The sequence below is a fragment of the Mus musculus genome, chromosome 5, assembly GCF_000001635.26.
Source record: "Mus musculus strain C57BL/6J chromosome 5, GRCm38.p6 C57BL/6J".
In the NCBI taxonomy this organism is placed as follows: domain Eukaryota; kingdom Metazoa; phylum Chordata; class Mammalia; order Rodentia; family Muridae; genus Mus; species Mus musculus.
Window position 1 is genome coordinate 106059395 of NC_000071.6, and position 72089 is coordinate 106131483.

Genomic DNA, 72089 nt, shown 5'->3' on the forward strand with positions numbered 1-72089 from the left:
GTGAACTGGGGGAAAGCAAGAAAAGGAGAGGGATGGAGAGAGAGAGGGAGAGGGAGAGGGATGGAGAGGGAGAGGGAGAGGGAGAGAGAGAGAGAGAGAGAGAGAGAGAGAGAGAGAGAGAGAATATCTGTGTCCTGTGTTCTGAGAGCTACTACTAAGACATGGTTATGTTTACCTGGGAAAGCTTTGGGCTAAACACAGGGATTCTGAAGTTGCTGTTTTTCTGTTTCCCTTCCAATAACCTGAACCTGGAAATGGATTAGGGACTGCTGAGCCTGTGCTGAATTCCTAATGCAACTTAGTATAGAGAGATGCAAATTTCCCTAACTTCACACTTATGTCGATTTGAGTTGCTGAGTGAATTGTGTGCTCTGAGCACAGGCAATGGACTCCACCATAGTCCTGGATGTTTAAAGTATGCTTACCGGTAATTGGCAAGGCCTCCCGAAATGTGTGAGGTCCAATTGAGGGCTCAGAAGGCCTGGAGAGTGCAAAATAAGCTTGGGAAAATTAAGAAAAGGATTGAGTGAGTACAAGGAAGAGCCTAGCAAGGCCAAGATGTGGTACAGGATGTGGGAATGGAGGTAACCATAGGCCTGCACTTATTGCTTGAGGGCCCCTGTTATGCAAAGGACTTCATGCTAAAGAAGGTGGCCATCTTTTCAGGTAGAAAGAGAAGTCTACTTTCTCTCCACTCTTCAAACACAGTGCTGGGTCCTGGTCAGCTGACATCATTATCCTTCTGATGTGGGCTAGTGTTTGCTAGACTGTGATGCTAAGACACCATCCCTGCCCCTATTAATAGAAGCACTGGATACCTGATATAAATATAGGCTCCCAGGCCACTCCAAATCCACAGGTAATGCTGGTTGGGTAATGACCTTTGAATCTACATTTTAGTGGCACAAGATGGGTCTCATACTCTGCTGTGACTTATTTTGTGTCTCCTTGCCATGGTTTTTATCCTATTCTTTATGCACTGGATGATTTAACACATAAGAAATAGTGTATATACATATATATATATATATATATATATATATAAATAGAATGCCAGTATTAGGTGATTACCATTAGTTATTTTATATAATGTCATAAAAGGAAAAGGAAATTATGCTTTATATAATCACCTACTTGATGGAATTTCATAGCCAAAATATGAAATGTTAGCCTTTCAAGTCAAAGGATTCTTATAAATATCAAAGAATTGTTAAGCTTATGGAAATATAGTTGTTCTGGTTTGGGAGTCTTTAAAGATGATTTCAGAGATGGTTCGGTCTGCTAAGTGCTTACTGCATAGCATGAGGGGCGGAGTTGAGACTTGCAGCCCTAGCACTGGGGAGTGGAGACATGAGGATTCCTGAGCTCCCTGGTCAGCAAGGGCGGCCAAATTGAGGAGCTCCATATTCAGGGAGAGATCCTGACTTAGAACAGTAAAACACAGAACAGTTGAGGAAGAAACCTGACGTTGGCCTCTGACCTCCTGCTCTCACCACCCCACACACACACATGTGAACATACACACACAAGTACACTGGCATATACACACACATACACTAACACATACATACACACAGATGCACACAGTCACATACATACAAACATACATACATACATACATATACACAAACACTGACACACATACAATCACATAAACACACTAGCACATACATACAACACTGACACAGACACACTGGCACATATATACACACATGTACTGGCATATATATACTGGTATACACACACATTTGCTGGCACATATATACACACAGGTACATATACACACTAGCATATACATATACACTAGCACATTACACACACACTGTCACATACACACACTGGCACATAAACAGACACATTGGCACATATACATACACTGGCACATACACACAAACTGGCACATATGCACATATTGGCTCATACATACATACTGGCACATACATTGGTACATATACATACATACACTGCACATACACACAAACACACTGGCACATATACACACACACTGCTGTACACACACTGATATACACATACATACATTGGCAAACACACACTGACAATGTACACACACAATGGCAATATACACACATACTGGCACATACACACACACTGACACATATGCACATACATGACACATACATGTATACACATGCACACACATTCATATACACAGTCTGATTTCATTCTCTAACTCCTTACAGGATCTTGCTTTTTATGAAGAGCTCGGCCTTTGGGGTCAGGCCAAGCTGGCCGATATCTAGACTCTGCCATTGTGACCTTGGGATTACAACGCTGAGCTGGACCCTCATGCTTTTATATCAAGCACTCAATGGGCTGAGGGATCTCTCCCCTCTGGCCTTTAGTTCCTCATCTATGAAATGGCCACTCTAATACCTGGATGTGAAGGATGCTGAGAAGAGTCTTGCTAACCCTGTCTGGCACACCCATCAACAACCAGCCATCGTTAGCTGTTCTTTAAGTTATCTGTTTCCCTGAAATGCCATCACTCACTGGCAGACCAATCGTCGTAATCTTGTCACAGCTGCACTGAGTGGAGATCTCTAAACTTAGCCTCACTAATTTGCCACATGAATTTGCTCCACTAATTTGCCCCAGAGCTGCACTGTTACTATTTGACCTGTGTCCTAATTGGAGACACCTCCAGGGTGACCAAGGCAAATGCCTGGGACCAGGGGCTCAAATAAGCAGTGGACCAAGGAGCAGAGTGAAAACTGCCTGAAGTCCTCGGTTCCCTTCCCTCCTGTGACTGACTTTAGGTTCAGTGGGAATTAAATACGGTAAGCAGCACCCCCTTCTCTCTCATACACACGCACACAAACACATACACCCACACACATTCTTGTGGCCAAGAATAGACATTTTATATTGTGCATTCTTTATGGTGGGAGTTTATAAAATTTCACCAGTTTATGAAATTGTTTAAAATCTAGGAAATTAACAGGAAAACCAGAGGGGAGTTCTTGTATTGAATATTGGCAAAATACCAGTTAAAGTGTTCTTTTGGGTAAAATGAGTAATAAAAGCTGTCAAATGGAAAATGGGTTGACTGAAATTTATTCTCAGTTTTACACTGGGTCTTAATCAAAAGCTTATAGCTGTGAGGGTTTTCATGACAAAATATGAATATGTTCAAGTTGCATTGGTTGCAGAATTATATCAGATCTAACCGATGTAAATGTAAATTTATTCAGTGGAAACCCCCCACTGCCACAATATAATCATTTGCATGTACGATACTGGTTCAACCTTTCTCAGTTTTTTCCTAAACTTCTTTAACTCTCCCCTTCCAAATGCTGTCATGCAGTATAAATACCAACACTAATACAATCAATCTAATTGAGGTTTATAAGCTAAAGAAGATTTTTGATAGCTCTATAAAATAATAACTCCTATATTATGTAACCTACAGGTGTACATTTTGATCACGATAACCCTTAAGGTTTCCTTTTTGCTTTTATTTTTTGTAGCTAATGGGCAGATGGATTTTTCTGTGTTATATTTCCAGTTTTGTTCTAATGATGTGGCTGTTTTCTTGTTGACGTCTTCTCCCCTTTATTCCTACCCAGTTAGGGAAACAATTCTGGAAAAGACTGGGACCGTTAAGTATTTAGAAGTACAGTGAACCAGAAGCTGGTGGTCCTCAGGTCTCCGGAGACCCCAGCTGTCCAGTGACCCCAGCTGTCCAGTGGCCTCAGCTGTCCAGTGGCCTCAGTTGTCCGGTGGCCCCAGCTGTCCCGTGGGCCCAGCTGTCCGGTGGCTATGCTTCAGAGAGTGGTATGAGGGCCTGGGTCAGTATTACTGGACCATGAAGGTTTATGATTCTTTGATGTTTATATATGGTGTGTGTGTTCTGGGTTGTAGCATTCCTGTGTAATTTGGTGACTTATATCACATTTGTCAGTCTGTGAGAATGGCATGGTTAGAGTCAGGCCAGGGATTCTGGCAGTGTCTTAGCTCTATATCCCTCCGATGCCTGTGTCTGATGCTATTCTTTATCTATCCTTACTGCAAAGCCAGCTGCAGGGAGCTCTGTAACTGTGGTGTATTAGGGGGATAGAATCCGCTGTTAGGTCCCAGGTGAGCCACAGCAACTCATTCAAGTAACAAGACCTCACTCAGCTCATGGCTTCAGACTGGCCATTTCTTGCTCCACTAGAGCTGTTTTCCTAACGTTAAGTGTTTTTGCCCTTTCGCTAAGAAGACTTTGAGGCTTTAGATAGTTAGTTCAGTTCATTTTCTCAATTGTTTCAACTTCCTAGAGGACTGTTGGTTCGGAGTCAGGACCTTAATGATGAAGGCAACAAAGGAAAGCACCAACCTATGACAACAATGTATCTCCTGAATTTGATGCAACACATTAAAGCAGAACTTGTGGGCTATCAAGGTGGCTCAGCTGTTAAGAACACTGGCTGTTCTTCCAGAGGTCCTGAGTTCAAGTCCCAGCAACCACATTGTAGCTCACAACCATCTGTAATGTGATCTGGTGCCTTTTTCTGGCTATAGGTGTACATGCAAGCAGGGCACCCCTACATGTCAAACAAATACAAATACACAAATAAGTACATTTTAAAACAGAACTCTCTTCCTACCCAAGAGAAAGAATTTCTCTATTCTAGGAAGGCTTGTGGAAGCCATGTCTCTCAGATGTAAACACTCTTTGTTTTATCTCCACAGTGATTTTTCTATTGGCTGATCTTGGTTTCTGTCTTCTCTTTTAGGAGGTTAAAGAATGCCACTCAGTAAAACAGCTTGCATGCCTCAAAGCCAAAGTTATGCATAACTTTAATTTTTTTAAAGCCTACTTTTAATGATGGTTCTTAAACACTTTAACCTCCCTTGTAGCCCACCACCTACCAGAGGTAGTGGGAAAGAAAAGATATGGGGGAAGTAGATCTATTTAGAAAATTTTTTGTTGTTGTTTTGTTTTTGTTTTAGCAACTCCCATCTAAGTTGTCAGGAAATCAGTAGTTCAGTTCACAGCAACGGCAGCTTGATCCACTCACAAATATTTCACAAATGTATCAGTTGTCTAGTTTCATAGAGCTGGGTAGTAAACGCGAATTAGCAGCAGTGGTATGACCTAGCAGAGACAGCCAGGTCTCAGTCTAATCAGCTTGAGTCAGCAGAAGCGCCCTGGGCCAATGGACACAGCAGGAGAAGGCTTTGGCTACGCCTCTCTCAGCACAGTGAAGAGAAGATCCGTGAACTTAGGAGAGAGGCCTTGCCAAGCTAGCTCTGTAAGCACAGCTCTCCTCACACTCTGTTGAGTCCTATTCCTACTCCCTCCAAACATCACCTGTCCTGCACGGGTCTTGCCTCACCATGTGAGTCTGACTTAGCAAAACTCCATGTGCATTTGTCTCAGCTGACATCACTCTGCCAATCAGCCAGAATCAGCGGAAGCAGCCAGAAGCCGCAGCACACCACCAGAAGTTTCTTGGTGCATTTCTCTCTATGGAGTTCTGACAAATGAAGCTCAACTATGCAATGTAAGGCGAACTAATACATGTGTGTCCTTTCACTTGATTTTTTTTTCCAGCAAAACATCCTTCCACCTGTGTCTGCTTCACTGAAACGTTCCTTTACCTGTCTGCTTTAATAAAACATCCCTTCACTTGTGTCTGCTTCAGGAAAACACTACTTCACATGTTTGCCCCAGCAAAACACCCTCCGACACAACTGACTCTCCACAGAACCCTTATGTTTCCATGTCAGTTATGACTCTTTTTCCCTTTGTATTATTACACAACCTGTGCCCTCACACAGGTGTTTCCCACACTTATACAGATGCTTTGCTGCCCATTCTCTTCCAGTAGGTTGTATTCTCTGGAGTGAAAATGTAGCCAGCTTTCCTGGCTGTGTTTCTAGCCCTTGTCAGTATGAAGTCAGGAGGTGTGTCTGTCCATACTGATGATGCATGGCTGAATGAGAGAGGATGAAGGTAGGGTCTCCATGCTTGCTCCTTCTGAGGATGCTCAGGAAGAAGAAAATGGGGTTCACTGGCTTTATTGGGAATATGGGAAACTTCTTGGTATGACTCTAACATTCACCTTTCAAATGTAGGGCACACATGAAGAGCAGGGCCAGACTTCCCAATAGAGGCTCTCACCTATGCAACTCCAGGTCCATGCAGCCAATCACTGACTAGTAATATAGAACATTTCTGATCATAAGGATCTTCTGGGACTTAAGGGCAGCTGCCTTGAGTGTGGCTTCAATATGGACAGGAGGTAAAGGATAGGCCATTGGAAGTAAGGGATAGGCCATTGGGTATGGTCGGAATGGAACTCTGTGGAAAGGTGAAAGAGTTTAGCTTTGGCCTGGCCAGGAAACTGCCCAAGAAGTGAATATGCTTGTCTTTCTGGATGAAGATCACCTCTTGTGGTGTGTGTGTGTGTGTGTGTGTAGTGTATCTGTCTGTCTGTATGTCTACAGGTATGCACTTGTGTGTGCATGTTTGTGTATTTGTGCATATTCATGTATATTGCATGTATGTAAAACTATATTCATGCATGTGTAGGTCAAAGGACAACCTGAGGTCTAGTCTCTCTTCAGGGACATCCTTGTTCCTTTTGGAAATAGAATCTCTCACAGGGACCTGGAGATTGACAAAGTAGGCTGGCCAGTGAATCTTAGGACTATATACCTGGTGTGTATTTGTTCATGTGTATGTGGGTTCATGAGTGTGTGAGGGTACATTGAACTTGTGGATGCATATGTGATGCATATGTGTGTGGAGAGCAGAATTTATCCACCTTGCTTTTTGAGTCAGGATCTCTCCATGGGACCTGAGCCTTGCGGATCAGGCAGACTGGCTAGCCAGTGAGCAGGGCTGTTGCTGTGTCCGGCTCTCCAGCACTGAGATTTCAAGCATGTGTCACCACACTCAGAGGTTCATCTAAGTTCTGGAGATTAAAGTCAGGTCCTGACACTTGGGTGGCAATCAGGTCACCAACTAAGCCATCTCCACAGCTGGGAAGTCACCTTTGCATCTCAACACTGGCCATGAATGAAACTCAACCCTCAAGCGTGGGATTGGTTAGGCAGATGGGGTAAAGAGGATCAGAATATGGAAGGTAGGAAAAGACAATTTCTGTTTTCACTGGACTTATGGAAACCTAGAAGATGCAGACTCAAAGATCCTTCATTTTAGTCTATCCAGCATTCGGGGGAATCCTGTGCTCTCCAGAGGCAACTTCAATACACCTATGAGGTGGTATCTTAGTTAGGGTTTTACTGCTGTAAATAGATACCTTTTATAAGGACAACATTTAATTGGGGCTGGCTTACAGGGGTCAGAGGGTCCATCATCATCAAGGCAGGAGCATGGCAGCATCCAGTCAGGCATGGTGCATACAGAGCTGAGAGCTTTACATCTTCATCTGAAGGCTGCTAGCAGAATACTGACTTCCAGGCAGCTAGGAACTAGGAGGAGGGCCTTAAAGCCCATGCCCACAGTGACACACCTACTCCAAGGCCACTCCTCCAAATAGTGCCACTCCCTGGGCCAAACCTATTCAAACCACTACAGGTGGTCCCTCTTAGAATGAAAACCTTATTGCTTTGTTCCTAAACCAGCTTAAATCATCAGGTAATTTAACAATATTGTCTGACCCCCCCCCCAAAAAAAAAATTGCTTCTGAGGAAAGTATTCACATTAGCACTTGCTCCCTGACTGACTAGGGCACTGCCTGCTTCTTTTTCCCCAGGGGACAGGGTGAATTTGGCCAGGGAAATTTGGAAATGAACCAGAAAGATGAATGCACTGGGGGATGTGGGTGGAGCCGAGCCCAGCAAGTCCTGCTTTATGCAGGAGCAAAACTGACAAGGAGAGCATTCCAGCACTTGTCCTTCAACGCCTTCTCTCCTGATTTCCATATTTCCCACCAAAGGTACATCTGCAAGTTCGGCTCCGAAAAGCGCACATGCTAATTTTCCTACAGATCTATTATGTATGAATGAGAAAAGTCTATTCTCTTCTCGATGTGTGGAGGATTTGTGCATGTAACCCTCCCATTAGTGTTAATGGCAGATCTATGCATAATCGCCCTAACTCCCAGAATCCAGGGCGCCTAACTAAGCCACTCTCAATTACTTACACACACAGTGACAGGGAGCAGGGAGCAGGCTCGGGGGCTACATTTCAAGTTTTTATGTATTAGTGGTCCATGTCCAAAAACCGGTACAAAGGATGTAAGTAGGAAAGATTCGCTCATCTCAGTTCCTGTAAGACATGTCATGGATTCTGTTGGCTTAGATGTCTCCGTCCCACAAGACTGGGCTGGTGGAGACTGGAGGCCATGATGCCCTGGAGGTGAAGTTCAGAGAATGACCTTCCTGTGGACCCTGTGGCTTTGTGGTTTCTTGTGGTTCCTGGGGTTTCAAGACTGAATGAAGAAATGAATGGGTCAGGTCAGACATGATTATGCAGCTAACGACTCTCTGATTTCAGCCTTAGGTTTGAGTTTGCAGTTACACACACACACACACACACACACACACACACACACACACGCACACAATGATAGGGAGCATATACTAGTGATAATGAAGCTGAGTTGTAGGCCTGTATTTCAAGTGTGTGTGTGTGTGTGTGTGTGTACATGTGTGTGCAGGTGATTGTGCTTATGTGTGTGGTGTGTGCATGTTGAGATGTTGAGGCCAAATACTGAGACCAGAGTTCTTTTATTTTTTTTTTCAGCTTTTCACCTTAGTGTTTGGACAGAGTTCCTCATTGGACTTGCTGTTTCTATAGACTAGGGCTTCCCTCCTGCCTGTCTCCATCCTCATAGGACTAAGTTTACAGATGTGCACTTAAATTTTATGTGAGTGCTGTGATCTGAACTCAGGTCATTGGACGTGTACAGAGTACTTTATCCCCTGAGCACTCCAGGACTCCTGGCTTGGGAGCCACTAGCTTCTATTTGTCATATGTACTTCTTAGGTCCCAGGATCCTGAACTGCCACAGCTAATTCTTCCATTAACCTTACTTCCTTAGTTTATAGCAAATTAGCTCAGAATCAGAGAGTATAATTTATGTCTATGATCTCACTGCCAGTATAATAAGTTTTGAAGTTACCTATATTTAAAGATTTATTTATTATTATTTTAAGTATGTGTGTGTTTGTATGTGTGTGTATGAGTGTGTGTACATTTTTATGTATGTGTGTATATATGAGTGTGTATATATATGTGTGTGTGTGAGTTTGTATGTAAAAGTATGTGTCTGTGTGTGTGTGTCTGTGTGTGTGCGTGCATGAAAGTGTCTGCAGTGGTCAGAAGTACCTGGTCCCTCCCAGGGACTGGACCACCAGCCAAAGGATACATGTGGAACGACCCATGGCTCTGGTCACATATGTGGCAGAGGATGGCCTTGTTGGACATCAGTGGGAGGAGAGGCCCTTGGGCCTGAGGGTTTTCGATGCCCCAGTGTAGGGGGATGCCAGGGTGGGAGGATGGGAGTGGATGGGTAAGGGAGTGCCCTCATAGAGGCAGGGGGAGGGGGGATGGGATAGGGGTTTTCAAGACTGGATGAAGAAATGAATGGGTCAGGTCAGACATGATTATGCAGCTAACGACTCTCTGATTTCAGCCTTAGGTCCAGAAAAGTGTGGACTCTGCCAGAAAAGCAAGCAAGGTAATGGTGAACTGGGTAAAGTGTGTACACACCCATGCACGGCAGTGTTTACTACCTCTGGCACACCAAAAGAACTTCATTTCACTGAATGTTCTTTTAGATCGACAGACAGATAACTCAAGTTCTTGCTTGACCGAAGTTGATGTCTCCCTCATGATTCCAAGAGCAAAAGGCTTTTGATGCAATTTGAAAATTAATCTACCCTGTGGCTTGCCCGAAAGGCTGTCACTTCCGAAGCCTACATGCTCTGATTCTACACTACTAATAACTGATAATCAGTATATTGATAATCAGTATAGTTAAACAGATGTTAAAATTTGTCTTACCCCACCTCCACACATTGCAACCCAGAAGCCTCATCCCTTCTGAGGGGTGGCTAGGAGCCAAGAGAAAAATGAACTCAAGAACAGGCTATACTCCCTTGCATCCGAGGCAACTGGCAGCAGGATGGTCAGCCACTGGTAGTCTTACTTCATGGCTCATGACTGAGTGAGTGCGGAATGGGAACGTGGTTTGCAAAACAGCTCAGAGCAGCAAGGCAGCTGAGTAAGACTGAAGTTTTGATTGCTAGTATGGAAGGTGGTATGCATGGTAGTAAGGTGGTGCACTCCTTCCTTGGAAGAACTTCTGAGATGGTAAATTCTGCCAGTTGACCAGTTTCCTTAATTTACATGGATAATAGTTTTAATTTACTTGATGTTGGCATATTCATCCTAGTATATGGAAATAATTGAAACATTGTGTCTAGAAAAAGGATGGGTATATGTTCTGGAATGTGGGTGCTTCTCATAGATTCTAACTGTGAAGGTTCCTTGCTTAGCGCGTGTGACTCTTCAAGCCAGTGGCAAGAGCCCTGTCAACATCCAGTGGTACATTTTGTTTTGGAAGGACTTATTCAGTTGAAGTTCATTTGGACATTGACCATGAAGACAGGACACAATCTGCAGGTCTGTCTCTGTGTACTGGAAGGATTGAGGCAGGCAATCGAGGATGTTTGCTCATTAGTGAGTAGAAAGAGTCCAGTCCTCTATAGTTACCCTGCAGCCTTGGGTCTCTTATTCATGTCTGGGGCTTCTCCACTGAATCAGTAGAAGCGGTGTTACGCTGTGACTGCAGTGTGCAGTGCGCAGTGTGCAGTGTGTTGACTACGTTGGCAAACTCAAGAGTAGCAAAATGGAGCCACGTCCATCAAAGCAGAATGGAGGGAAGAGAGAGTTAACTCTATGAAATCGTTAACCTAAGTGAGTTTCTGTTTATTTCTCCAGCTGTGGGGACAGATGTTTGAAGTTGCTGTGCTACCATCATAGATCTGTCTGTCTTCATTTCCCTCCGCTTTGCCTGAGTATTTGGAAGCTCTTAGATTAGGTACCTGTTTATTTCTATTCTTTTTCTCTTGATAACTCGACCCCGATCAACTCTTGTGAACTTAGAGAAACGATATGCTTGTGGCTAACTTTTAGAAGTCCCCTTTCTGTTGTAACGATACTATCCACAAAAATGCCTGTGAATAGCTTAGAACTTTAAAGGCTGAATGGGATCATATTTGCAAAGTACAGAACCAACAGACATATTGTAGTGTCTACTCAGACCTTTTCATATCTTTGTATGTGGCAGTGATACCCATGATAGCATCAATGGCTTTACTCAGAGGAGGAAAAATGTCTAAATAGCCTGCAGATATGTCTCTAAAAAGTGCCTTTACAGCTTGCTGAAGAGATAAAGTTTCTGGAAAACAAATTAGACCTTAAAGGTGAGTTTCATTCCCTAACCAATTCTATGGGACATATTGCTCTTATCTGATTAGAACATGACAAACCAAGATGTTGTCTACTTACTCTACATGCTTCTAAAAAAAAAAAAAAACCAAACTTTTGATTAAGTTTTTTTTTTTTTTTTTTTTGAAAATTTCATACATCCATACTATACTGGCTAGTTTTGTGTCAACTTGACACAGCTGGAGTTATCACAGAGAAAGGAGCTTCAGTTGAGGAAATGCCTCCACGAGATCCAGCTGGAAGGCATTTTCTCAATTAGTGACCAGAGCAGGAGGTCCCCTTGTGGGTGGGAACATCTCTGGGTTGGTAGTCTTGGTTCTACAAGAGAGCAGGCTGAGCAAGACAGGGGAAGAAAGCCAGTAAAGAACATCCCTCCATGGCCTCTGCATCAGCTCCCGCTTCCTGACCTGCTTGAGTTCCAGTCTTGACTTCCTTGGTGATGAACAGCAATATGGAAGTGTAAGCTGAATAAATCCTTTCCTCCCCGACTGCTTCTTGGTCATGATGTTTGTGCAAGAATAGAAACCCTGACTAAGACACATACCATGCTTCACTCCCACCCCCACCCTTCACATCTCTGTGTCTGCCATCTCATCCTCCTCTCTACAAGCCCCTTACCAGGAATTTGTGTCTGTTGTTTGAGGACCTGAGTTTTAGCAGGGCAGACTGTAGGACCTTGGAAAGAGGCTCACTGTGTCCTCCCTCTCCCTATTGACCTCTGTTGTATTTTGGAGATGCTCACTGTCTCCCATTGTGTGACCATTAACCAGCCCACCAGACTCCAACAGGTAGGTTCTAAACCTGTGGTCATAAAGGTGTGTTTTCTTCTAGAAATTGTACAAAGGTTAAAAAAAAACCAGGTAAAAATAAGAGTTCAAGGGTAGATATATTTCACAACATTGACTAAATTGGTTGATCCTCCCAGTTTCTTGAGATCCTTGAGAAAACCCCCAGAGCAAGTTGTCTGGTCTTCAGCGCCATCCACCAAAACTTAATATTATGGGATGCTTGGGCAGAGAACAGGACAGTGCAGCTTTGCCTTCAGAGAGCTGTTTACTGTGTAGCATCTAGGGTTCTAGCTAGTGGTCAGGATCCTGAGTGCTATGCAGTTAGGGCTAGTATACATTCTTTGGCCTCTTTGTCTGCCACATATATCATTTGACTGGATACTTTACAGTGCTAGGGGATGAGAAGGAAGCCAGGATGAGAAAGAGAGATGCTGAAGTTGCACAAGGACTAGCCCATAAGGCCGGTTTCCTTTCCTTCTTCCTTAGCTCTGGAACCACACAGCACCCCTGGAGGCCATTAGAACCTCAGGACAGGAGTCTGTTTTTTTTTTTTTTTTTTTTTTTTGGCTTTTCGAGACAGGGTTTCTCTGTATAGCCCTGGCTGGCCTGGAACTCACTTTGTAGACCAGGCTGGCCTTGAACTCAGAAATCCTCCTGCCTCTGCCTCCCAAGTGCTGGGATTAAAGGCATGCGCCAGCACACCCGGCAAAAAAAATATGGAACACTTCACGAATTTGTGTGTCATCCTTGCGCAGGGGCCATGCTAATCTTCTCTGTATCATTCCAATTTTAGTATATGTGCTGCCGAAGCGAGCACAGGGCAGCAGTCTTTAGATCTGCCTTAGCTTTGCCTGGGGAACATTTGGAAAAACTGCAAAAGGGAGATGGGAACTTAATCAGCCTCTGTCAGAGCCTCAAGAACTTGTGTTTTCCAGCCTGGTGACATTACAAACTAGGAGGGCAAGGCCCTACAAGACCATGGGGTTCACAAGCTCCCTGTGGGGAGAATGAAGGATAGTTACTCACTGAGCAAGTGTTCACTTAAAGCCGAGTTTGTGCATCACATTGTAGCCAGGGTTCTTTCTCTGTCATACACACACACACACACACACACACACACACACACACACACACACCAGGACTGTCGGGATAGTGAAGAGTCCTTTGGGTTCTGGAAGCAGAACTTAGGTCCTCTTTAATAGCAAGTTCCTGTACCTGTGGAGCTTTGCTCCAGCCAGGTTTCTTCCTATCAAAACACAAGGCTTCCTTCATGAGGTAAAATAACACAAAAGAACCTACCAGGCTTTCTAAATTTTTTAACTTGTCTTTGAGAAATTAGTTTACCGGAACCTACCACTGAGATCTAGTCAAAGGAATCCACCAGCTCTGAGCTAGAGAAAATTCCCACCCCAGAATCAGGAGGTGAGATGTGCCTCTTCTGAGATGAAGACTTCCATGCAAAAGTGGAACCAGAGGCCAAGAACCAAACACAAGGTCAAATGCGAATTAAAAACAATTAAGTGAGCCTGGATACAAATTAATTGAGTTCTTGCCGGATAATCAGGAAGGTCAGGCTGACACTTAGATTCAACATTGAAACAGCAGAAAAGAGAGAGCAATGAATTGGTTACATTGTTATTCAGGAAAGGAGGGATGCTGACGCTGTCAAGTACAAACTCTTGTCGTGCCTTTAAATCTGCTCAGATCTCCAGTTACTCTTCAAAGTTCAGCTTCTGCTGGGTAGGAATTGTACAATTATGTCAGCTTCTCGGGTTTCAGCGGAGACGACATCAGAGGGAAAGGAACCATGTTCAAGAGAAACAGGCCCAGGCTGTTTGCATTTAGGGAGTACAGGAACAACACGCGGATACGGGACATGAATGGAGATGCATCCAGAAAATCATCTTCTCATCTGTCTGTATCTGTGAAACTTGGTCTTTCCTTTCACTTAAATTTTATAGAAATGCTACGGGAGGAGGACGGTAGTTTAAGGTGTGCTGTAAAGGTTCCCACCAACGTACCTACACAAAAAGAGTCCAGCTTCTTTCTGTCAGTCTGGGTCCTGCGTGGCTCCATCTTAACTCAGGTCTCTTTTGTGTATGTATAGGGCAGAATCAGGGCAAATTAGGACAAGGGGTCTTACCCAGAGTGGACTCGAACCAGACAGCTTCTTTCAGACTGTAGTTGGCATGTGACTTGGGTCTCGGAGCCCAGACCCAAGTGCAGGCTGGTACGGTTCAACCACGTGCCCTGCCACAAACAGGACATGGTTTTAACCGACATCTTGCACTTCTGCACTAGTCAAAGTCTAGTCTTGAGTCTCTTCCCAGTCCTAGAGCTTGTTGCCAAGGTGGAAGTCACCAGTAAGCCATAGAGCCAGGGTCTTTCTAAGAGGGACAATATCCATGAGCAGACATGGACGAATACTATTAAAAATAAAGTGGCTGGGCAGAAAGGCAGGAGTTGAGGCTGACTCGACTCAATAAGGTGGGGAAGGCAGAAGGAAGAGGGAGACTTCCTGCCAGGTAGATCCTTATGCAGAGCTAGCTTGGATAGGGTCAGCAATGACTACTGTTAGGGGCCTGGAGGACAAAGGCCATCACTATAGTGACCAAATGCTAGGTCTGGAGCCATCCATGGAGTGGGAGGTATTGGGAATGTACACCCACATGAAAATGTAGATATACAACCTCATCCCCATGCAATTTTCTGGTGAATTCTTATTAATGTCTCACCTAAGAAATTGCTATTCACCTAAATTTAAGAAAACATTTTCTTCCAGAAGCCTTGGAGCCTTAATTTTTGTAGTTGTGTCTATAATAAATACCTCTTAAACTGGTTTTGTATATGGTGTAAGGTAGGAGTTGAATATTTAAAAAATATGAACATCTATGTGTTCCTAGATAATTTATTAAGATGATATTTCCACATAAATTTCTGAGTATGTTCATATAATTAACTGATTTTATATATATATATACACATATATTTAATATGTATATATGTATAATGTACACTACATGTATATATGTATGTATATATATATGTAATACATTTATATATGTGTGTATGTATGTGTATATATAATATGTAACATATGTGTATATATATAATGTATGTAAGACATTTATATGTGTGTGTGTGTGTCTGTGTGTGCAGGTGCAGTTGTGTATTTTCTATTAGGTTAATTTCATCTATTTGTTTTCTCTATACCTCAGTGGCTAGATGATGATGGTGATGATGATAACTCTACAAATCTAGTAGGTTGTTTATTTGAGGGAATGTTTAATTTCTTATCTTGGTATAAACATTTTATGATGAATTTCTACCAAATCCTTGATTGATTTTTATTATCATAACTATATTTATAGATGAATTAGTTTGGAGAGAATTGAAATCTGTATTAGCTGACAGTGCTCCCATATCAAAACAGCCTCAGAAGGAATTCACCCCACATCCTTGGAGCCTGGAAGTCCAAGGTCAAGGTGTTAGCGGTCTTGCTGTCTTCTGAGGCCCCTCTGAGATGGCTTCTGTCTGGCTGTGTCTCCCAGTGTCTCAGTCTGTAGACTCTCTTCCTGTCCTAGGATGTTTTTAAAAAGACACTGGTCACATTACATCGTAGTCTACCCTTATGACTTGCTTTTCTCCATTTTAAGGCCCTATTTTCAGATGCAGTGCAATTCAGAAGCAGTGGACACTAGTTTTGGGAACACAAAACTCAGCCTATAATATCTTAACAACATTAAAACTTTTAGTCTTGAACGTAGTGCATCTTTCCCCCACAACTTTAATTTCTCTCAATATTTGGTAATTTTCAGATGCAGATGTTTCTTACATTGGTAATTCAGTTGTAACGTTTGAATACAATTCTTAGCAGAGCTTTTTAAATCAACTTTCATCTGCTATGTATTTGAATGTTGTCTTTGTAGATGGTTAATGCCTGAACCTCTCCTTGGAGTTTATGCTTTGTATGCGGCTTCTATGACTCTACCTTTGTATTAATGCTGTCTTGACTCACATCTGCTGTCTGGCTTTGACATCTTTGTTTGCTTTCTGCTCCTGCTTGTGCAGTGAGGAACAGCGTTTGTGGGAGCAGACAATCGTCTTGGTCTAGGGAGGAAAATATTCACTTTTCCTTTAAATTGCTGTGTATTTTTCATGGCTGCCTTCTATTAAACTGAAGAACCCTCTTCTGTTACTTCTTTCCTGAGTCTTGATCATGAATGAGGTTGAATTATGTCCAATTATTTCTTTGTACCTCCTGGCGATCACTTGGCTTCTCTTCTTTTTTTCTCCTAATGGGGTGAATTAAGTTGATGGTGTTTTGAATGTTAAGCCAACTTTCATGATAAACCCCTTCATTATGTGGTATTTCCGAAGATTGCTGGCTTCCATTTACTAATATTTTCTTAGAATTATGGTCATTAATTTTCTTTTCTGGTAATAGCAGTCATTTTTTAAGATCATGGTTAATATGAATCTATAAAACAAGCGAAGTATTCTTTCATTTTCTATTTTTTTCTGAGAGATTTGTATTTTTCAAATATTTTCAGAAGTATCTAAGAAAACCACCCAGAGCTGTTTGCTGTGTTAGAGGTGTAGTCTCAGCCATGCAGCCTGTTTGTACTGGCTTCGTCCTCGGTTGTATCTTTCAAGCATGTGCTCATTTTCCATCTAACACCAGATTTAGAGACACGAGACTTTCCCAATATTCCTTTACTATTACTTAAAGATATATTTTAAACATGTTTTGTCTATAAGTATTTGCATACTTGTATGTACATATATCACATATGTGACTGGTGCCCATGGAGGTCAGAAGAAGCTAGAAGATGCTCTGAAACTGAAATTAAAGATGGTTTTGAGCTACCACGTGGGTGCTGGTCATCCAACCAGGTCCTATGCAAGAGCTCCAAGTGCTTTGAATTGCTGACATTTTTTTTCTCACCATTTTAACATCTTTTAAGTCTGTAAGACTATAATGATTTGTAATCCTAAAGAGCAGGGTAATGTAAGGAGTTCTCCTGCACCCCCTTACCACCTTCCTCTGGGGTTGTCCCTAAGAGCAATACCAAGTGCAGGCTGTATGTGTAACTAAACAAATGAACGGGCTATACAGTGTGACGCACAGGCAGAAACAATAAAGGCCACAGTATTAGGAGCATAGGATGAAATCCAAGTAACGGACACAGGACTCATGAGAGAGGATGGAAAGCTAATGGCTTCATGATTTTAAATCTCCTGTTGGCTTCTTGTGGTAGATAAATGCACAAACATACAATTCATAGTGAACGTTTAAAAACAGAGCTTGTAGCTGCTTAGAAGTCTCTTGATACAGGTAGACTTCAGGTCTGGATAATCTCACTGTGGAATTCTTTATTTGCAAGTCCTTTACAATAAAAATTTAATTATTGAAAATAAAGGAGAAAATCATTCACCACATGTTCCCACAGTTAAAAAAATTACTTTTCTGAGCTCTTCATTTTCTCCATTAGGTCTAGTTTTCTCGTCTGCTATATTTTCTATGGAAGTGCCTGAAGGGCGTGGCAACTGGTCCACAGGTGACGTTTCCTGATGTTTATTTATTCGTCAATCCCACAACTGGTGCATATTTTCTTCAAGATTGGTCCCATGTTTCTACAGGTTATTTTTTTTAAGATTTATTTATTTTTTTATTTCCATAAGTACACTGCAGCTGTCTTCAGACACACCAGAAGAGGGCATCGGATCCCATTAGACTTGGTTGTGAACCGCCATGTGGTTGCTGGGAATTGAACTCAGGACCTCTGGAAGAGCAGTCAGTGCTCTTAACCATGGAGCCATCTTTCCAGCCCCCAGTTCAGTTTTTTTTTTTTACATGAAAATATTTTTATTTCATCTTCAGTTTTGACATCCGTGGGTACTGGATATGGAGTTCTAAGCTGACGCTTTAAACTCTCTCAGCAGTGTGAGGGTGTGAGTCATCACCATTGCTCGGCTTACCTCTGACCAGAGCATCACTGCTGTGTTCTGGTGACATGTCCCTTTGTGCTCTCTCTCTGAGTGATTTTAGGATTTATTTTTCCCCGTCTTCCCCCTGACAACTGATGATAATGTGTGTTGTTATTGTTCATGCTCTGTTTTTCTGCCCAGGGTATTGAAGGGTTTGTGTGTGTGAGCTTATGATTGCCATAAAAACTTCAAAAACCATCACTTCCAAACAGGTTCTCTGCCCTGATCTCTCTCCCCCTCCCCTTTTCCCTCCCCCTCCCCCTCCTCTTCCTCCTCCCCTCCCCCTCCCCCCTCTCATCTTTCAAACCCTGATTTTTTGAGTGTTCAGACACATTGAATCATTACCGTATGGAATTATTCTTTGCCCCATCTCTCTCTTCAGCTGGAATAGAAGTGTTTGAGGGGCCAGAGTCCTGTCTTAGATTTTAGCTCCCTATATCTTACTTAATAATGTATACCTTGGAAAGCTGGGCGTGGTGGCGCGTGCCTTTAATCCCAGGAGGAGATTAAAGATTAATCGGGAGGCAGAGGCAGGCGGATTTCTGAGTTCGAGGCCAGCCTGGTCTACAAAGTGAGTTCCAGGACAGCCAGGGCTACACAGAGAAACCCTGTCTCGAAAAACAAAACAAAACAAAAAATAACAACAAAAATCCCAAACCAAAACAAATGTATATCTTGGAAAGGCTCAAAATATATGGGTGCAGTTGGTGAACCGATGGCTCACAGGTAACTCCATAACTTACCATGTTATCCTAAGAAGTAATTCCTTTCTGAATTATTCCTCCCTCCCTCACTAGTCTTGAGCCGTGAGCAATAGCCACTGATGTTCCAGAAGACTAAACGCTTCGAGCTTTAACGGGCTGCACAGTTCACAAGTGGGAAGCTGGAAGTGAGGCGTGTCTCACTCCAAACTTTTGTGCATTTCCGGTAAGGAGGACACGTCCAACATCTCCTTTACCACTGGGAGGACTTGACCTCTCGTGGTGCTTCGTTGTTCAACAACGAGGATAAAATAAATTGTGGGCGACACCAGGAACCAGGAAGCAGATGGCAGGATGGCCTAGCCTTAGGCAGAATGGGACTGGGCATGCCCAGCAGGGGAGTGCTCCAACTGGGATGGGCAGAGGGGGCAAGGCTTCCCATTTGCAGTTTAAGCAGACAGAACCTACAGCCTTCCCAGAAACACCCAGAAGCTCATTAGCTGCTTTTTCCTACTATTTTAGTCTCTGCAAAATTGATCAGTTTTGGTCTCTACTGGGAGCAATTCATGAGGGCTCAGGAAGAAAGAACATTACATACAAAGGTTTCAAGAAGGCATTCCCGCCACACTACCAAGGACTGCTTTGTTAACTTTCTGTTGTGTGCTTCTTGTGAGCCTGGTAATGTCAGGTTAAAGACAAGGGTGATTTCTTGCTTAAAGAATCCAGTCATGATTAGAAAAATATTTTCTGTGCTGTTATTGATTTGTCTAAAGTTATCTTTATTGATTGTTCCTTATCTTTGGGTATTGGTTGATTTCTCTATTGAACGCCTGCCTTTTTTTGCTACTTTTAAAATTTATTCTGCTTTGCATAGATCTCTAGGAACCTCCCCCATTCCAACGGTCCGCATTTCTAATGTAGCTTGTTAGCTCATGTTTTGGGCAGTGTTAACATGATTTCAGGTATTGAGGACAAGTAGCAGGGTGGAAGGGAGGGGGGATCTGTTGAAATCCTTAGGAGGAGCCAGAAAGACCATTAACAGTTCATGTCTGTAGAACACTTGGCCCAGTCTTGTTGGCTGTCTTCTATCCTCCTTCTGCAACTGAGGCCGCTGGAGCACAAGGAGTGTTCTAGTGGAGTGCAGTTTCCAATTTCTTAGCTAACCCGATTTTGTTGATTCATACATATGCATGCTTCAATATTGTTTCTGAATACAAAAAGTACAGAAGAAGAGGGAAGGCGCATTCTCTAGGGGCTCTGCTCCTTTTTATATCATTTCTATTCCTTGAAATGCCCTTGAAAGTTCACTTGCTAAGGCAAGCTAAACAAATAATTGCATGCTAAATGGGAAACGAGACTAGCGAGCTAGATAATTTGTAACATCAAATATGCTTTTTCCATGGTTAACATTTTCTCTGTGAGGGAACAGGAGGAGTACGCAGTCCCAGGCAGCTACACTATGGTAACTAATAACAATGCCAAACGCACGAAGTGAAAACTACCCCTGATCCATCTTCCCAGTTCAGCTCCATCACTGCTGAACACAAAACACTGTGATAGGAATCAGACTTGCCTCATTCTCCCTGATATCCTAAGAATGGAGCTGACGTGGTTGTAATGTGCCTCACTTCTCTTTGTGGCCACTGGACAGGAATACTACAAATTCTGAAGACGTTTCCCCCATAAACAAAAGGAGTAGTCCCATGAGGCTAATGTAGTGGGACAGATGTCAGCACTGTGATAGAAGACAGGGAACAGCATACATGGGAGAAAGGTCTCCATGAGCACGTCACACCGAAGCTCTTTGAGAATCAGCCGTGTTGGTGGGAAATCAGAAACCTGGTGTGGGGTTGAAACTGAATGTCTCCGGTCTGACACTTGTTGGGTTTAGCCCCCACCCCCCATGTTGGGTTTTTGAGCTGGATCATTCATGGGCTGTCAATGGAGGTGACTTGCCAATGAAAAACCTTGCTTAAAGGTCACTTTTAGCTTGGCAGACTGACTAAATTTCTATTTCCAGCTAGATTTCTCGGAAGACCTTCTTTCCTGGACCTCATAGGGACCCAGGTGCTACAAAGAACCCTGAGGAGTAATAACCCGCTTTTGTGAATCTGATTGTGACTTCTCACCCCGGTCACTGGAAATTTCTAGAAATGGAAGAGAACTGGGTAGAGAAGAACTGGGGAGAGAGATGTGATTGTCGGGCCGTGTGGCTTCCAACTCCTTTCTAGACCTAAGTGACTTTCCCCATGGTAGCTTGAGACTCAGCTGCCTCACCTAGCATGCTCACAGTGCACAGCACCTCTCCACATTCAGGCCTCTGGCTATTTTGACACTCGTGGCCAGTTCTCCCTAGCTGCCTCTCCTTTTAATGTAATTGAGATGAGCCCACCTGTTCTTCATATCTCTCCTGGCTACAGTGTTGCTCTTGACATCATGGAACTGGGGCTGTTTGAGCAGGGTGTGTTCTTAAGGGAATAACATAACCAAGGGACAAAGGCCTTTATAGAAAGGAAGGGAACAGCACTGTCCCTGGGGTTAACCACTTTGTCCGACCCACTCCGGAAAGGACACAAGTGGGATCAAGGCCTGAAGAAATGCCAGGCAGCAGACTTAGAGGCATGCTCCAGGTTCAGAGGAGTGGAGGTGTGGGCTGTGATGTGGTCACAGTGGGAGGTTTGCTCAACGGCACTGGCCTTGTAGAGTTCTACAGTGAGAGTGTGCAGGATCATTCTGGTCCACAGACACTGAGCCTCGGGAGCTAGGAGACACTCTTCTTCAGCCCCGTGAAATGAGTGTTATGACACAATGTGGCAAGCTGAAGAGTTTCAGGAACTCCCCCTTTCCATGAGCTTCCTGTGCAACTAATGTGGGATCCAGCTTCGGTTGGCCTCAGAGACTGTTAGGTTGTGTCTGATCTGAGTGCAAGAAGTGTTAGAGCTACTGGATAGGAATATAGACTCTGGAGTCAGACTGCTGGCGTGGAAGCCTTGGCAAGCCTCAAAGAGCCCATTATGGTTGATTTTTCTTCATCTAGAAGCAGGCCTAGTAACCCTCCATAGCTGCAAGAATTAAATACATCTGTGTAAAACACAGAATGGAAAGCATGTGAATGAGAGATGCAGAGTTCCATGTTGTTTGATTCCCCAGAGAGATTTAAAGGTTGTTCTGGATATCTGAAAAGAATTTAAACCAAATTCATGACTTGGGTGCTTTGGGTCAGGCCATCAGTCAACGTCCAGTTTCAAATTCACAAGAAGGCTGGTCATGGTTCCAGGTTCTCAGGGGGCTGTTTTTCTACCAGCCCATCTCCAGGTCGAGATCAAAGGGTTTCTTTGCTTCATTGCTGTGGAATGGCGGACAAGAGTCTGTCCATCAGAGAGCTGCAGCTTGTAGACCTGGGCCTGCTTCGGGGAGAGGAGCCTGGGGTCACCAGAACAGTTTCTGTTCTTGGCTCTTCTTTCAGGTTCACCACAGATAACTTGCTAAGGGTCAACGCCCACGTGGGCAGCCCCTCCTGTTCACAGAGCCTGTCTGTGAGGACAGGGCTCACTGTTGTTCAGCTCAGCTGTAGTTTGAAATGGTTTCTATTGTTTTGTTTTTGTCTGAGACAGTGTCCTACTCTCTAGCTTCGGCTGAGCACAAACTCAGCCTCTCTGGTGTTGGAATCACAAGCATGGGCCATCATGCATGGCTTGAAAAGATTTAAAATCAGTTTTTCAGTGTTTTTGTGTGACTTTTCTTAGAACGATTTTTTTATTGAACCTGCCAAGGTGTTTAAACTAAAAGGTCATTCCATTCTCTCTTTTTTTTGTTACTTGCTGTACTATTAATATTTTAAAAATAAGTATGTTGGCATAATGTTATTGTGCACTGTGTAAAGATTATCCTTGTATTATTCAAATGTTGATTTCTGTGCCCTCACATCTGGTTGCAATCCTGATGTGGCATTACAATGCTTATTCTAAGACTCTCCTGTCCCAATGTTGTGTAAGCATTGCTTCCCAATTATCTCTGGTAAATAAAAAGCTGATGAGCTAATGACTGGTCAGAGTAGATAAAGGGCAGGACTTCCAGTTCCAGCCAGTGGATGGGTAGAGCAGGGAGGAAGTAAGGATTCACTGTGAGGTGAGGGACCAGGAACACACCTAGGGGGGCTGGGGGAGAGAGAGAGAGAGAGAGAGAGAGAGAGAGAGAGAGAGAGCTAGATCAGTACTAAAGTGCAGGTATCTTGGGGATTTGGGCTGAGAAGTAGCAAGATTAGTTTAGAGGATTAGAATAGATTAATATCTGCTCAGTTACTGTGCCTTAAAGCTTGCTAAGCAAATCTAATTGTTTCTGTCTCAATTATTTGGAAGCTAGCTGGGTTAGAGAAAAACCTGCCACTTTTAAACTTGCACTAACAAAGTATGATTCTCAAATGAATGGGAATTATTTAGCTTACAGACAGGCCCTACTACTGAAAGTTTGTGCTTTGAGTCACTTCGTGTTCTAACCGATAGGAAACAGGCCCAGTAAGTGTCACGTAAGAGGCAGAGTATCTTCAGCAATTACAGTTCCTTGGTCAGTACAGGCAAGCACAGATTAACTCGGGAAGGTAATTCGGAGACTGGAATCTGAGACCACCCACATCTGTTTGAGTGTCTCACCAAATAATTGGGTTGGTAAGGTAAATCCTAAGACATCTAACTAGCCACCCAGGCAAGGTGAATCCTAGGACATCTAACCAGCCACCTGCACGGAGCTCGTAGGCCTGCTTCATAAGCACGGTGGGAGGGTCTGAGAGTGCAGACCTTCACTCACAAGCAGTCACACCACTTATCCTGAAGCAGCAGGGACGGAGGCCTCCTTTCCCTGAGAATTCTGGTACAGGGAAATCAGAACATGTTTTCTGCTGCCCCTGTCTGTGTGCAGCGTGGCTCAGAGGATGTGATGATCTCTGAAATAAAACAGGCATTTCTTCTAGAGAATGAAACACATAAGAGTAAAGGAATTAGCTAATGCGGTTTTGATACAGGAATGTGGAAATTACAACTGTGTTGTTCCCTGCACAAATTATTCACCCATTCGCTTATTATCCGACATTTAGTCTGTTTCTGTTGCGTTTCGCTACAGTGAACACATTTGTACAGACCTCTCTAAGCATAGCTTGTGGGATTTCCTCGGGATAGACTCCTCAGGTGGACTCAGCCTTCTGTGAGAAGAGCCTAGTCAAGGCTGAGGTACAGATGAACTGCTTTGAGGTGGTGATGGCTTTTCCTTGTATTTAATGTTTTATTTAATGCTTGTTTTCTGCCTTCCGTTTTTGTTTTTGTTTTGTTTTGTTTTTACAGTGGTATGCTAGATTCATGCTTCCCATTTAAATTTTTTCTCTCCCTTTCAATATTCAATTATAATTAGGCATATGGCCACCTAACTAGAGATGGCATGGTCCAACACCCCTTAAAATTAAGTGGAGCCATGTGGTAAACTTTGTGCTGATGTACGGTGAACAAGGTGGTTGTCATTTCCTAGACTCCCCCGTAAGGGTGTGGACCTGCATCCTTTGTGTCTATTCTTCCACACCCTAACTCCCTAGGACTCCAGGAATGGTTCAAGCCCAGCCTTAACCATGCAGGCAGCAGGAGTGCTATTGGAAGGGGCAGAGCAAGGTGATTGGGAAGAGCCTGGGTAACCTCGAGTGTCCCACTTGGACTTAGGTGGCTGCAGATGAGGTTGTTTGTCTCTGAAGCTGTCTGCTACTGATGGTTCACACATGTTTACAGGTGTGACAGTATGGGGAGATGGGCCATTCAGCAGTGACGGATGCCCTAACCAATGGGATTAAATTAGTGCCCTGCCCTGCCCTGCCCTTTCCATTGTAAGAAGTTAAGTGAGAGACAATTGTCTGTCAAGGAAGACGTGGATCTTCACCAAACACTAAACTTGTCCGCTCCTGCATGTCGCAACCTCCATCAAAGAGAACTATCTCTGTTCTTGATAAGCCGCCCTGTCCAGGACGTTCTGGTAGAGTAGTTAACACAGTGCCATGTAATAGCTGACTCTCTGTTATAGCAATCTGTTTACTTTATGGGATTCTGTCATCAAGAGTTTAACTTAAAAAAAATCTAATGAAATGTTTCTTTATGACATTTTGAATAGTGTAGTGAGAATTGTGGACTTTGGATTTCTTTTAAAAACACAGAAATATTATACGAATATGTTTTTGTTTCAATCTCAGGTGTGGGATACCGGGCTGCTTCAGACTGTCCACAGCAGCTAACTATGATTTGCCTCGTGCTACAGTGGGGGAGTGATTTTACCAGCTGCAGATAGGTTTTTTTTTTTTTTTTTTTTTTTAGCTGTGTGATGGTTGGAATTTTTCAGAGGGTATATAAATACCAGGACCCCGAAGGTTGTTGGGTCCTTGGTTGGTTGCTGATTGTTGTTAGAAGTTTGTTAAGTAGTCATTGCAGAGAAGAAGCAAGAAGAAGAAATTAGATATCCTGTTGGCAAACATCAAATTTGTCCCAATGAACTTGATGACCTAATCAGCTCCCAACCCCTGACTGTATTCAGAGAGCTCTTTCCATTTCTCTATATCCTTTCTTTTTCTTATCTAGTGTTAGAAGAGTTGAAAGGGTGGGAGAAAAAGGGTAGAGAAGGGAGGAAGAAAGGAGAACTCATGAAGTAGCAAAGACAAGCTACAAAATAGCTTTTATTTTTATCTATATATTATTGAAAATACACTTTTCTTGTACAATACATTCTGATGATGGTTTTTGCTCCTTCAACTACCCCAAGATCCTTCCCCCTCTCCACCCACCTAACTCCATTCCCTTTCTTTCTCACTCTTTAGAAAACAAACAAACCAGAATTTTTAAAAAAAAAGACAAAAAGCACCAGAAACACACACACACACACATACACACACACAAACAACCTATAAAAACACAATATTGGAAACCACAATATACAAGCAAAAGACCAGTAAGACAAAAATGCCCAAGGTAATGAGGCAAAACATCTATAAAAAAACCACTGAGTTCATTTTATGCTGGTTGTCTTCTGCTGGACATGGGCCTACCCCTAAGTGTGATTAATATACCCAGTCAGGACCCAATGGAGAAAACTTAAGTTTTTCTCTGCAAGCAGATGTCAAGTGGAGATAGCTTCTTGGTTAGGGATGGGGACTTGTGTCCACTGCCCCTCTCAGTGCGAGGACCCCTTTGGCTTGGGATCCTGTGCAGGCTCTGTGCGTGCTGCCACAGTCTCTGTGAGTTTGTGTGTGCATGAGTCCTGTTCTGTCTGAAAGACACTGTTCCCTTCATCACCCATCCCCTCTGGTTCTTACGATCTTTCTGCCTCCTGGGGGCATCTGTGGTCTCTTAGAGTCTGTAGGACATCCCTTCAGCCTCTCTGGCTTCTAGAGTCTCCATTGAGAAGTCACGTGTTAGTCTAATGGGTCTGACATAAGCTTCTGGGTCTTTTTTCCCTCCCAGATTTGAACATTCTTCCTTTGCTATGGACATTTAGTGTTTTGGTTATTATGTCTTATGGGGAATTTCTTTCCGTGTCCTGTATATTTGGTATTCTCTAGACTTCTTGTTCTTTGGTAGCCATCTCTTTTCTTCTACCATTTTGTTGAAAATACTTTCTGTGCCTTTGACCTGGGTGTTTTCTATTCTTATTCATAATTTTGGCTACAGTCACACTTTATGTTTTGATGTCCTTGTCTTGTGCTTTGGCCATATTGTATTTCTCAGCGCCTGCTGTAGTAAGGTTTCTGGGTTCTTGTGGATGGGTGTCTCCTTGCCTGTTCATGTTTGTGTTTTTGCACTGGAGCCTAAACATCTGGAGTTATGGTGATTGGGGTGACTTTGAGTGTTGATATCTGATCTTGTTCCTGTTGGGTGAGTGCTTTTCTGTTCCTTGGTTTCTTTTCACTCTCTGGATCTTAGGAAAGTGTGGTGCCTGTGGGTTCCTCAGTAGGGAGTGCTTCTGCAGGTTGTTAAGTGCAGAGAGGAATAGAAAGGGGTTAGAAGAAAAGGGTGAGAGGGGCTTCAGGAAAGAGCTAAGGGATCTGGTCCAAACCAAGAGGGTGTTGTGGTGGGAGGAGGTCCTGCAAGCAGGTTGCAGTAAGACGGAGAATAATCTAGAGGGACAGGATAACAGGACTAGGGGAGCCTGGCTCTATACCAAGAGTTGGAATCTCCAGTGAATGACGTTAAAAGGGACAGAGAGGCACCTGCAAGTAGATTGTCACAGGGTGGAGGATTAAAATAGGAGCTCAGAACAGGAGAGAAAGGATCAGGAAAATCACCTACCTGCATCCCAGCCTTGCGTGGCTACTAGGGTCCCAGGAGGAGAATGTTTCTGGGTGTCAGCTGACTCAAAAGAAAAAGGATGGGCTAGAATGGAGAGGCCTGGGAGAGCCCACAGGAAGGACAGACAGACAGTGGGTCCACACCAAGGTTTGGCAGAGTCTCTTGGAATTGTATTGTTTTTCTGTTGAAAACTTCTCAATTTGAGACCTTATTTGCATTTATGATTTTTAAAAATATATTTTGATGATACAGCTTAGGTGTGTGATAGTTTGATTTATTTGGTGTTGTTTTTGGTTTGATGTGAGGTGAGATGAATATATATTTAAAACAAATTTATCCATGTTTTTAAAACATCACACACACACACACACACACACACACACACACACACACACACAGAGTTACTATTTTCAGACACACCAGAAGAGGATCATCGGATTCCATTACAGATAATTGTGAGCCACCATGTAGTTGCTGGGAATCCAACTCTGGAAGAACAGTCAATGTTCTTAACCGCTGAGCCAAGTCTTGAGCCCCATGTTTTATCTGATTGAGCAATATTGCTTTTCTCTGCCAACCTGTAACCTCATCTCATATGTATAATACTTGCTATTTTAGGTGCTTATTTTCTTCCACGTGTTACTGCTTTCTATGGTTGAGAAACTAATAAGTTTTAATGTAAATGTAACTTTTATTTTCTAGATGTAATTGTCATCTTGGAGGTTTATCACCCTTTCTAGCTCTCCCTGAACTCTGTTTGGCTGGTTCAGCTCAGTTGTTCTGACTCAACCTTCTCCTTAAGCTGACTGATTCAAACTGGCTTCTCTTCGCTTCTGATTGAATTGCTCTGCTTGTCCTCAAAACTGACTCCAGTAATTTATTCCAATCTCTGGCTCCTCATCTTCAAGCTCATTCTGTCTCCACCTGCAGCCTCTGCCTCTGTAAAACTGTCCCACTCAACCTGCCTTCTCTTCTCTCCTCCCCCTCCCTCTCCTCTTCTCTCTTCCTCTCTCCCCCAGCTCTCTTTATGTTGCATTCTTTTCTGTATGTTTTCTCTTATGTTTTCTTACTTCTCTCTATCTCTGACTCATTCTCTCAAAACTTTCTTCGATTCATCACTTTGCCTCTCAATTAGACATCACTTTCAAATATGGCTGCTTCCTTCTACAAACTAACCTTACCTCCATTGTTAGGGATTAAAGTGTGCACTAAGGGAGTGTCTGTATCTCATCCGGGTCCTACTTTAACCCACGGGGTGTCTGCATTCCAGCTGGGTCACACAGACCTAGACGGTCTTTGGATGTGATCCCTTGCCAGAGCAGCCATGTTGCTGGGTTAAAATTCATCTACATTTTAATTATCATAATTTTATACTATCACCCATGGTCAACATTTTTCTTTAAATTTTTAAATTTATTTTATATTCACGGATGTTTTGCCTGCATGTACGTCTGTGTGCCCTGTGCATGACTTGATGTTGGAGGAAGCCGGAATAGGATGTGAGCTGCCATGTGGGTGCTGGGAATTGAACCTAAGTCCTCTGGAAGAATAGCCAGTACTCTTAACTGCTGAGTCATCTCTACACCCACCCCTATTAAAACTTATTTTTTAAAAAAATGTTGCTGGAGTTTTTGTATAATTTCTTATGTTAACTGTGAATTTCTAATGTAATTGCAAATCCTTTGACTAAGTCCTCACTCTGCACACCCCAGACAAAGCAAAAGCAGGATTTTACTTATGATTACATATAATTCTCTATGTCAGTCCGTGAATAACTTTTATTTTCACCATAACGAATCTTTCCACCTAATGATACTTCAATCCATTTGGTAAACTAAAGCCTTGTACTTTTTGTATGCAACCCCACAAATTGATTTATTTTATTATAAATAAATTCGTTAAGTGATGCATAATTCCTTCTGGGATTTATGTGGATACCAGGCTGGAGAGGCATCTCAACAGGGAAGAGCACTTGATGCTCTTCCAGAGGACCTGAGTTCAGTTCAGCACCCACACTAAGGCATCTGTATCTCCAGTTCCAGGGGATTTGGTGCCCTCTTCTGGCCTCCTTGGGCAACTGCACTCATGTGCACAACCCTTCCTGCCACACACACACAGGAGAGAGAGAGAGAGAGAGAGAGAGAGAGAGAGAGAGAGAGAGAGAGAGAGCAGACAGACAAAGACAGAGAGAGACAGAGATTTAAAATCATCTCACATGATTGAATTCTAGTCATGTTTTCTAGATAATATTTCTGATGTATTAGCAAGCCTTGCCTTTTGAATATTCATGTTGCATGTGGCCTGTTAGGACCTTCACTTGGATCTCAGCTGATCTCCAGCTGGGCCTCTGCACATTTTCTCTGTGTTGTGACGGGCATCCTTTACAGCCAGTGGCTTTATCTCACTCAGTGGGAATTCTGCTCTTGCTGCTTCTCACGCAGGCTTGCTTTCTTTGATTTCATCTTTGCTTTCCTTATAAGTCTGCCGTCCATCCTAGGCCCATTTCATCAAAGTCTACTATGGTTGTAATCATACCTTCCAATGCTCTGTTACCAAATGCAATGCTCCGAGACTTCTTTTCTTAGAAATTCAAAAGAAAGATAAGTTTTACAAGTCTTTACATCTCTCGTAACACAGTGATCGAAAACCCAGACTTATCAAGTATAGAAAACCCATATTATTGACACGGTTCATTTGCTACCGTTTAATGCTCTCTTACATGTGGTGAGTGTAACAGGATTTTGTTCTCGGGCTGTTTATTTTTATGACTGTTCAGTAAATAGCATCCTTATTTTATTTTCGCTCTCTGGGTAGGCTAGGCCCTTTGCTTTGGTAAATTTCACTCCTCGAACTGTGCCAGTCGTCAGTGTCCCAGCAGGAAACAGATGGTGCACCCCGACTGGGGAATTTGAAGAAATTCCAATAAAAGACTATTTACAAGGAGCAGGGAGAAACCACAAGAAATGGTGCCATACTCGAGAGCAAGTGAGCTCTCAGCCAGGATGGAGAAGGGAGGGCGCCTATTTACATCCAGGGGAGGAAGAAGTGGGTGGAGCTACCTCCATGTGTGGTGGGAATGGTGGAGAGGAAGTAATGCTTTGAAGAATCCATACTCAAGGAGTCTCCGAGTCCCACATCTCCTCCTGCTCCCTCCAACAAGCTTAATTAGAAGTCAGATCACCCAGCTGAGACCCTACGGGGGAAGAAGGGACGATGTTTAGAAGATAATCAGGGCTATGTATACATCAGGAGAAGCAGTTTCATCTTTTCCATTGGTATAAACATTACTCCCTACTTCCTGATCAAGTTCAATTTGATGAGAAGCCTGAATAGAAAGTCTCCAAAGTTAAGCATGTATTTCCCACGTAAGTGAAGTAAAGGGGCATTTAGTAGGCGAGTCTGAGGAGGTAGTTGAAACAGACCAAATATCATGGGGGTTGCAGTTAAGATGCGTAGATGATGCAAATGTGTGTGGAGCTCTGTCATCACACATGTCAGAAGCGTTGTAGTGTGGCCCCCACAACAGAGCAGTAGTGTCCCATCAGAAAAATGTGACTCTCAAGTTTCTGCCAGGTGTCCCAATTAACTGACAGAGGTTCAAGCACAAAGACAAAGCAGGAGGCAGCTATCCAGTAACCCAAGGGAACCTGCAGGAAATCCTCACTCCCTCAGCAAAGTACAGGGGTGCATCTCTCAATGGTCCCTTCTCCCTCGGTCAAGACTCCCTAAATACCATGTTTTCTTCATTTCACACAGATGTGTGGGCATGCAGCTTATATTCTAACTGATAATCTCTGCAGAATCTTTTAATGTGATTACTCTGCTTTTTCTGGGCATACGAGAGAATGATCCAAACCCCTGACTCAGGCCAGAAGAAGAAGAAGGCCATGAAAATGTAGTTGACTTTCCTTTGTGGCCAGCCCTCCCTCTGTCCCTCCCTTCCTCTTGTTGTTATTATTGTTGGCTTTTCTTTTTTAAGACAGTCTCAAACATCCCAGGCTGGGCTGGAATTCTCTGTCTAGTGGAGGGGCAACATGGAACTCCTGACTTCCTTCAGCTGGCCTTCTTTCTTCGTCCTCCTTACTGAGAACGAGGGGAGGGATTGAGGGAAGCTTACCCACGCCCACCCCCAATCTGAGTGACCACCCTATGGGTCCATGGTGTGTTTGGCAGTTTGGAATCCCACAGAGGAAAACACATTTGTAGAAAAGCTGCTGTTACTATTACATTTGCATGGAAGAGCTTGGTGTCTCTAGACAATCGGTCGGTAAGGCTGTGTGAGTTTTCCCCATAGATTTTTTTTTCCCATAGATTTTTTTTAAGCCAAATTATTTCTTTGGAGAAAGAGTTATAGTTCTGAAAATCTTTGAGGAGAATAAATGGATAATGGAGGAACCAGGGTCTTGACTAGGAGTGAAATTTGTTATACCCACTGCTTGAGAAACTAAAGAGTCCCAAGACCCTCAGGGTGTTCGAACTTGCCGGTGTGGGGACCTCACATGTGCTGTTTGCCGTGCTTCTTTTAGAGACACATGTGGCTGCTGTGCTATGGCTCTCATGGCCTGCCATCCTGATTTCACAGAGATTTGGAAAAACAGTTCCCTCAGGGAAGTCCATAGTTGTTTTGTCATTTGGGATAGAGAGCATTTGCCATGTAACCTTTCCACTGAGAGCCCCATAGGCAAAGGCAAACAGGAGGCTTCTTGACTTGCTACCGTGTAGGCACTTGGGGTGTTGCTCAAAGCGAATCCTTTATGTGGAGAAGCACGGGAGGGTAATGTAGGAAAGATGAGGAGAACTGAGAGATCTAGAGTGGGCGTTTGTGACACTCCTGTGTTGTCACGAACTTCCTGCTTTGGATTTGGGGCCTCAGTAGCACTTGACAGGGCGCCTGAATTCCTTTTACCACAGCTTATGTTCTTCAAGGTAAAGAAGGACATAAGGCAGAGGAGTTCAAGAGGGCGATAAAACTGGGACACGCTTAGACTGAAGACCACAAGTCCCCTCAGTCAGTTCAGGAGAGCGTCCTTCGTGGTACCCTCAGTAAGTCTGTGCTTACAGGAAAGGGACAAAGCACAGCAGGACTCTCTGCTCCTGCAACTGATGAGGGATCTCTCCCTAGTTCTGCATAGCATTTGTAAGGACAACCACGACTCCTACCACAAGCCTTTGGAATTTCCATTTGAACACAGAAGACAGACTCTCTCTCTCTCTCTGTGTGTGTGTGTGTGTGTGTGTGTGTGTGTGTGTGTGTGTGTGTGTATTTCTCATTGATCCTACTTGAGTGTCCATTAAGATAACCAAGTAAGAAAAACCAAAATTACATAAACCTGCAGAGACAAAGAAGCGGGAAAGAGAGAATAGACAGATGGGACAAAGGCTCTTAGCAAAAAGAAAGATGGAGCGTGACGAATAATTCAGTGGTCAGAGTTTAAGTCCACAGACAACCATTCTGGTAAGAAGTATATGAGTTCAATTGGCAAAACTCCAGGCAAAAGTAAGCGTCGGAGTCTAGGTATGAGCTATATATACACTGGAGGAATCAAGGTGGCACAGGGCTCAGGTGGGTGTTAGGATCTGGAGCATTTGAATGCCAGGCTCTCTGCCTAACCTGTCCTAGCCAGGAATATGCTCTTTTCCTTAACAATTCACCTTGCTTTCCACTCTACTCAACTCACCAAAATGGCAGGGGTTTAATGTCTGGGAAAACAGCACCAAGAAGGTTCTGGTTTGAGGGATAAAGCCCAATGTGTCACTGGGGATAATATAACTTGGTGAAGGCTAAGGGGCGAACATAAACAGGGCATCGAATGACTGTCTACAACTTGGGACCCCACATCCTTTCCTTCATCTGCTCACAGAATAGATGGATCCAGACTTCCTCTGTTCTTGAGGAAGTGAAGGATCTCAGGGAAAAGAACTCTGACATTTGTGGATCCATCAACAAAGAGCCACTCACCACATACCTACAGCAAAGCCAGGCAGTTAGGAAGGGATTTCCCACTATCAGGTCAGGGTTCCTGCAAAGCAAGCTTCCCTATGCCTTTACCGTCTCCCTTAAATGCCAACAGTTGAGGCTCCCCACACATTTGAGGAAATTCTCCAGAGTGAAAGGAAAAAAAAATACACAGGGAAGAGGAGTCAGGGAAGCCGCAGGTATCGATTAGGAGAATACAGGGCTGAAGGGGGAAGGCAGACAGAGACACATATGCATAGTTTGCAGATGGGCATTTTAAGTGTTCCCAATGTCGGCTGCATTATCTACTGTGATGTCATGCCTTGGCAATCCTTCCCGTGCTCTTAGCTCACAGAGCATATCACTCTCAAACTTCTCTTTGTATTTAAATACTCTTCTTGGCTTGTTAATGTTGAATCGTCCTTGGATATCCACGTCCTGTCTGACCCCACATGACCATGTATTATTTAGCAGACACCCCCACCGGCCTTTGTAATTCTTATTCCCTTCCTCACACATCCCATAATGTGTGTATTTGTTGCTGTAGCTAGCAAGTCCTGGGATTTCAGGTTCATCTGACTTCAAACCTGAGGTTGTCTGAACGTACCACACCTTTAGTAGTTTGCTATTGATCATAAATGGCATTACCATGGTCTTTACTGCTTGTCACAGTAACCATGAGAGGCAATACAAATAAATGCCCCTCACTCAATAGGGAAGAAATCACACTTTGGAGAGTTTCAGTGCCAAATGTGTTGACTCCACAGTAAACTCGAAATCTGAGACTCTAACCTAGGTGTGTGTGTGTGTGTGTGTGTGTGTGTATGTAAATGTATGCAACATGTATGTGAGTACCTGCAGAGGCCAGATGAGGGCATCGGGTACCTTGGAGTTAGAGTTACAAGTGGGGCTACCTAGCATGGGTGCTGAGAAACAAAATCAGGTCCTCTGGAAGAGAAATATACACTTTTATCCACAGCACTGTTTCTCCAGCCTCACAGATCTCACAGATCTGCTGCAACAACCTGGGTCTTGAGTGGTTTTGGGCCAATAGGGAGATGTCTTCATTTCCCCATAGGCTTTTAATACCTTGGTGATGAGAACTAGCTGGAAACTATTGTAGGTGCAAACTTAACACTCTCCGATACTTGCTTATCTGGTTGTGGTGATGACAGCAGGGAATGTTTACTGCATGAGAGCAATGCATCAGAGAGCCCTGAGTGCATTTACTGCATGGGAGCAATGCATCGGAGAGAGCTGTGACTGTTGGTGCACTTACTGTTCTTATTTTTAAAATCAATAACTAGATCTTGAAAGCATGAAGGGATGTGTACAGGGTTGCAGACGGGCCAGGACTCAGAACAGTCTAAGACTAAAGCCCAGAACGCTCTGCCTCTCCTCTTGTGTGGAGGCACTGCGAGGATGTCCCACTGGAAAACTTTCTGCATCCAGGTTTACAATGGCCAGTCTTTTAAGATTTCCTAAACCACAGCTGAGAGTGAGGGCAGGACCAAGCGTTGCTGAACTGGAACACGACCTTCAGCGTAGGAAGCTCAGAGGGCCATTTGAATGCAGACCTAACAAATCCTCTACCCCTGTTTCCAGGACAGCACAAGCTCCAGGTCAGAACTCTAAATTTTGGGGAAAGGGGGGAAAGAGCAGTCCCCAAAGCATCTGCACCTTGGCCTCCAAATTCTAGAAAATAAACACAAACCACAGGAAGGTTTTTTTCCCCTTCTGCCGCCATGTAGCGCTGGTTGTGAAGTGAATATATCCCACTGCACTGATCCTACACCCTGTCACATGAATGTTTCAGAGCACTCAATATAAATATTAAAACTAATAGCTCCAGTCCTCAGCTATTACCCTGCATCCCCTGAAATCGTCATGAAACTTTCAAAGCCTTTTAGAACATTTACACACTCGAATCTGCTGATGGGGAAGCAGATTCACACAACACGCTTAAATAAGAGTGAAGAACTGTTTATGGAATATGCTTTATTTATTCATCATCTCAAGTAAAGTTTCCATTTTGAAGGAGGGGGGAGGGAATCAAAGTGTAGCTGTCAAGGGATAATGCTGAAGTATTGCTTTCCTATATATATATAAATAAAAGAGGTTCACAAGAATCTCAGCCCAAGGTCAGTCAATGCTGAGACGGTGGGTACGTAAACAGCTAATGGATTGTAAAGACACACACCGGGCTTATGAATTTTTAAAGAGTAGGCTCTTCGGCACAGAAACCCATAAATCAATGATGACTTATTGGCCAGATCAATTATGCAAAGTTTTAAAACATTTAATGACAGGTAATGAACAGGTCTCCGGGGGACGGCAGTCAACAGTGGTTTTGTGGTTGTAGTTACATCTGCGTAAGCGAATTGGGTAGCAGCAGCCACTCCTAGGGAATGGCTAAAAGTTAAGCGAATCTGTCTGGAACGAAGGAGAACAGTGTCTTTGATGCTCAGGTGCAGCTGACCATGTAGCTGTAAAACAGGCTGCGTCCCTCGTGCACTCACAGGGAGACAGGATGGATTTGGACCGTGGGAGGCAATCTCTGGGACTTCTGTTCCTAAGTGAGTATTTGGAGGTGTGTGTGTGTGTGTGTGTGTGTGTGTGTGTGTGTGCTCATGTGTGTGCATGCACGAAGATGTGTGTCAGGTCAAATGGCAATCTTAGGTGTCATTCTTAAGGCACAACCTACCTTTTATTTATTTATTTTTATTTATTTGTTTGTTTGTTTGTTTGTTGTTTGAGGCAAGATCTCTTAGGAGGCCCCAGGATTCTCCCTGTCTCAGACTTTTTGCTTTTCTTCTGTGGGTTTTTGGGTTGGAGAGCTTTCAAAGCAGGCCCTTTACTGACTGAGCCATGCCCCAGGCCCAGCCTTTACCTGGAAATTTTCTGCAAAGCAATCTGAGAAGCGAAGAGAAGATATATTTTTTTTTTTGAACAAAGAAATAGCATAGCATCAATGATGCCGTCAGCAGGCCAGTCGTTGCTGCTACTAAATTAATTACTAAATTGAGAAATTAATGCAAACGCAACTGAGGGACAAGCTCACAGGCAGCAGTGAACTGGCGTCGTGGTTTCTACTTGACTTGAGAAGCAGACGGGAGGCTGAGTGTGGGTTCCTAATCCCAAAGATAGCGGCGTATCCCCAGGTGTGGCAGAGCCTGCTTTAATCACATATTAAATTAGTGACCTGAAGACACATGAAGGATGTCGGGGAGATTTCCGAACCTAATAGTCTTTCAGAGTTTAAACATTGATCTTTCTATTGTATAACTTCAGATCAGTCTTCAGATTATGAAAAAGACAGAAGTTAAACACACCATTTGGTGCTAAGCACGCGCTTTGGATCTAAGCCGCGCCATTGATGCTGTATTTCCACGTTAACACAGTTGAAGCATCGCTCAGATCAGATAAAACCTGCTGACTGAATTTGAAACCCTGAAAGTCCCGATGTTCCCGAGCGCTCTCATTCCTTTTACTGCTCAGTAGCAGGACGGTTAAGATGAGAAATCTGAAGTAAGCTGGTTGTAAAACACCCAAGTTCAACTTCTCTGGCCTGGAATAGTTTTCTATGACAGACAAATTTCCCAGAGTTGCTGTTAAGGTTTTTAATCACTTTTAGATAAAGGGGAGTGAGGGAGAGGAGAAGCATTTTAAAATCATCACTGATTTTTTAGGTGGCGTTTTCTCAAGGTGCTTTTGCTATTCCAAATTCCTCTTAGGAGGCTATTCACTGTGTGTGTGTGTGTGTGTGTTGCCTTGGTTACTCTTCCATTGCTGTGATAAAACACCATGATATGTATGTATGTATGTATGTATGTATGTGTGTGTGTGTGTATATATATAATATATATATGTGTGTGTGTGTATATATATATTATATATGTGTGTGTGTATATATTATATATATGTGTGTGTATATGTGTGTATGTATATATACACACACATATCTATACATAAATATATACATACATGATATATACATACAGATACACATAAAATACACACATATACATTTATATACATAATATGTATGTATATATCACATATATACATATACATATGTATACACACACATTTAATTTGGGTCTCATGATTGCAGAGGGTAAGGTCCATGACTATCATAGTAGGGAGCATGGCAGCAGGCAGATTAGTCAGGTATGGTACAGGAGCAGTTGTTGAGAGTGTACATCTTGATCCACAAGCACAAAGTAGAAAGAGAGAGAGGGAGGAGAGGGGAGAGGGGAGAGGGGAGAGGGGAGAGGGGAGAGGGGAGAGAAACGGCAAATGGGCACGCCTTTTGAAACATCAAAGCCCATCCTTAGTGACACACCTTCTCCTACAAGGCCCCATCTCCTAATCCTTCCCAAACAGTTCCAGCAACTAGGGATCAAATATATAAACCCATGTGGGGGGGGGGGGAGGGTCATCCTCATTCAAAGCACTGTACCCCTCAATGTAAAGAGAGCTCCAAATTTGGAGCTCCTTACGTGTGTGCAAGAGCATGTGTACTTACACACAAGTGCACACCATACACATATACTACACCACATACATACATGCATAGAAATAAATAAATGACTTAAAATGTAGCTTAATAAATATGAATTATTATTTTCCAAATGTGAAATACCTCTGGGAGCAGAGTTACTGGAACAACATCCAGGCAGGAGTCAGTGCTCAGTTCAGGGAAGGAAACATCCTGTACCAATAAAAAGCCTTTCAAGTGGGAAGGGCTGTGCACAGCAAGGTCTCCATAGCAGATGTCACGTGCTTCACCTGTGCTCATCTGAGTCTGCCGATGCTTCCATGAAAACACCAGTTTTAGCATCCTACACATGAAGCCTTTGAATCTAAGAGAAATTACAAGCTTGCCTAAGGCCACCCAGCTGTTTTTAAATGGCAGACATGACAACCGATAGTGGATGACCTCATGTTTTGTCAGAAACTGGAAAGTCACAGTGCTGAGCTTGAAATAATTTCAAGACAAAAATACTTTATTTAAAAAGTCTCTGTGGCTTTTGCAGAAATAAACACTTGCGGGGGGAAAGGGGGTGGAGTGTCTCCATTGGTCTATGAGAGCAAGTGAGGCTTGCAACACTGGCTGGATATCGTGGGTAGAGGAACGGGAGGCAATGGTGTGCAGCTTTAGTAGGCACAGAGTGACGACCTGTGAGGCAGGAGCCACTGTTACACCACACTGACCTGTGAGGCAGGAGCCACTGTTGCACACTGACCTGTGAGACAGGAGGCACTGTTGCACACTGACCTGTGAGACAGGAGGCACTGTTGCACACTGACCTGTGAGGCAGGAGCCACTGTTGCACACTGATCTGTGAGGCAGGAGCCACTGTTGCACACTGACCTGTGAGACAGGAGGCACTGTTGCACATTGATCTGTGAGGCAGGAGCCACTGTTGCACATTGATCTGTGAGGCAGGAGCCACTGTTGCACACTGACCTGTGAGACAGGAGCTACTGTTATACCACTCTGACCTGTGAGACAGGAGACATTGTTGCACACTGACCTGTAAGGTAGGGGCCATGGTGTGAGGCACAAATGCTGTTTCCCTAGCCATGTTCTTGGGAAATTTGTCAGTCTGTGTGTGTAAAATGCTGGCATGATAATTCATCAGTTTCCAAGTAGGACAGACAGTGCCTTAGGGCCTTCATTGTTTCTGATGACGTTGGGAAGGCAACATCATGGCCCACACACCTCCGTGGAGGTGGGGGGGGGCGACATCATATGTGGCCCCTGATGCACAAGTTCTCAGAGTTTCCCAGCCGACAGGAGTGGTGAAGGAAATGATGGAGAGAAAATGTCCATAACCTGTCACGTGTGCACCTGTATTCTTAAAGGTGTGAGAGATGCAGATTAAAACCTAGGAAACATCACTTCAGATTGGCAAAAATGAAAACACTGGCCAATGCAGGAAAGTGGGTCAGAGGGCACTGACTGCATGCTTCGGGTGGACGTGTAAAGCAGGGGACGTATACTGTGACGAGGAAAGTGGGAGATAGGGAGATGGCTCACCGTGTAAGAGGGGATGCTTTGCAAGGGTGAGGATCTGAGTTTGAATCCTCAGCACCCACACAGAAAGCCAGAGGTGGCCATGTGTGCCTGTAATCCCAGCTTTATGCATAGAGACCAGAAGATCCTGAGAGCTTGCTGGCTAGCCGGCCCAGAACCTCCAAGTCGGTGAAAGACCCTGTCTCAAGGCAGTAAGGAGGGGAATGGTAGGGAAGGCACAGCATGTACACACATAGAAACCTTCATACCATGTGCATATCTCTCTCTCTCCCCCCTCTCTCTCTCTCTCTCTCTCTCTCTCTCTCTCTTTCTCTCTCTCTCTCTCTCTCTCTCTCATCACGACAGCTGGAACAAGAGAAGGGCTACTGGGGATCCATCCTGGTGGGGAAGTCAAGGCAGTGAGAGATCAAGCAGCTGGCCACATTGCATCCACAGGCAGGGACAAGAGAGTGAATGGGTGCACGCTGCTGTTCCTCTCTGTCTTTCTGTTGACAGGATCCAGGATCCCATCCAGGGAATGGCGCCAACTCAACAAACTGATTTCCAAGATAATTCCGACTAGGCATGCCCAGAGACCCTTCTCCATGTGAATCTAGATTCTGTCAGGTAGATAGTTAACAGTACCCATCACCGTGGATATACAAAGAAGCACGGACATTAACGTCCGTCCTAATGATTGCTATCATGACGGGGCGTTGACGTATGTGAAGTTGGCTATACTCAATTTGCATTTCTATCTTTCCTACGGAATAGAGAGACTTCATCAGGCTTCCTCTTAGTTGCTAAAGACGGTAAGTGTTAGTTGACGAGTAGGAGAGATGCCAGGAGATGAATCAGCATTGGGAGAATTATAGTTTTTCTCTTTCACAGATGAGGAGTGGCCTGTAAGACCTCTGATCCCGGTAAGGATATGAACTTCTCAGATTGTGTTAGTGACAGCCACATGGCCGGCCTGAGCCCCCACCAGCTTAACTGGGCTCAGAGCATGTTCACCCAAAGGTGGTTGAAACCAATGCAGGAATTTTGAGGCCTCTAAGAAAGTTACTGTTGAGGTGACCCAGCCTTTTGATTGGCATCATTAGGAGACAGGACTCCTTGAGAAATGAACGCAATGACATCCCTGGGCTGCGTGAATTCTTCCTATGATATGCACTTGCTTTCGAGTGACTTTGGCCTTTTAGCATAAACCACTCCTTGCTTTCCTCCCAGGTTTGCGCTCTGAGCATTCTTTGGAAGCATCAGCCAGAAGCAATCTTGGTGTAAGCAGTGTGCTGCACTGCGGCTCACAGGGTGGATTTGAGCAGGGTTGGCTCAGATGTCATAATGACACAAGGCCAATAAAGTGGCATGAGTGGGCTGATGATCCTGAGCAGAGTGCTTCCCTCTCTTGTGTTCTCATTCAAAGGATTTGCAGTTAAGCTATGTCCTGGGACCCTGAGCATTACATAGCCATCTTCCCTTCCCTGGGCCTCACTCATTCCTGCACCGCTGGGTGCTGGCTACATGCATTCTCAGAGCTACATTCACTTCTGCAAACTCTTAAAAAAGATTTTGTTCAGTTCGTAGGAAAGATCTACATGCATGGGAAGGTAAGGATGATAGCCCAAAAGGTGAAAACAAACAAAACAAAACCGGAGTCCGGACTGTAGTGACCTCAGTATGTCAAGGAGGCACAGGCAGCTAACTCCCAGTCTGAGGCCTCAGCAGCCCCCGAAGCTGCCTCCACCACCAGGCACTCTGCTGCTTCCCGCTCCCTTACTCAGTGCTTATGAAGATAGTGCGTTGGGTTGCAAAGATGTGACGATGGCTGAGCTCTAAGCTGAGTACCAGCCGCAGGCCAGGCAGGATTCCAAGCTTTGTTCATCATTAATGTCCCCAAGCTTGCTGACAGCCTCGCCAGATGTGCCTTCTTATCAAGTAGGAGACACAGAGAGCTAAAGGAGCATGTATCCTCTTCTTGGTCACTACTCTCTTTGCTTAGAGTAAAAGATCAGTGAGGAACCTACCAACGAGAGAATGCTTATTAATTAATTAATTAATTAATTAATTTTATTTGACAGTGTCTTGTATAGCTCAGGATGGACATGAAATTATTGTGCATCTGAGCATGACCCTTGCCCCCTGACCCTCTTGTCACCACTTCTGAAGTGCTGGGACTATAGGCTATACCTTGTTAAAAAGTGAGTGTTTATACCCTTTCTTCCTTTGCTAAGTGGAATAAACAGAGATGGCTCATCAGTTAAAAGCACACGAGTGTATAGACACACACACACACACACACACACACACACACACACACACACACAAATTTAAAATATGATAAAGCCTCTCTGCCAGGTTCCTAAGAAAGCATCCCAGGGAGCCAAATGTCCAGGATGGTCACACTGAAGGCATCGTCGTCTCAACCCAAATACATGGCTGAGTGAGTGCTTTAAGCTCTTAGAGGCCATGTCTCATCAGTCATCTGTGTCACCAAGATGTACTAGGAGAAGACCTCAGGCATATTCCAGATAGTAACTATGGAGCGGGTGATTCTAATGTGTCCTTGACTTGAAAGAAACACTCATGACTTTGTCTTCCCACAGCTGAACCTGCAGATGACTCTCCACGGCCTAGGAGAGCTCCCTTGAGCCCTTTCTAGCCTCTCTATCCACAGAGTGAATGTGGACAGAAACGGAGAGGTCCCATCCTCAGTGTGACCTTGACATGACCTTCTGGTGAGTTCACCAAGTAGAGTGCTTGACTTACTGCAGCCCACAGTCCATTGTCCCACGGAAGACCTGCTGGAGAGCCCACTACAAGACACCGGAGTGGTTCCCCTCAGCTTTCTTTGAGAGACTTCTCAAAAGGTGTAGCAGAATGTAGCTGGTTTGATCTCCTGCTCAGGGATCGAGCTGCCTACAGAGCTGCAGCGCACAGAGGAAATGGTGCAGGGTCAGGCTCTGGCCTGTCTGCCTCATGAGTGTACTTCCTGTGTTTGGGAGGAGGCAGCCCCACACCATAAAACCTCCTTGAAAGCCACAGAGCTACCTCTCTGAAACTATAATGGACTTTACAGAAAGCCCAGCTTTGACGGATGTGAGGTCTGGGAGTCTACCAAGGCAAGGATCTGGGCATCAAGGAGACGGAAGAAGCTGATGACCCAGAGTAGGGCCAAGCTGTTTACCAGCAGGTGTGTGTTTTAGAAAATCTCCCTTAACTGGTCATGGCAGCGGAAAATACCCTGCTGTTAAACGCATCTGCAATCCGCTGCTTTCCCAGTCCACCTACAAAAATTTTGACCTTTAAAGAAATGATGGAGAAGCTGGTGATTTTTCCCTTGGCATTGAAGCTCAGTCTATTTCAGGCTCCTGGGCAATTGCAGCCCTCTCTGCTCCCAATCTCACCTCACTTTTAAGCCTCGTTCCAGCCACTCTGAACCCTTCAGCACTTTCAGCCCTGCAATCACGCAAGTTAAGATCTGTGATGTGTGATTTGCAGATGACACGTCCGACTGATGGTTGCTGAAGCCGCTTGCAGGCCTGAGGTAGGGGAAGGCGGAAGAGCATTTCACAGTGGCAGCTCTGTAAGGCCAACCCCAAGTTTCTAGTCTCCTGCAGATGGGTAACCATTTTCTCATTATTTTGATTGTGGAGAAGGTAGCTCTTTATTCCTATTAGTGTGGATTACCATATTCATGCTTGATAACCAACCAATTGACTTATTTCTAGTGCTTCTTGTTCCCATTGTTTGGGTCACTTTACAAACCCAGGTGTGGAGGAGGCAGGGTGTTAATAACCCAAGCCCCTCCCCTCCCCCACACGCAAACACAAAATGGAAATCTTAGGTTCCTGTAATGACAATCTGTTTCGGGGATGCATGGGGCCTTAATGAGCTTTCTGAGCATTAGAGCAATGACAGTTGCATTCTGGGCCGTCTTTCATTGAACTATCTACAAAATATGCAAATGAGCAAATCTTGGTGAAAAGTTATTTCAGTGTCATTTGTGGAAAGATTCACTGACTCAGAAAAGACCATCTTAATGAAAGCTCGCCTTATTTGACTTTTTAAGCAGACATGATACGTATATGAATGTAATATGATTTGAAAGACACATTAATGAGACAGCAGTCAGAAGGATTATGGAGGGGCTGTGTTCACACAGCGAGGAAAGCCAAATGGGTGTATCAAGTACCCATTCCTAATCTTCACTAGCAAATTTATTGAAGTGTCTCAATTTTGCCACACACCCTAACATCTGCATATGGGCCCAGGCTCTTAATCCTGTCACACTGTGCAGATGTAGATTAGGAGAATGTATTACCAATGCCCCTGTCGCCCCCCATAAATATAGGCTGCTAAGTCAAGTGTGGCTTTATGCAGAAACCCCTTGTCTTAAGCAGATTTTGCAGTAACTACTGCTCAAATTCCGAAAAATTAAAACAAAAACCCCCAGTGATGGCCTCTGGTACTTTCTTGCTTTATTTAATAAGAGACAATTTATCCGTGAGAGGGAAGGGTTTCAGAAGCAAAGGGAAAGACTGCAGACCGATGAAGACCCACCCTGCCGTGCATGAGACATGGGACTAGGTGTTTAGCGTGCTTTGTCCCCTTTAACATTATAGAGAAGTGTTCACTGAGTGTTCTGAGCTGAGGTTCCACCCAGTGCTTCAACCTTTAATGTCTGTGTCTTCTGTTCCTTGCTAATGCTCTTGGCCAGTGTTTGAGTGAGAATCTCTTTAGAACGCTTCAGAAGGAGTCAGAGAACTTTGCAAGTCCCCACATCTACCATCTTCTACAGGAAAAGCAGTAGAGCACGAGGTTCTGAGTACCCAGTCGCATGATTAGCTTGCTGCCTAGTGCCAGCACCTCAGACTCATGCCTCAGCAACCTTACAAATTATTCCGTGCTGTGGACTTTCAGGGTCACTTAAGAACATTAAAAACAATGAATGTTAAATCTACAGTCACCAAGGGCTTATTGTATGTCATCTGTGAGCCTGGCACTCGATTCTTATTTCTAGTGACAATAAAATCATTTCCATTTAAATTACTCTCTACAAGCCTTCATAGGATTTCAAACTTCTGATTAATCTTTATTGTATTTTGCTTTTTGAGTTCCATTTGCTTGAAGTCAATAGAAGATGAAACCACAATGTTATGATCAGAGCTACTCCGAGGAATTGTGGAAAACCCACTAAAGTAGATCCCTTTCCCAAAGTCCTAGTGACAGGTTGGGTATGCATCCTTGCAATGTCCCAGAACAAGGAAAAAAAAAGTCTAGACTGTAAGAAATATCACTGAGTTTTTTTTTATTGCGTATTTTTCTCAATTACATTTCCAATGCTATCCCAAAAGTCCCCCATGCCCTCCCCCCCACTCCCCTACCCACCCATTCCCACTTTTTGGCCCTGACATTCCCCTGTACTGGGGCATATAAAGTTTGCGTGTCCAATGGGCCTCTCTTTCCAGTGATGGCCGACTAGGCCATCTTTTGATACATATGCAGCTAGAGTCTGCTCTACTGGTTAGTTCATAATGTTGTTGCACCTGCAGGGTTGCAGATCTCTTTAGCTCCTTGGGTACTTTCTCTAGCTCCTCCATTGGGGGCCCTGTGATCCATCCAATAGCTGACTGTGAGCATCCACTTCTGTGTTTGCTAGGCCCCGGCCTAGTCTCACAAGAGACAGCTATATCAGGGTCCTTTCAGCAAATGCTTGCTAGTGTATGCAATGGTGTCATTGTTTGGAGGCTAATTATGGGATGGATCCCTGGATATGGCAGTCTCTAGATGGTCCATCTTTTTATCACTGAGTTTTTAAAAGCGCACAAAACCATCCATTTAAAGAGACAAATACGTCACAGAATTGTGGCACAGGCTTAATAACCTGAAAAATCTCCATCAGTTCAGAGCTTGGTCCCTCTGCATCACCTTTTTCATGCAGCAGGCTTATCTGGCTCCATCTCCTTTGCTTCCCTGAAAAAAAAGTGTGTGTTTGTGTCAGTGTTTGGTGAATTTGCAACTGTTTGCAACATAGTTTTTTTATTTTTATTTTTTGAACTGCTAATTCAGTTGTTTGCATCTTTGATGGTAGACTAGCAGAGATAGTACAAAACCATGTCAAACTAATGGTCTCTTTCTGTGTCCCGGGAGAGGCCTCTCGGGTAACATTCTCAACAGCTCTGTATCTCTGTTGGTTTCTTCCCTTTTCTATCCTTTTCTCTTGTTTCTTCACATGGTTCTGAACTCCTAGGAGGAATCCTGCGAGATCCTGGGCTAGGAAAACCAACCAGTTACCAGGCTTGAAGTGACTGCTGATCTCTGAGCCAACCTTCACATCACACTGGCTCCACCCACGTTCAGAATTCCTTTGTTTCACAACTCAGCCCAGTGGCAGAGCAGGTGACAAGGGAAACCTGCTTCTTGACTCTGCCAGAGTTAGAAAATGCTGGTTTCTCTGGCCCAGGCCACCGAATCACCCACCATCAATGGAGACAGGCTGCTCCGACACTGATGCTTGGTTGGAGGATGGGTTGAGATGGTCTGCTATAGTGGGGCTGATAATTTGAATGATTTGCTTAAAATAACAGAAATGGTAGAGAAAAACCAGCCTTGAGACAAATCTGGTTTCAGCACCGTGTTCTTGTTCCTAGAATTAACACAAGCTGCTCCCAGGGTTGTTTGAAGGGCTGAGCCAAATAACCAGGTCTTTCAGTGATGGAGAACATCTCACCTTGTGTTCCTACCTGTATATTCTTTGCTGTTAAGGTTAGAGCTCAAGAAGCCCACTTTAAGATGACCAAGTTCATGTATGTAACCCCTAAGAACACACACACAGGCTCTGGGAAGTGACATGGATAGAAGTAAATGCAGGAAAGTTGCAAGGTAGCAAGCTTCAGGTGTCCTGGTCTCCTAAGGATGGAAATATACACGGCATCTCTGCCATTAGCAAGAGTCCCTAACTGGCACATGTGACTACCACCTCTAGATTAACCAGTGCTTGCCTTGCATCCTAATTAAATTCTCCTGGTGGCATCACGACCACATTAAGAGGATGTGTTTCACTAAAAGACAATTCCTTCGAATGTACAAAACGGGATTGTGTAGGCAGAGATTTAGACAACTCCGAGTTGGACAGAACTTTGTTTATTCGTGCGAGTTCATCTGGGGATCAAGCTTGTGGGCCTGGATTCATTTGCATGGCAGCTTTCATCTAATTTCGAGGTATACCTCCACTGGAAATTAGATTAAAAGAACTCCCAATTTCAAGTTCCATTTTCTTCTAGAAATAATGAATCTCAGAAGAGTTTCCCCAAGTTAAACAAATGTAGCCAAATATGCTTGCACTTACTGCAACCCTGAGTGGTCTGGTGATGCCCAAGAAGCAATTACACCTTAATTGGCATCAAATAATAGGAAATTAGTTTCATGGTAAATATTCATTCTCTCCTCGATCTATTATTTGCATTAGAGAAGCGACATTTAACCTGCTCGAATAAACTCAATTTCACTTGCTTTTATAAAGCATTTTAATTGAGGATTAAGCACCAATTCTTTATGAAGATTGCAGAAGAATATTGCTGTTTTAATCAGATAACACCAAAACAAAAGCAAACATCACTCTCTTTAACCCTAACATCCTCTGATAAAAAATTAGCTTCAATTGTTCAAGCATCAAAACTCTATAGCAGCAACAACAGAGACAAACATCCCATCCCGAGAGGGCTCATTTAGAAAAATGGTAGAGTCCATCAAAAAGGGTCTTTTTTTTTTTTATATAAACTTTTCCTTGAATAATACCACCAACTTGGTCACTTAAAGTCATGGTTTATAAATCTCTCTTATGGATCTGTCTTGGCAAGCTCACTGGGCAGTTTTAATTTTGAACTCCATGTATGCTTGCGGCTGAGGCTGGAGTCGTCTGAGGAGGGGACTGAGTTGGAGTCTGGGATAAATTCTTCATTGCCAGGTTTGGTTCCTTGCTGACTAGCTGAGGCTGGTTGGATCTCAATCTTTCCCTTCCCTCCATGGCTACATGGCTAGTTTTGGTCACTCCAAAGCCTTGAGGTTTCAAGGCAATCAGATTCTGACCAAGTTTTGATTTCCCTCAGAGAACATTGTATAAGTGTGCAGCTGAAGTTGTGAGACATCTTAGGAGCTTGTCTTGGAGATACACGGCATCACCTCTACAAGGCGTGGCCAGACGACATAGTCGGAGGCTCGATCTGGTTCAGTAGTGTTGAGACCAACTTCCCCTCTGGATGAAGGAAGAGTGTGTTCGTATAGGGAGGACGGGCTCAGTGGTGGTTGTCCCGAGACAAACTCTCAAGTGGACATCATGCTTCCAAGTCTAATTGATCGCTTTGGAGGATGTTCTCCCTTGCTAAATACAACGTGTGGGTGTAGAGTCCTATAGAACTGGGGAAACTTCTGTAGCTGTAGGCTACCGCACAGGGATGGCTGTCTCTTCTCTCTCAAGAGGGAATCAGGGAGTGTCACACAGTGAACTCATTCAGTCCTGTTCTTGGGAAGTGAAGTGACCGATCTGTGAAGGATCCTTGGAGGAAGTGGTTGAATTGGTGATGGTGTCTGCTGGCTTCTCTCAGAGTAGACTCTTCAGGTGGATCAAGTTCAACTAAGCCCTGTGACGGGATCTGTAGTTTGGGTCAGCTAAAGACTAAACGTTTGGGGCTTTTGAAAAGACTACTGGGGCCAGTCATGAATGATATATTATAGAGACTGGATAATCCTCGTATCAAACTTCTCAGCTGGCTCACACACTGGGAGTTATCGGTGGCCTCTGTGATAACTCATCTTCATCGTTACTTGATAGGACTTAAAATCATTTAGGAGACACAACTTTAGATGTATCTAGGAGAGTGTTTCCAGAGAGGTTTATCTGAGGAGGGAAGATCTGAATGGCATCCCGTAAGATGAGAGCCCAGACTGAGGAAAGAGGAGAAGGGAGAACGCTTGATAAGCTCCAACATTCATCTGCGCCTGCCTCTGACTGAGGAGCAGTGGGACCAGACACCTCATGCTTCAAAAGCCATGCTTTCCTCAATAGGGTGCACTGCATCCCCCCAGAATCAGTCTCAGATAAACCAACCTCACTGTCTCCTTCCCTCCCTCCCTCCTTCCTTCCTTTTTACCTTGACTCCCTACCTCTCACTCTTCCTTACTACCTTCCCTCCCTTCTCCTTCCCTCCCTTCCTCCCTCCCTCCTTCCTCCCTCCCTCCCTCCCTCCCTCCCTCCCTCCCTCCCTCCCTCCCTTCCTGTTGCTTTCCATCAGGTATTTGGTCACAGAAATGAGAAATGTGACTAATATAGTCCATATACACAAACACTCATTCCTTTTTAACCAATTTCTGAAGGTGATGTTTTACTTGAAGAACATTTTGTGTCCTTCTACTATTTATTAGGTGTTAATTTTGTGCCAGGAACTGGTCAGTATTTAATATTTTTAGCTCATTTACCCCTCAGAGGAATTTCCCTATTCTCTAAGTTAGATATCAAGGCCCTCTGCCACACAATGGCCATGTGGCAACAATGGGTTTTGACTCTAGATGATTCAGCTTTAAGCCAGTGCCCCCCACCTGGGTATGTTATGATAGTCCCAAATATGCTTTCATTCATGTTTGGTAACTGATCACACTCTCATGTGACTTTGTCTCTGAAAGGCTTTTATACCAAATAATTCGTGTATTGCTGGACGCCAGACACTGTTACAGAGCTTTCTGTGGGTGAGCCTACTTGGTACTGAAAGCTCTGCAGTGAGGTAGGTAGCTCTCCTGTTCTCACAATGATGGGCAATGTGGACAGTGTATACTAAGTCACATGGGAAACTATATAGTGTAGTTTCTGGGCATCTGGGAAAGTTCTTCTGTGCTCTGGTATCTTTCCTTCTTGTTCAATGGTGTCTCATTTGTCCGAGTTAGATGACATAGAGAGAAAACACCCTACACATGCCAAGGAGAGGGCTGGCTTAGCATCTTTTAATGGGTCTTAGGAATGTAGTCTCCAGGGTAGGCTCTGAAAGGGCAAGGTGTTCTGAGAGAGGGGAGTGGACACCCCTAACCTGGCATCATCACAAGGGAAAGGAGCAAGAACAATTACCAGAGAGATGACGGTTTCCTGCCATTGGCAACCTTCCACAGGCCGAGGCTTTTCTGTTAGTCTTAGCCGGCGACGCAGGCTTTCCCCAGAGCTCTTGAGACAGGAACTTTGAAAAGGCAGCCTTCCTGACAGTCTGTTTCCCCGCTGTTTCCTTGCTTCCAGAAGTGACTGAAGTTTACTTTTGGTACTCCAGAGACCTAGCTTCTTCTTGCCTTCCTCCAATGTGGTCTATTTAATCTCCTGTCGTGTGGGAAATTATGTTCAAAGTCTCCGTGATCCTCTGTCCAGAGTAAGTTATGCATGTAGTGACAAGCACATGCCACAAGGTCTCAAGATTATATCTGCAATGTGTTGCCGCTGGCTGTTGATCAAGATAGGCTGCAAGAAAAACATTATTTTCAGGTGTGAAAAACCGTCACCTTTATCAAATAATTTTTCTTGCATTTTTCCCAAGACGTTGTAGCCTATTTAAACTTGGGAGGTTAAGTTTGTAGCATTCATTATTACTGAAAATTTAGTTCACACAATCATGATGCTCTCTTTATTAGGTGTTACCGTTAAACAATATTAAAATAAACACGACGTGGCTGGCCTTTTGTAGGCTACATGGCATGTTTACTTCTTTGCCTGGTGTCTTAATTGCATTTATTCATCTTTCTGAATATTGATGTCACCGCCACCCAAGATACTTGCTGTTTTAGGGTATGTGTTTTACATTTCATTTTATCCAGGGATAGTATTTGATTAGGAGGATTTGAGTTGAGTATTTCATAGAGTTCTCTGTGTAGAGATGCTTGACTGATGTTTGCCAAAGTCCCGTTCTATCTTTTTAAATGGAGGACGGTGGATCTAAGATTAAAACGTACTTAAGAATATTGTGATGTGGGAGGCAGGCCACAGATATGCCGAAGTGCAACCCTTGGCTTTTGCAGGTTATGTGAACATCATGAAGATTATGGAAAGCAGTGAATCTAAAACAAAGGGGCCGACGGAGTGAGTAAAGACCTAAACCTGCTGTTAAAACAAACAAACAAACAGAAAGGACAGCCCTTCTCCTGTCCGTCTAACAAATCAAAGCAGAAAAATAGGAAGGGCCCATTTCAGGAGAAATGGTCAGCCACAGGCATATTTGCACCTTTACCATTTTGTCTTGGGAGGGGAGGTACAAAAGTCCAATGGAAGGCATTTGCATGCACAATATATACACAGACATCTACATTTAATGCCCCCTGTGTGTTGGTCACTTTGTCCTGGTGCAGGGCCCCGCTGCCTCTCAGAACTGCAGTCAGAGTGTGTTCTATTCTTTATGACTTCACCATATTTCACAGACACCTGTGTCAGAATTTGCCTGCCACATTCTACCCTGGTGTTTTCACAGGGCCGAACAGGCTCACATACATCACTTTTATTTTCTTTCGGAAGTTCTTCCGTGTGTGAGGTTGCTTCCTTCCCAAAGTATGACCACTAGGGTGGCCTTTAAAATTCTGCCATCTTGCTTCCCCAGAACAACAGACACGGCATCTGCAGGCCAGCCACAAAATGGTAATTAGTTATAATGTTTCAGGAAGTGCCTCCATTGTTGTGTCTGTATTTTTCATTGTAATTGGAGCCTGCAAAGATTAATCAGACTAGATTGTCTATAGGAGCTGCTAAGAATGGACACTTGGGTATCTTAATTCTTGGGGAGCAACAAACAAAGGAAGGAGCAGCTGAAAGGCCACAGCATAATTTGTGTTCACCAGAGTAGCCTCTGCTGGGTGAGAGGATTTTTCCTTTTTTAGAGTGGCATATGACGTTTTCTGCCAAGGAGCAAACTAACCAAGTATTCTTCAGGCTCCAGGCCAGGAAGACAGGCACAGCCTTGCCGGTGTCAAGGAAGAACATGGGTAGCAGGAGACCTGAGAGTGGATGAAAATTGAATTATCCTTACTTCTAGGACCTGCCTATTGAGACCCAGCAGCTGTGGCAAGCATTTACTACCAACAAGAGGCAGTTCCAAGAGAAGAATATAAAACACGCTCTGCTCAACCCCACGAAACTCGGAGTGTCTCACAATGGCCAATTTATTATTTTTACCCTGTCCAGTGACACGGAAGGATGCATCAGGGAGCTGCTAGCCTCTGCGATGAATAACTTAAGTCAGGCTGCAACATGTGAAGTAATTCAGCTGACCAGGATTTATAACGCTAGCTGGAGTTTTCTGCTTTCTTTGGGGTTCATGAAGCATGGTGTTGCAAGAGACCACAGGAGTCCTGTGATGAGGTTACATATCTATTTCTCTTTCTATATATTTTTTTATTTTTTGGTATTTTCATATTATTTTATTGCCTAGTCCAAATGTCTTCCTAAGTAGGGTCCAGTCTCCCTGGGGACTTATAGCTGTGCACTGAAAGTTGGACCTACCAACAAATCAGGCCCCTGAACACTCTTCTTTTTATTCCCCTTCACACAGATGTTGTCCCAGATGGTCTCACCTACCCGATGCCCCATGGACTATGCTGGGCTGGAATTTCTTCTGCATGTTATTTATGTGTACTTGACCAAACTAGAGAGGCAGGAATGCAGGTACGATGTCCAGGTCGGCCCACCCCTTTCCTGCAGGCAGGCTGGAAGGATTGGAACAGGATGGCATGGAGTAAACATATCTCAGCAGCTACCTGGAGCAGGTAGACTTTCACGACACTGAGAAGAGTCTAGATCTTCGCTCTCCCGGTGGGCTATGGGACACTCACTCATCTCAAACCTTGGACGCTGTATTTACAGAGTCCAAGGATGGAAATGACCTTAGAAGATGGCTGGAATTCCCATTTTTCAAAGGGGCAATAATTTGTGTGTCCTTTTTGTGTGTTGGCACTTCAGAGCAATGTTAAAAGAAGAAAAAACAAAAACATAAAACCACTCCCACACGATTGTGTAGTCATTCTGATCCCTATTTTAACCAGGGAATTTAATGAGAGTTCCCCAATCTGTGGAGAAAGGAGAAAATGCCCACAGGGTGAGGATTTGGCCGATGCCTGTAGGTCTCTGTTGACAAAGCAGCCTTTGAATCTGTGGTACCTCTGAATGGAGTCCTACCATCTTTCAAGGTTATTGCCTGACTACAGGTTAAATATCTTAATATTCACTGATTGGGGGAAAGCACTACGAGCAAATTGAATGCAAGGTCCAGGAACACCCAGGTCTTTGGTGACTATATAAAATGTAAATGCATTCTTTATTATCTCAAGTCACTGCACGCCCAAGTGGCTCTTCTGTAAGAAAAACATAGCTTGCTGATAATGAGCATGAAAATTACTAAGGAATGGGCAGAGTAAATCTCTCAAATCTTTTCTGTCTCCGCCCTCCCCCCACCCCCATTTCGGAACCATGATGTGACTTTGCTAATTTGAGTATGTGTCCCTGTCTAGATTTTACAAATAAACTTAAAGTTTATCAAAGGACTTGGAAGTGGTGGGAATGGCCTGCCTTAGTGATTTTCTTTCTAGGTGTGTATTTTATATGTTCCCCAATATTCTGGCTGTGGTATCTCCATGAAGCACATATTTTTACGGCTATTTTTTTGGTGGGGAAATGGAAACCCAGCAGGTCCAATGGTTGGTCATTTGTCCTTCAAGTGGAAACTAAGGGCTGGACTTCAGATCCTCAAAGCAACAAAGCAAAGCTGTGCTCAGGTTCTCAAGTGACAACCCAGGGGCTCTCATCCTGTGGGTTACAACTCCCCTGGTGGTCGAATGAGCCTTCCACAGGGGCTGCATATCAGATATCTACGTGATGATATATAACAATAGCAAAATGACAGTTATCAAGGAGCAACAAAAATAAATTAACAGCTGGAAGTCACCACGGCAGGAGGAACTGTATTACAGGGTCGCAGCATTAGGAAGGTTGAGAACCATTGTCCTCGTCCTTACCCCACCCCCCACCCCGTCCCCCGCCTGATTTCCTTTTAAGGGAGTCATCCGGATGCTGCATTGTCCGGCTGTGGAACAACGGAGGTGTCTTTTCAACACTCCTTCTTTGATATCACCTGACAGGGAAGACCTCACTATGGGAAACAGTATAGATTTGACTAGGCTGCTGACAACAGCCTGCCAAGCATCAGAAAGTTACCCAGCCTGACCCTTTTGATGGGGGATGGATGGTGGCAGGACAGGCATCCGAGTAGGTTCTTTTATCAACCACGTCCTGAGACTTGGGTAGCCAAGGACCTTCACTGACAGTCTGGGATAGTAGAGAGAGTAAGTGAGCACACATCGGGCAAGGCCATGAGCACTTCAGCTTGTTTTCACAGTTAAAGGCCCAGGCCACCATGTTGTTGTGTTGACTCAGGGTAGCTGTGACCTCAGTGAGAGCCTGGCAGGGTCACATGTCTTCTTCCTGGCTCTCCTTAGTACCGATGGCTGCTGGGCTCCTCAGTTTAGGCCATTTGCCCTGAGAAAGACAAATGAGTGAGGGGGCTTACAACATGCAGCCACCAGATGTGGCGAGTTTTCAGAATAAAACTTGGGTCTTCTTTGAAGGCCATGAGACTGGGGCAGTCCTTACCATGAGTAAGACTTGGAAAACTGAGCAGAGGTTTGCTTTGCTGCTATGGAGACAACCCCCTCCTCTCTTCATAGCACTCTGTGGGATGCCTGGGTCCTTGTGCTGTGTCCTCTCTAATATATGCCCCTTGTACTTTTAGCCAGTGATGTCCAGCTCCCACGCTCTTGAGCTGAAACTAAGGCTGGATTCAAGGGCCCTGACCTGTGTCGTGGCAGAGGCTGCTGAGTAACCAAGGCTTCTCTGGTTAGATAAATATTTACTGTTATCATCTTGAAGTTCTTAATGTTTGAACAGGTCTTTGAATTTCCATGTCACACTGGGTCTAGTCCCTCACGGCATTGTTGGCATCTGTGACCACGAGGGCTAGGAGAAATCAGGCGGCATTGTGTAGTTTAGTCTGAATGTTACAAAGACAACAGTCCCAAGTGAGTAGCCAGACATTGCTTGGGAATGAAAGTAGAAGTTTCTAGAAGGGTTAGCCCTGGAATTGACACCATCAACTGCTAGGTTCTTTCTGCTTTCTCTCTTTCGGGCTTCAGTTGCTTCTCTGACTTTAGGATGCCTTATTGCTACAAGATAGCTCCAGAGCTTTTAGGGTCTGTGTCTGGCAAGCTGAGGTCCAGAGAAAGTAAGGGCCAATTCTTCCTGGATGCCTTTGCTTTTAAAGTTACAGCGGCGAACATTTCCAGCATAACCCAACAATATCCTCTGCCAACTGGTTAGGACTGTGTCCCATGTCTAAGCCATATGACTGTGCCACAGTGTTCCCTGGAAAAGGGACAGGACCACAATGTCCTCAGTCAAGGTGTTAGCAAATGTGGGGATGGTTTGTTGCTCACAGTGACAGGACAGGGGGTTGGTATTTAGTAGTTTGTGTCCAAAGGCGTTAGGCAGTTGTCATATTTAGATCAGGCTAGATGAATCTCTGGAGGTAGATGGAGGAGTAACTTAATTCTGTAAGGTTCTCTTCGGGACCTCCTTTCAATGTGAGGATCTATATAGAGAAAGGCAGAGATGGGGACATGGGGAAGCTGACCTTGTCCCTCAAGATTCCAGCTGTGCACAGTAGGTGCTTACCATCCTGCAAGAGGGGTGGGGGTGGGGGTGGGAGTGAGCAGTATGACAGCTTCGTCAGAGTGTGCAGCTGGCTCCCTGAGCCCTGACCTCCAGGGACCCATGAGTGCCACTTGTGATGGCTAATATTGACTCCTACTTTGATGAGGTTTACCTTCATGTAGGGGATAAATTACTGAGCGTATCTGTGAGCTGTTTCCAGAGAAGTTTAACACACGTGGGAAGATCTGTCCTGAATGTAAGCACACTGTTCCACAAACTGGGCTTCCATACTCAGCAAGGAGGACGCGGTAAACCATGCAGCAGTCTCTCTCTCTCTCTCTTTCTCTCTCTCTCTCTCCTTTCTCGCTGCGGACACAGCGTGACCAGATGCTTCATACTCAGCTACCATGCCCTGCCCTGGCATGACTGGCCAGACCTCCAAACCTAAGTTGCTTTTTGGTCAGGGGTTTTTGAGACAAGTAACTACCACATCACCGAGACTTGGGCACGTCTGAGAAAGACTAAATTCTCTGACCAAGTCTGATAACCAGCCCTTAGGGATCCTCAGAAATGAAGACCTTTTATTTAGCCTTTTTTATTCCCCCTGAGTTCTAGCAGCAGAAAGGAAAAAGAAAAGTATTACTTTGGGATTATAAACTCTGAAGTGATTTCTTGATAAGACACTCTATCTGATCCAGGTCAAGAAATTCTCAGAGGAAAATACCATACAGCATAGAAAAGCCTCTACCTGGTGTGGAGTCAGACAGGGCGCACAGAGCCAGGGCAGAGCGGAAAGAAACCTTTGGGGTTGGCATTGGGTCGGCTGAGGAGTTGACGCACAGTTTGAAGTCATGCCTGGTGAAGCTGGAGTATAATGGTTTGGGAGCTAAGTGTAAGGGTTCCCACCTGTGATCTCAGCACCCGGGAGGCTGAGGCAGGAGAACTGCCAAGAGTTGAGACTAGTGTGGGCTACATAATAAGATACCGTCTCAGAAACCAAAAGACCAGAAGGTCAGCTCTATTTGACCGACAGAGAGAGGACATACAGGCACAGAGATCTATGTCTGTAAGTGCGGGGAAGTGTTAAAGATTTTATACATTGGTGAACAGAGCCCAAACAGTTACAGGTTTAAGGGATCCCAGAGAGGTTGGCAGAGAAGACTGGACAACGTGACTGATGTCTGACGCACAGTCAGTGATCAGTACTTGGATGGATGTGTTTACGCCTCAGAACTGGAACGCTGGGTGCTCGTTCTTCACTGTGGTGGTGTTCAGTGCCACTATGCTTGTGGTGGCCTCAAAAACGACAACAGACATACTACAATGTGGAACTTCCACTAGTGTTCCTTCAGTGCTCAGAAAACATATGAGGATGCTCGACATGAGCCGGAGTGTGGCGTAGAGGTCACCCATTGTTTCCATTGAGTTAGAAGCTCTGCTAGGTGTGTCCGACTTTCTACATGGAGAAAGATGTTGTCAGCTACAAAGTTCATGCTCAAAAACTGTCCAAGGGCGTTACAAACAAACAAACCAAAACAGACCCCCTCACACTCTGCACACTTTAAGTAAGTTTATAATGTTATGTTAACTTAACTTGTATTGATAGCTTTCCTGGGGTGGCGGGCCGTGTGGTCCATGGGCTGCCGGTAGATATGCCTAGACCCTAAAGGAAGCAAGATAGTTCTCCTTGAAGCTTCCTAACTTCAAATACTTCCCAGCACCCCACTGCCGTGTGAATGTTCTTTCCCAAGCTGGTTTTCCCGAGCTCGGCTGAGTTTCTTTTTGAAAGTAACCATGGCTGTATAAAAATCATACTCTTAAGGAAATGCAATCTGTTGATCCCCCTCCTGATGGAGTCTGTATATCATTTACACCTCACTTCTCTGTGGGTGGAAAAGCTTTTTTCATGGTTTATTTAATGGGAAGTCATTTTGATCAGCAAGATGAGTAATACTTTACAGCTGTTTGCAATTACTGCTTCGGCCCTGCCAGGAGTTCTACCTATTACACCAGCCGAAAGGCCGAATGGCCGGGTGCTAGGTGGGAGAGGAGGGATGCATATTTCATGGTGCTGCTCACTCCATGAGGAATCATCCATCTCTGTATTCAAGTTTCTGTTTCTAGGTTAAAACGGATCTGAAGGTAATTTCTAATTCTTTTCTGACCTCAGAGGTTTCATAGTGCTGCTGTTTGATTAGTGAGGAGGCACAACCTGGAACACAACCTTTCCTTTGGCCAATCAGCAGTCACCTTACCTTAAATTTGGCCAATCAGCAGTTACCTTACCTTAAATTTGGCCAATCAGCAATTAGCTTACCTTAAATTTCATATGGTGTTAAACCATTTTGCCTGAGAATACCAATACAGGCCTTGATCTGCTTATTTGTCCCTTCAACAATATCCATATAGCCTGGGAATAGTGATCCAAGTCTTGGGAGGCCTAGGCAGGGTAGTCAGGGAGGTTCAAGACTACTTGAGGTCCTGTCTGAAAAAAACAAAACAAAATACCTATCATTAAAAAGGACAATGGGTAAAATATTTAATCTCAGGAAAATAAAATAACTTAAATATGTTTCCTCTTTTTATACATAAATCCAGCTGGTTGATGAGTCGCTGCCGTGAGACATTTATGAATTTTTTGTAGTCTCCTAGGAGACAGACTATTGAATTTGAAAGCTGGGAGCTAGAAGGGACAGACTGGGCTGCTGCTCTGAGAATCAAAGACAGGAATTCCTGGAAAGCAACTAGCTGCCTTCCATGGTTTGAAATTTATAAAATACATGGTAGCAATGATGTTTCTTGAAATGATATTCCATAATATCTTTCACATGTGAATGTTTACGTGTGTGTGTGTGCCTGTATGTGTATGTGTGCACATGGACATGTGTACCACACCTATGGAGGTCTGATGTTGGCTTGAGGCCCCTTCCTCTAGTTCTACAGTTTTGTGTATGAGTCATTCCCTTTCAACCTTATTAACACGAGTCACACACACACACCCCCCCAAGCCATGCCAGGGTGAGAGGAAGAGAGGGAAAAAAAGGAGCTCTTTTTCTAAATAAAAAGATAGAATAGAATTGAAATGACTAAAAATACCAAATCTCCATTCTAGATGTGCCTCGCCTCCCGCCCTGGGCAGCTGCCCCAAAGAAATGTGGGGCACCCTGATCCAGATTCAATGCTTTCTTGAAAGACATAATGCCTACTCAAATTGCCCAACTCAAATCAACAACGGTTTATAAAACCTGACTATATCCAAAAGCTAGGCGTTCCGGTGAAAGAGTAACGAGATGTATTATTAATTCACATTAAAATTTAGTGACTACTCTTAGGGATGCCTTGCTCTTTGCTTAGCAGAGGATTCCAGATGATAGACTAGCAATTGATCAAAAGGTTACAGGATCATGAGCAACCTTGTGATGTGGAAAACGCTGGAGAACAGCCGGGGATGTCGAAGGAATTTTCTGTAGGTTATCAATAAAGCAGGATTTGGTTCCTAGACATTGACCCGTGCGTGTTCAAACCGGCTTGTGGTTTTCCATTTATATTTAGCTTCCAGGATTTTTAAACAGAGGTTAATGCAAGAAGACCCCAAAGGTAAGACAGATACCTTTGAAAGGCCTTGTATACCTTGTGAGATGCACATAAGCTGGAATTGTGGTAAGAAGAACAGTGGAAAATGTAGAATTCTAGTAACTCCTGGTGCTGAAGGAAGACAGAGACATGGGCGTGGCCTCAGAGCTTCTTTGCTTTTGTGTGGGTATCCCATGGAAGGAAGGAAGCAAGCCAGGCGTGGATGAGTGCTCTGGAGGCTCCTGGACGAAGGGTATCTTTTAAAGATGAGGAAACTGAACCCAGAAATTCACGACCGCCAAACAGCTCAGTTGTGCTGGGAGATAGTCTTCCAGCCCTGGCTCCTGTGTTTCTCTTACCAAGATCATCCAGGTCAAGTCTAGGAGAGTTTGTACCTAATATAGAGTAGTCTTTCTGGCAAATGAGATGAGAGAGCTTCTAGGCAGAAGAACAGTTACAGACATGGGGTGACTCGGTATGGGGCCAGGCAGACAGCAAGAAAGGGAAGAGGGCTCCTGGCTTCATGGTCACTTTCATCGCCAAAATAACTCATATTTTTTCTTGCATATTTTTACATAACTTTCCCTTCCTCTCTACATCACAGTGAATTTCTATGTCAAACAAGGACTTTGTGTCACAGGACTGAATTCTCCTGGAAAAACATATTCCAGATTTCTAAACAATAGAGCTTAGGGTAATGCAATTGCTATGTTTTGTGTTGTCGGAGCCTTCCTGACACAGAGATTGCAAAGGATAACAACAGCTAGAATTATCTGTGGAAGTTATTTATAGAACAAAGCCAGTGAGGCTGTAGGTGCCCCATGGTTCATCCAGATACCATCTGCATTCATTCATTCACCCCTCCTACGGAAGCTGTCTGGCCTTGCTCGGGCTGCAGGGTGGGACAAATGTGCCCCACCCCCAGATGTCAGGCTGCTTGGCAATCCCCAGGAGGTGGCACCTCACGCTGTCCCATTAGAGAGGCGTGTGCGGCCTGCTTGTTGGGCATGTTGGTGCAAGCTTGGGGAGGAGAGCATAATTCACTTTTGCTAGTGACAGAAATGTTAGCACTTACTTGAAATAGCTGATAATCTGACACAGGAGAGTTAAAGGATTACTGTAATTCATTTGGCTAATAAGAAAAGCTGTTTAAAAGCTATATTAAAGGGACATAACATATGAGATGGGACATTGCTTTAATGTATTCTGCATCGTGGGCTTTTGAAAGGCCTCCCTTCCCTTGTTAAGTTACCACAGATTTCTGCCTTTTTACACTGGGAGGACACAATAGAAAGCAATGTCCATTCATGGAGATTTTCCAATGAAACATCCAGGTGTCAAGTGCTGCTTGAGCACCTACTGGGTATCAGGTGACGGGCAATGTAGTTGGGATTCAAGAACAAAGGACATGAAGTCTGCAGTCTCTGAACACGATTTGGAAAAAAAATCAATGGGGCAGAACAGTAAGGAAGTGTGACAGGAAGAATATATATGAGATTTTGTGGACATATGAAACAATCGGGTCACACTTTGCTTTAACCCCGTGGGTGAGAAAGACACCTAGCATTGGCAATCTGAAGGCAGACTGAAAGAGTGTCCCCTTCCTGAGGTCTGTATCTGCTTCAAGGGGAGAGAGGACAACAGGGATATCTCTCTAGGGCCTAGAACAGAGGCCAGCCATACACTGGACAACCACAGTGAGAAGCTGGTCTATGTGTTGGGCTTTGCAGCCCTATAGAGCAGGGAGACCTGAGGGTGGCTCAGCTGGGATTAGCCTGTGTCCTCCCTGAGGTGGTTCTGGCCTTGGAGATGAAAGCATAGTTTAGCCTCAGCATTGGGAATGGTGTGTGTCTCCAAGGGCTGGCTGCCTTCCTCCAAGCCACACTCTGCAGTCCTGGGGACCACACACTCTCTCTGGAAGCCGGATGGTGGTGTCTTTGTGAGAGATAACAGATGCTGGCACTCAGAACTTGCAGACACTGGTGCAGAGAAGACTGCTAAAGCCAAGCAGCCCCCTAATGACTGCAGTACTGATGTAAACACAGTAAGCATGAGAACAGAATGTTCTGATGTTAAGACAGGGATATCAGAACAGGTACAAATCAGGCTCGGATTTAGCCAGAGGCGAGGATGACCATAAAACCAGGCTGCCCTTTCTCAGTCCCACACCCTGTGTCACTGATGGCCACTTCGAGTGATAAAGTTGCCCCAGTGGGTGAAGTTGAGACATGATAATAAAGCTTTCTCATTACAATGAAGATGAAACTAAAGTTCATGAACAGTCACAACAGAAAAACTATCTCATCCAATTTAGAGAAGATCTATTCTCACTGGAGTTCAAGTATTTTATTTGTAGCAGTGTAGTGAAAACTCAGTTAAATAACCCTACCTGCTTGGTTGAGTGATTCTTCACTTCGGGAAAACATTTTTAAAACTTAGTCTCATGTGTATGGGCATTTTGCTGCATATATATCCAGTGCATCATGTGCACGCTGAACTCACGGAAACTTCCACACATGTGGAAAGGAAGACATGCATCCTGAGCCTGGTGTCTCCACCATACCAAAGTCCCATTGACTTTGACTTAGAAAGCACAGCACCGAAGGTATAATTGTTAAGTACTTTGACACAATGCTGGTGAGCATTAAAAAAAAAAGCAGTCTGCATTTTCATGGAGCCAACTTTGTACACAGTGAGTGGAGCTATGGCCAACCTCAGGGAAGAGTTCTGAGCCAGCCCGTTGTGATACAATGTATAACAGAAGCTTACTCCAATAGTGGAGCTTATGGCCAGTGTCAGTATAGAGTTCTGACGTTGTGATACAATGTATAACAGAAGCTTAATCCAATCGGAAGCCAACACTTCCAGGAATAAGATTGCTTAAGTAACAATGTTCAGTCTATAAGTTTTTTTTTTTGTTTGTTTTGTTTTTTGTTTTTGTTTTTTTTTTTTTTTTTTTTTTTTTTTTGGTTATTTGTAGTGGAACAGAATTCTGCCTCATAATATACATTCCCTTGGACTCTATTATGGATTTAAGCAAAAGTAAATCTTGAACAATTTCTGGGTAGTTATAGACTCTGTGCATGTTAAGTCTGAATGTGTGCTATGGGCCTTTGGATTTGGGAAACATCTCTAGTAAGAAAATTCACTTTTGGAGAAGTAAAAACTTGAAGGGAAAAAATGTAATTATTAGGTTTGAAAGTCTAAAATATTAATTTTAAAAGGTCTTATAAATACCATTCTACTGAAGAAATCAAATGATAAAAACAAACACTGAATAAAGTCAATATTTCTCTAGGTTACTCTTAATTTATAGTTTTCTTATTCCCCTTCTTCAGGATCCTTTTACATCAGTAGGCTAGCTGTCTGTTTGGCTTGTTTCTATACATGCTAATGAGCATTTCAATGTAAAAATAAATATTGGTTAAAGAAAGTTTGCACGCATGCAAGCATTTTCATGGCCAACCCTACCCTCCAACCAAATGCCCATGCTTATTTGATTTCGTGGTGGAGTGTCCTCTTCTCTGATGGCATCACTATTCCTTGTAGTGGAGTCAGAGCCATGGTGCTAGGGCTAGCCAGGATGGCAGAGGGTTCAGGGAGCCTGTCCTGTCCTCTGCAGTGGAGGTGAGATCTGTCCTCGTTCCCTGGATGACCTTGGCATGAGCCCGCTCACATCTGTACATGTTAACTCTGACCGAGGCTGCTGCTGCAGCCCCACTAACAACAGAGAGACCTAGAGAGCCAAGGCTAAGGGTCTCACTCCACGTTCCTCTTCTTCTGAGATTGCAGGGTAAGACTTCTTCTTTGTCATCTCTCACCTTCCCTTTCTATTCCCAAACTCAGTTCCTCTCTTCTTTATAGTTGAAAAAATTTTTCCCATATAATATATTTGGATCATAGTTTTCTCCTCCCTCAATCCCTCCCAGATCCTTCCCACCTTTGTACTGACCCAATTTTATGTTTTTCTTTCTTTTTCTCTTTAAGACTATCAAACAAATAACAAGAAGCACAAACACCAAACTCCACCCCCCCCTCCAAATACAAAAACAGAAATGAAAATAGGAAACAGGCAAAGAAAAAGTCTAAACAAATCAAAAGGAGACAAAAAAAAGTCTACAACAACGATACCCTTGAGTTGATCAATTACTCCTGGGCATGGGGTCTGCCCTGAAGGTTAATAGACCCAGTGAGATTCCATTACAAGAAACCAGTTTTTCCTTTGACAGTGGGTATCAGTTGCAGATAGCTTCTTGGCTGGGGTGGAAGCCCGTGTCCATTTCCCCCTCTGAGTGCTGGAACCTCATCTGACTTGAACTTGTACAAGCCCCATGCTTGCTGCCACAGTTCCTCACACACAATGAGTTCAGATATGTGTCAGTCCTGTTGTGTCTGGAAGACACTTTGTGTCTTCCATCCTTTGTGGCTCTATGTAGATCTGTGAGCTTTGATAGGAGGGGTTTGAGAAAGGCATCCTACCTAGGACTGGACGCTCCAATCTCTCATCTCTCTACGTGGTGTCTGCTTGTGGGTCTCTGTGTTACTTCCTGTTTAGTGCAGAAAACTTCTCTGAGGAACACTGATCAAGGCAGCAGGCATAGCAAGCAGTATTAACACCCATTTCATTGCTATGTGCCTTTAGTGGGACAATAGTATTTGGTTTTCCCCTAGGCCTATGCCCTATCTCATCTCAGGTTCGTGGCCATCTTAGCAGTTTCTCTTTTAAAAATTATTCCCCACAAGACTGGTTTGTCCTTCATATGTACTAGAAATAAGTGGCTAGTTTACAGAGGTAATCTTGTGCCCCATTGATCTTCCCTTCTAAGGACCACTACCTGTTTCTTTTTGTGAGGAATGAACTCGGACGAGGTTAAGTTTCAGATTTTGATTCTGTTCTCTTTGTACCAAAATGGTTGACTTTTGGGAAATAGTTAGAATCTCCCTGAGTGTAGAATTCCTCAACATCCCTCAAATACAAATAATAATCTTCTCCTTGCAGACATGATAGCATGTTGTTGAATGCGAGGAGCAGATGGGGAAAAAAATGTCCCAACAATGTGATGTCATTTATGTAAATCTGTTTGTGTGTATGGGAGATTTTTATAAAGATTTATTTTATTTTTATCTGTGTGTACTTGTGTGTGTGTATGTAAGCATGCACATGTGTGCCAGATGCCGGTGGAGACGAGATGAGGACACTGGATCCCCTAAAGCTTGAGCTGTAAGCAGTTGTGAACTGCCTAACATGGGGGCTGGGAGCCAAATGGTCTCCTGGAAGGGAACCAAGTGCTCTGAACTGCCGAGCCCTCTCTCCAGCCCCTGAAAGGTTTTTTTAAAAAACATTTCTTTTTCATATGTATATATTTAGTGCATGCATGGCAGGGGAAGGTGTGAGCATGGAGGTCAGAGAATAGCTTTGGGGAGTTGTTTCTCTCTTCCCAGCACCTTGTGCCCGGAGATTGGGCTCAGGTTGTTGGGGCTGGTAGCCATATTATCCAAGGAGCTGTCAATGATGTCTGTCTTTGGTAGATATTTACGTCCCCCTTTTTGTTGTTCCAACATTTGATATTTGGGCTAATTATTATGTTAGCAAGCGAAATGTTAAAAAAATATATTTGAATGTTAAAAAGCAAAGCTCTAGTCTTTAAAATGAAGGGGGAAATCTCCGCATTTAATTCACACAAATACCACTCGCTGTAAGTAGGTTTAATGCACTCAAGTTCTGCTAAATGCCAGGCGATGTTCTGTGTTCTTTATCCCTGTTGTTTGACTTAATTCTCAGAACATATTAGAGGTTGTATAATTCTCCTTCTAGCACACACTGCCTCCTTTAGTGAGGTGTGTGGGGGTGGAGGGCAAGGTTTTCCTTCTGTGCTGTTTGGTTGTATGGGATTGTTCTTTATTTTGTTCATATCACCACACAGAAAAAATACTGATCTGTTTTCAGTGCCTGGGGCACTGAATATTCCATTAAACACTGAGGACTGTGTGTGTGTGTGTTTGATAAAGAGTTCCACAGGAATATTTCATATGTAATTTGAGGGGAGAACTTCCCTACCTTAATATACATCTGACCTCTGCCTTTCCTCTAAAGATTTAGCTTTCTTGTTTTCTTGTGACAGCCCTAGCTGGTTTTGTAGCAAGAACAATCAGAGAGAAACCTAAAACCGACACGCATTTTCAATTGTTACCATTGGCCACATAAATATTAAGCAGGCTGTTTTCAGTTTACAAGAGTGGTGGCAGGCCCTTAAACTGCGGCCACACAGATCAGAGAAGTGGGAGCAATCACCCCTTTTCTAAGCCGTCTTTTGCCCCCTTCCAGGCACTAATTACCTAACTTCCAGAACCCAAAGATCAATAATTATTCATGACTGGGACCCATCAGCAGCCCATAAGTGCTCTGTGCAATTTTCAGATCACTTTTGTAGTTTGAGATTTTTTTTCCCTTTCTGCCACACGGAAATCCTTTTCTTCAGAGCATGTAAGCGAACATTTCTCAGCTGTGCTCCGCAGGGGAGAGGCAATTCCACGAAGGGCAGAGGGAGAGATGGAGAGGGGGAGTCTCAACCTTTACAGATGAGAATGTGTGTTTATTATTTCAAAAAAAAAAGTAAACCTTTGAAAAACTATTTACAGAGAAAGAAAGTGTGGACTGTGGCTGCCCACAGCTGAGGGCATTGGCAGCCTCCCCCGTGACCCAGGCAGCAGTAATGGGAGGTACAATTTCCATTGCTGAAGGGCAGAGTGGGCCCGAAATGCCAATGCAGCTCCTGCACTGCCCTGATGTGCCTCTTTCCCACAATATAAGCACTGGATTGTTCTGAACTTAATTCAGCCTTCTTTAGAAGACAAGGCTCAGGGCCCAAGGGAAGATGTCGCAATTCTTATTGCTGTTGAATTGTTCTGTATTGATTACACATAAAAGCTATTTGGCAGGTCCTCTCTGGTTTTCCACCACACACCTCTGACATCCTCAGATGACCCAGTGGCACACAAGACAGGAAACTCTCAAGCATCTTAATTAAACTTGACTATAGCTGCCCTCCGTCAGGGTTGCCCTACGAAAGACTTCCGACTGGGCAGGAAGATTAGCAGGTTACTTCGATAGCTAAGGTCTCTTGCCACACTGTGGTCCTGGAGGTTTTGTTACTTATGTCGAAGCTTCAGAAGTATCCTGTCATATTTATGATTTAATTGATAAATGCTGACAACATGTACATTTAAGAAAAGATCCTTTCAAGCTACAGCATCCACAGGTACCATGAGGAGCATACATACACACGTATGACCCTGAGACTGGGCTAGCTGGGAAACACTGTCAATGTGCAAGCTAGATCTAGTCTGCAAGCAAACGCTGAATGAGAAGGTAGACACCATTTGTGAAGATCACACACTAGATGATCATCTTCCAGAAAAGGGCTCAGTCAGTTTGCCGTCTCAGCTGGCTTGTTTCCTCTTCAGTGTTGTCTTGGGAGGAACCCAGCTCCATGCCAACACTGAGGAGAACGGCAGAGAGCAGAAAGCCGCTGAGCAAGACAACAGACGCAAAGAAGTCCTAGCTTTTCTGGTGAGATGCGGTGTGAGTACAACTTCAGTGACTGATTATGTGTGTATAGGAGCAATGGTAATGTCTCTGTAGGAGTGTGGAGGCCAGAGGCTAGCCTGCACTCATGCCTAAGGAGGCCAGAGGCTAGCCTGCACTCATGCCTAATGATGTTTGGAGACAGATTCTCCCCTGACTTAGATCTCTCCCAGTAGACCAGGCTGGTCAGGGAGCTGGGACTCCACACCCCCAGCTCTGAGAATAAGAGCATGTGCCATCTTATTCATAGTATGATGTCATAAAATGACATCATAACTGCCATTTTTCTAAAAAACCAAAACATGTCTTCTGGCGATCAAGCTTAGTTCTGCATATTTGCAAGGCAAGTACATTACTGACGGAGCCATCTCCCAACACCTGAAATGACCAATCTTAAGTGTCAATGTCAATGAGTGTGTGTTTATGTTCATGAACCCTCCCTGACTCAAGATATAGAATATTGTAACGACCCCAGAAGGCTCCCTCTCACACCTTCTCACTTGGTTTCCCTTCCTGAAGAGATCACTCTCCCGACTTTCAAGGATTAATGGGGCTTGTTCAGCTTCATAAATATGGAATTAGATAATAGATAGTATATATGCCCTGCTTTTCTGGATTTTCTATTGCAACATTATACTATGAGATTTATTGGCTTATTGCATTTGAGGTATGGTTGAAAAAGAAAAGAAATAAGAGTTCCAGAGATGACAACTTCTGAATATCTTTTTTAAATACCTTTTGTTAGGTATTTTCCTCATTTACATTTCCAATGCTATCCCAAAAGTCCCCCATACCCTCCCACCCACTCCCACTTTTTGGCCCTGACGTTCCCCTGTACTGGGGCATATAAAGTTTGCAAGTCCAATGGGCTTCTCTTTCCAGTGATGGCCGACTAGGCCATCTTTTGATACATATGCAGCTAGAGTCAAGAGCTCCGGGGTACTGGTTAGTTCATAATGTTGTTCTACCTATAGGGTTGCAGATCCCTTTAGCTCCTTGGGTACTTTCTCTAGCTCCTCCATTGGGGGCCCTGTGATCCATCCAATAGCTGACTGTGAGCATCCACTTATGTGTTTGCTAGGCCCCGGCCTAGTCTCACAAGAGACAGCTATATCTGGGTCCTTTCAGCAAAATCTTGCTAGTATATGCAATGGCGTCAGCATTTGGAAGCTGATTATGGGATGGAACCCTGGATATGGCAGGCTCTAGATGGTCCATCCTTTTGACACAGCTCCAAACTTTGTCTCTGTAACTCCTTCCATGGGTGTTTTGTTCCCAATTCTAAGAGGGGGCAAAGTGTCCATATTTTGGTCTTCGTTCTTCTTCAGTTTCATGCGTTTAGCAAATTGTATCTTATATCTTGGGTATCCTAAGTTTCTGGGCTAATATCCACTTATCAGTGAGTACATATTGTGTGAGTTCCTTTGTGATTGGGTTACCTCCCTCAGGATGATACCCTCCAGGTCCATCCATTTGCCTAGGAATTTCATAAATTCATTCTTTTTAATAGCTGAGTAGTACTCCATTGTGTAAATGTACCACATTTTCTGTATCCATTCCTCTGTTGAGGGGCATCTGGGTTCTTTCCAGCTTCTGGCTATTATAAATAAGGCTGCTATGAACATAGTGTAGCATGTGTCCTTCTTACCGGTTGGAACATCTTCTGGATAGATGCCCAGGAGAGGTATTGCAGGATCCTCTGGTAGTACTATATCCAGTTTTCTGAGGAACCGCCAGACTGATTTCCAGAGTGGTTGTACAAGCTTGCAATCCCACCAACAATGGAGGAGTGTTCCTCTTTCTCCACATCCTTGCCAGCATCTGCTGTCACCTGAATTTTTGATCTTAGCCATTCTGACTGGTGTGAGGTGGAATCTCAGGGTTGTTTTGATTTCCATTTCTCTGATGATTAAGGATGCTGAACATTTTTTCAGGTGCTTCTCAGCCATTCTGTATTCCTCAGGTGAGAATTCTTTGTTTAGCTCTGAGCCCCATTTTTTAATGGAGTTATTTGATTTTCTGGAGTCCACCTTCTTGAGTTCTTTATATATATTGGATATTAGTCCCCTATCTGATTTAGGACAGGTCTTGAAATGGTTCTCTCGAGGGACTGTACCCACTCCAGCTTGTCCTGAAATCCACTCCAGAATCTTCTTTATAGATAATGGGCAAAACAGTTGTATGTGCTAAAGAGGAATATTCTAGAGGCATAGTGATTTTTTTAATTTACCCTAAATGTCTTCCTATTATTTTAATGTTATTATTTTTCAGAATTCATGATGAAACTTGGACCACACACACATACACAGAGATGCAAGGAATGCAGGACTGTGAGGGATGCAGTGTTGCTGTGAGGGATACAGGACTGTGAGGGATGCAGTGTTGCTGTGAGGGATGCAGGGTTGTGAGGGACTCAGGGATGTGAGGGATGCAGGGCTGTGAGGGATGCAGGGGTGTGAGGAACTCAGGGATGTGAGGGATGCAGGGCTGTGAGGGACTCAGGGTTGTGAGGGATACAGTGTTGCTGTGAGGGATGCAGTGTTGCTGTGAGGGATGCAGGGCTATGAGGGACACAGTGTTGCTGTGAGGGATGCAGGGCTGTGAGGGATGCAGGGCTGTGAGAAATGCAGGGCTGTGAGGGATGCAGGGCTGTGAGGGATGCATTGTTGCTGTGAGGGATTCATTGTTGCTGTGAGGGATGCAGTGTTGCTGTGAGGGATGCAGTGTTGCTGTGAGGGATGCAGGGCTGTGAGGGATGCAGTGTTGCTGTGAGGGATGCAGGGCTGTGAGGGATGCATTGTTGATGTGAGGGATTCAGGGTTGTGAGGGATGCAGTGTTGCTGTGAGGGATGCAGGACTGTGAGGGATGCAGGGCTGTGAGGGATGCAGTGTTGCTGTGAGGGATGCAGTGTTGCTGTGAGGGATTCAGGGCTGTGAGGGATGCAGTGTTGCTGTGAGGGATGCAGTGTTGCTGTGAGGGATGCAGTGTTGCTGTGAGGGATGCAGGGCTGTGAGGGATGCAGGGCTGTGAGGGATGCAGGGCTATGAGGGATGCATTGTTGCTGTGAGGGATTCAGGGTTGTGAGGGATACAGTGTTGCTGTGAGGGATGCAGGACTGTGAGGGATGCAGGGCTGTGAGGGATGCATTGTTGCTGTGAGGGATGCAGTGTTGCTGTGAGGGATGCAGTGTTGCTGTGAGGGATTCAGGGCTGTGAGGGATGCAGGACTGTGAGGGATGCAGGGATGTGAGGGATGGCCCTGAGAAGGTGCTTGAGTCTTGAGGCTCTGCTCTCATTGAGGTTCTGCTCCTTTACAAAAGGTTTTAATGGAGAGTGTTGGCCTCTTTTACAATGCCAGGATAAAGTTTTATGGTGCCATCTTTTTAGCAGATGTTCATGATTGTTGGGAATATAGCTCAGTGGTGGAATAATTACTCAGTATGCCCAAGGTCCTGGGTTCAGTGCTCAGATCCCCAAACCCAACCAACCAATAAAAACTCAGGTCTTCATGAGATACTGAACTAATGGTGTTTTCTATGACGTTGTCTACTTAGCAACTCTAAGAAGATTTGGAAGTTCTCTATCAGGCTTGTTATAAGTAACTTGCAGAACAAAATTTGCCCCTTCTCCCTAGTAATAACTTATGCATGCCACAAAGTGCTGCAGAATATCATCTAACCTTCACAAAATATACTTTTTTGGATTATTTGTTTGTTTGTTTGTTTGTTTTGAGACAAGGTTTGTCTGTTGTAGCTGTGGTTGTCCACGACATCATTCTGTAGATCAGACTGACCCTGAATTCAGGGGTCTGCCTGTCCTTCCTTCCTGAGTTCTGTAATGAAAGGCATGCACCACCACACCCAACATTCACTATTTTTAATATGAACCCATATAAACAGAAGCTCACAGAGAATAAATAATTCACCCAAAAGTATATAGCCAGGAAATACCTGAGTTAAGGTTTCAAAGCAAACCCAGCTCCATTATCTAACCAGTATATTCAGGTAAAATCTCTGCAACTTTTCTGAGCACTGATGGCTTGACAAAATCAGAAGTCAGTGAGTGGCACCTAGATGATGACTTGAACTGCAAGATCATCTTTTCTCACGAGGAGCCCAGCGTCCATCACTGTGTCTGCATACTGGCTGGGCATTAGCCACGGGGCTCACTGTGGCCAGAAGGGCACGTTGACATATGTATTATAGTTAAGTTGAATATGACAAAGAAAGTTGAAGTAGGTTAATGCCATGGCTCTGACCCTTGCTGGCTGCTGTGATTTGGAGATGAGTATCTCACATTTCAGAGCCTTTCTCTTTTGTGTATAAGATGGAAATGAATAACGATTCCTCCCTTATGAAGTTGTGTTAGCATTAAGTGATTCAAGTACTAACACACTGTCTGGAAATAGTTATCAATAATTAACTCTGCAGCTTTCTTCCACTCGATAGAAGAGAATGCCCAGTCTTGAGTAGAGCGTGGAGAACAGAACTTTATCAAGGTAATGTACTGCCAAGGGAGAGCGTTAAGCTGGGTTGGTGGGAATGTTTATAAAAGTGAGAATCATTGGCAGCCCGATATTGGCCACTCATGTGATCAGTTCATTTACGTTTCACAGCCAAAACACGGCCATTAAAAGGGTTTAGTTAGATGCCTCCCTCTCTCTGTATTGATTCCTTTTCAGTGAAAATATTGATAAGTTTGTATAGATCGGGACCTTAAAGTTACTTAATTATTGATTGAAACAGTTGCTCAGGCTGAGCAGGTGGGTTTTCACTGTGTCTAACAACTAGAAGAAACAAGCAGATTTTCTGCAGGATAATGTGGGCTCTGAAGCCGCTCCCCCCATCCCCAAATGTGGGCTCCTTGCGGCTGCTCTGAGCCTCAGCTTTCTAAGCTGCAGCTGAAGCATCTTTACCCAAGATGCTTCTCTGCATGCAATTTGTTTATCAGCAACTGGGAAGAAGGCAGACAAAGCAGTGCCACCCATAGTGATTAGATGCAATTTGGGCCTAGGCAGAAACATGAATATGGATTTGAAATCATTTTGGTGTACATTTTTTTTTAAAAAAGTTTTTTTAGTTTCATTTTTAAAGTGCATTGGTCTTTTGCCTGCATTCATGTCCGTGTGAGGGTGTTGGATCCCCTGGAACCAGAGATACAGACAATTGTGAGCTGACATATGGGTTCTGGGAATTAAACTCGGGTCCTCTGGAAGAGCAGTCAGTGCTCTTAACAGCTGAGCCATCTCTCTAGCCCCACTGAAGTATATTTTATGATCCATTTTGTCTATTTCTATCAGTATAGAAACCACCCAGCCAAGGCATGGTAGTAATTGAGGGACCCAAAAAAGACAAAGATCAGTGAATCATGTCCCTTAGCCTCAAGGGATTGAGAGAATAAGAGCATCATGTGGGCATGTCACATGGGCATAGTGAGTGGGCGTAGCTGGTGGGCGTTGCGGGCGGGCAGGTGAGTCACTTTCCTAGCTGCCACTACAGTTGCCTGGCAGACTGAAAAAACTTCAGCCACTTAGAAAAAAACTGTATCTTGGTTCACAATTTCATAGGCTCTGCCCATCACAGCAGGGAGGGCATGGTGGCTGGCACAGTTTTTCCTCCTGTTTCAGTTCTCTTGACATGTTGCTGTGTTCTTTCTGCCCATCTTTTAATTTTGGCCAACCTTGTTGCCTTCTCGTCGATGTCTAATAAGCTGTAAACGTGCGAAGTGCACAATTTGCTGATGTTCAGCATCTGCACACCTTTGTGACTCCATCATCAGAATGAAGGTAACGAACACAGCTATCACCCCCAACGGAGTCTGCGCCCCCTTCATGCTTCCTCCCTTGTGTCTTCCTCCACCCGTTGGTCCCCAGGCAACTGCTGACCTGCTTTCTGTCTGCAGATCGCTTTGTGCTTTGTAGAATTCTACGTACACAGGAGCGTCTGTGCTGAACTCTCCCCTTCTCTACTGTCTGGCTTCTTTCACTTAGGGTGGTATTTAGAATGCCATACGTTA

The 72089-nt window shown here is 44.1% G+C and overlaps 1 long non-coding RNA gene and 1 other non-coding gene across 5 annotated transcripts; one reads left to right on the plus strand and one right to left on the minus strand.

Annotated features, from left to right (window-relative positions):
• Positions 1-12932: 12932 nt before the first annotated feature.
• Positions 12933-13039, minus strand: Gm25672. Its single transcript, XR_003956134.1, has one exon. It is a non-coding gene; the product is annotated as a U6 spliceosomal RNA (small nuclear RNA).
• A 22509-nt stretch (positions 13040-35548) lies between these two features.
• On the plus strand, positions 35549-52755 carry Gm32736. Of its 4 annotated transcripts, none has more exons than XR_389466.2 (4): positions 35549-35752; positions 41805-41936; positions 51252-51577; positions 51768-52755. It is a non-coding gene; the product is annotated as a predicted gene, 32736 (long non-coding RNA). The 4 variants fall into 4 exon arrangements; XR_389467.2 differs by lacking the exons at positions 35549-35752; positions 41805-41936 and adding exons at positions 48821-48977; positions 49478-49604; XR_389470.3 differs by lacking the exons at positions 35549-35752; positions 41805-41936 and adding an exon at positions 50471-50857.
• The last annotated feature ends 19334 nt before the right edge of the window (positions 52756-72089 follow it).